General features: G+C 38.6%; 5 protein-coding genes across 10 annotated transcripts in view; 2 read left to right on the top strand and 3 right to left on the bottom strand.

Annotated features, from left to right (window-relative positions):
• Positions 1-1,707, top strand: part of LOC103448119 (protein IQ-DOMAIN 5) — a 7,854-nt gene extending 6,147 nt beyond the window's left edge. For all 3 annotated transcript variants that reach the window (XM_008387358.4, XM_017335933.3, XM_070808280.1), the window contains exons 6-7: positions 313-796; positions 1,091-1,707. In XM_008387358.4, coding sequence (XP_008385580.2) covers positions 313-796; positions 1,091-1,245 — 639 coding nt within the window. In that variant the 3' untranslated portion in view covers positions 1,246-1,707. The remainder of the gene's footprint in view (positions 1-312; positions 797-1,090) is intronic.
• Positions 1,708-20,997: 19,290 nt separating this feature from the next.
• On the bottom strand, positions 20,998-34,109 carry LOC103448118 (uncharacterized). 3 transcript variants are annotated; one of them, XM_029088703.2, is made up of 6 exons: positions 33,532-33,839; positions 23,707-23,760; positions 23,546-23,618; positions 23,292-23,332; positions 21,374-21,433; positions 20,998-21,281 (listed from the first exon to the last, which is right to left on the bottom strand). In XM_029088703.2, exons 1-6 carry the CDS (start codon positions 33,595-33,597, stop codon positions 21,228-21,230), a joined length of 348 nt encoding a protein of 115 aa, XP_028944536.1. In that variant the 5' UTR covers positions 33,598-33,839; the 3' UTR covers positions 20,998-21,227. The 3 variants fall into 3 exon arrangements, with proteins under 3 accessions (XP_028944536.1, XP_028944538.1, XP_028944537.1); XM_029088705.2 differs by lacking the exon at positions 23,707-23,760 and having other exon boundaries at positions 33,532-34,109; XM_029088704.2 differs by lacking the exon at positions 23,707-23,760 and having other exon boundaries at positions 23,546-23,669; positions 33,532-33,750.
• Positions 34,110-35,948: 1,839 nt separating this feature from the next.
• Positions 35,949-39,078, top strand: LOC103448116 (uncharacterized). The gene is made up of 3 exons (XM_008387355.4): positions 35,949-36,498; positions 38,053-38,160; positions 38,530-39,078. Exons 1-3 carry the CDS (start codon positions 36,169-36,171, stop codon positions 38,836-38,838), a joined length of 747 nt encoding a protein of 248 aa, XP_008385577.1. The 5' UTR covers positions 35,949-36,168; the 3' UTR covers positions 38,839-39,078.
• A 430-nt stretch (positions 39,079-39,508) lies between these two features.
• Positions 39,509-45,006, bottom strand: LOC103430029 (outer envelope protein 39, chloroplastic). Of its 2 annotated transcripts, none has more exons than XR_011573268.1 (11): positions 44,668-44,939; positions 44,456-44,522; positions 44,339-44,377; positions 44,017-44,161; positions 43,703-43,861; positions 43,539-43,609; positions 43,382-43,460; positions 43,189-43,304; positions 42,302-42,449; positions 40,155-41,952; positions 39,509-39,994 (listed from the first exon to the last, which is right to left on the bottom strand). XR_011573268.1 is itself a non-coding variant. In XM_029088702.2 (11 exons), the coding sequence occupies exons 1-11, from the start codon at positions 44,699-44,701 to the stop codon at positions 39,837-39,839; spliced, it is 1,086 nt and encodes a 361-aa protein (XP_028944535.1). In that variant the 5' UTR covers positions 44,702-45,006; the 3' UTR covers positions 39,509-39,836. The 2 variants fall into 2 exon arrangements, 1 of the variants encoding a protein (XP_028944535.1); XM_029088702.2 differs by having other exon boundaries at positions 41,883-41,952; positions 44,668-45,006.
• Positions 45,007-53,774: 8,768 nt separating this feature from the next.
• Positions 53,775-54,518, bottom strand: LOC103448138 (uncharacterized). Its single transcript, XM_008387384.2, has one exon. It carries the CDS (start codon positions 54,516-54,518, stop codon positions 53,775-53,777), a length of 744 nt encoding a protein of 247 aa, XP_008385606.2.
• Between the last annotated feature and the right edge of the window lie 16,860 nt (positions 54,519-71,378).

Raw genomic sequence — 71,378 nt, 5'->3', positions numbered from 1 at the left:
GAAATCAATTGGAGGAGTACTGAATGACTATTTTGGAGTGCCACAATAACAGCACCCTATTAAAATTGTAACGGAAAACATAAAAGTCATAACATTTGTTGGGACTCTTGGATGTTAATGTGATTGATATCTTTTTGTTTCAAGTTGCAGAATTGTAGTGTGTGTAGTTTTGCGCACACATTATCCAGCTTAGCTGCATCAATCTTTTATATTGACCTACAATGGGTCGTTAGTTTTTTCCCTGGTTTGAAATTGTTAGAAGCATTGAATTCACCTCCACAAGCTTACACATAAGATTTTGCTTTTGTGCAGTGGCAAGCTGGATCAAGACAGCTGCCAGCTCCCTCGGGGTTCGAACCAGATAAAAGCAGCTGGGGTTGGAACTGGTTAGAAAGATGGATGGCTGTCCGTCCCTGGGAGAACCGCCTTCTAGATATTAATCTCAGGGATGGAGTTATGGTACATGAGAATGAATCAGCTGAAGATAAGAACTGCAGTATAACCCAGTTAAAATCTGCTGGCAAGAATTCAAATATTCAATCAAATCTTTCAATTCAAAAAGCAGGTCCCCTTCACTCTGATGGCTGTGATTCTTCACCTAGTAAGTCAGCTGGAATGCTTGAGGCATCCAATACTACCCAACTTGGAAAGCAAAAGTCGAAGCCATATTTGGATGATGCAGCTGAACAAGGAAACTCCAAACCTGCTATTACTTCAAGATCCCATAGTAATCCAAAAGAGAGATCAACTGAGTCAGATAAACAGGCAAAGAAGCGGCTGTCTTTGCCTAATAGTGGTGACTCTCTCTCTCTCTCTCTCTCTCTCTCTCTCTCTCTCTCTCTCTCTCTCTCTATATATATATATATATATATATATATATACATACACATAAGCTCCCCTAAAAATGAACAAGCCTTTAGATAGGCGTATCTGTTTCTAGAATAAGCAGGTGCCGTATCCTTGATTTCATTTCCCCAAGTGACTCGTCTTAAACAGTGCATTAGAACTGCATTATGATGTTTATTTTCTGCCTTTTACTCCTATAGTTGTGCTGCTAAATATTTATTTCATTATCAATTTCCTTGGTCAGGGGGAAGTAATGGATCCCAAACTTCCAGACATCCTATAAGATCTAATATCAAAGGGACGCCCAGTTCTCAGAAGCCCATCAAGGCTAGATCCAAACCCAGTGGAAGAGGGGATTCAAACCCTACAAAATCAGTCTCGCAAGCCGTTGATGCATAACTAAAAATGTTCCGTGGAAAATAACATTCTTGACATTTCCCGTTGCGGTGCTTGCTGTTATAAATCTGTACATATTGAGCCGCATTGGGAGGCTGCTACGGCTTTGTTTGTTACTCTCATACCATTTTGAAGCGGTTTCAGCGCAGCAGTGTCAAGAACGGAACAATTGGTGGTGGAAGGAATAAGACTAGTAGGATCAATGTGTGATTGTTGTAATCAAGTTTGATTAGTGTTGTTAAGTATGTTAGCGTGTGTTTACTATTTCAATGTACAATTTTTGTAGTTGCCTTCGATGTTACTGTCATTGGCTCGGGTCGTCAGAAGATCTGCAAATGTTTGGTAGCTGATGGTACAACCTGGGAATTGGTTCACCTAAACTCGGGCGGATGTCATGTATACCGGTTTGTTAAGTATTTTTACGTGAATGTTGATTGTTGAATGCCTTATTGTTTTGGTTCTTGACATCGTCTTTTTACAGGACTTAGAGAAGAGCCTAAGGGTTCGTTTGGAAGTACTTTTAAAATTGCTGAAAGCGCTTTTAATGAAAATGTTTTGGATCAATTCTTAGTAAAAACACAAGAAAAAGCATTTAAAGTGTTTCTTCAAAGAAGCACATAACTGGTGTCTTATGTAGCCATAAGATTTGCCGTGTGGTCCAAGCAATGCCATGACTCTCAGTTACGCTAAAACCCTTAGGAAACTAATGCAAAAAACTTATTCGCATGCTTTTGCCACGTCTTTTATTTCTAGGGCTGATTAGGGATAGGTAAATACCCATTGGTTATGGTTCACCGCGGTTATTCGCCCATTTAAATTAAACGGTTATGGTTATGGGTAACCGTTTAGATAAATAAACGGTTATGTGTATAACCGTTTACCCGCAAAATTTAAATGGACGGTTATGAGTATTAACCGTTGTTATAAACGGGTAACCGTTTACCCATTTATTTTATATATATGTAAAACTAACACAAACCATGTTCTCGATCCAATAATACTTAGCACCCAATAAATTAGCAAGGAATTCATCGGTCATTCTCTCAATAACACTGCTATAGGAATGATGATTCTCATCATCAAGGAATTGGTTAAATTAATTTAAATTTCTTGCGGGTAACCGTGAAATTGACAGAAATGCTTTGACAGAAATGTCTTCTAAACAATTTTTGTAACCCAATAATACTTAGCAAATATTATTTTTACCTTCATTGGTAACAGTTAAAAATATCGTCCGTAAACTATTATTTCAATTATTGGAATGGTATAAGGACTTAAAAAATTAAAATATGAAAATGTATGATGAATGTATCTATAACGGTGTTTAATTGTCAAAAAAGAAAAAGAAAATTATGACAATTTTTTTTTAATTTTCAAGTTGTTAAAAAACATGTAGACAAGTGAAAAGGGGGTAATGGTAAAAAAAAAAGAAAAAAGATAAACAGGTTAAAAGGGATAAATGTGTAAACGGGTATTAAACGGTTACAGTTAAATGAGTATGCGGTTATGGGTATGAGTATAACAGTTTAGGCAATTACCCAACGGGTAAACGGTTATGCATATATGAGCATAAACGATTATGGATAAATAACCGCGGTTACCCGTGCGCCACAACCGTTGCCCATATACGCTCCCAAATGTTGCATATTACAATTCTAAATAGGGCCGAAGAAATTCTTGTTAGCATACATAATACAGTGGAATTAAGATAACACCTTTGTATAAGACTCAATTCATTAAATAAGCAAAAATTGAACATATCAACTAGTCGGCCAGCGAGTAGGGGACTAGGCTTTTTTATATTTTAATCAAATTTATAATGTAAATAAGTGTGTGCTTATATTTAAAAATATACATAATTGTATTGAAAAATTGATGACCCTAAAAATTATAAAGCCTATGTGGTGCGTAGACCGAGTAATTATGAGCTAACTATGTCCTCGTGAATGCATGCGTGCCATTTAGCAACCGAGCTCGGTCGGGAGAGTAGAATAGATATGGTAATGGTGATGTCAGATGCGTTGTTAACTTCTGTACTCGAGCAATTATGGCCGATGAAGGAACACGTCTCAGTGTTGGATTCTAGAACTAAAAGACAAGGTTGCCTAGATCACTGCGAAATTCAGGATCTCCTGTCCCTGCGAAATTCGGGGACGAAATTCTATAAGGAGGGGAGATTGTCACAGCCCGTCCCGGGATTTTTATATCTGGGACGTGAATTGACGTAATTACCCTTGGCGGGCATTAAGGTACGTGTGTGTGTGACATTATTTGAATTAATTTTGTAAGTTTTGGGATTAAACTTTTGGAATTTGAATTTTTGTGGTTAGGGATTTGGATGGATGGTGAGGATTGTGTTGGGCCATACAATCACACACACACGCACTCCCTGTCTTCTCTCCCTCTCGTAGCACTCTCTGTCTCTCTCCCTCGACCTCACACACACACACACCCAATGTGTACGACACACACCCAAACCCTCTAAAAACTCGACGGATCGAGGCAACCAAGGTATGCATCTTCATCCTTTCGACGTTTTGAGTTCATTGGTACTAGTTTTAGGAAGTGAAACCCTCGAAATCACGGGAAACCCGAACCTCCATTTTTGAGTTACTGTTCATGCACACGTAAAATGTCGTGTTTCAGGGAATTCTAAGCTTGTAGTGAGCTTAGTGAAGTCCTAAGGAGGCTCGGAGTACTTCGTTTGAAGGATTTGGACGTCGGGATCACGTGGTTCCATTTTGGCCGAATTTCTTGGGAATTTTCCGGTGAGATTTCTTGATTTTTAGAGCCTTAAACTAGTCTATCGTGATTCTACATGTTTGGGGCTTCAATTTGATATAAAATACGAAGAAAATGGGTGAAAAACGAAGGAGAACAAGAGGTTTTAAAATTGGCCGGAAAACGGTCGCCGGAAAAACCAGTCCGGCGACCCAAGGAAGAAGAAGGGCGCGTGGGGGGCGCGTAGGCCCGTGCCACATGCGGCGCGTGGGGGCGCGTGGCACATCAAAAAAATAATCTAAAAATATGTCGACGTTCGTGACGTTGAGTAGATCACTGTGGTATATTCATATACCCAAATTGAGCACCGTATGAGAACGTTATTACGATTATTGGTTAGGTGCTTTAAATAACGTTTTATAGTTTTCGCATTTAGGTGAAAATGTGAATTGACGATCCGACCGTTGGATCGTCATCAAACTTTGATACGTTGTAATACGTAATATTTGAGGATTATTGGAACTTACGGATTGGGAATCCGAGTTACGGATCTTCCAGAATTGGAGTTGTAAGTTCATAAAATAAAATGTTAACCGTCACTTAGTTTTGGAAATTGACGGAGATCCGACCGTTGGATGGTAATGAAATTTCAGGATGTTGTCCTAGAGATATATTATGGACCTCTGGAAGTTATGGATTTAAAATCTGAGTTGCAGATCCTTCGGATCGAACTGCGTAGTGATCTGTTTTATATAAGTTATATTCTATCGATATGATTTCTGAGGTTGGATTTGATTATTGTTCTAGGCGGTGATCGTCATGACGCCTTGATGTGTTGTGCTAGGGAGTTGTAGGGCGGACTCCAGGTGAGTGGGCAGTTTTGTTTTCGTATTACCTATATACTATTGAGTTTTCCCAGAAATTGAATTTAAATGAAAGCATGATTTAAAATGCAATGGATAGATTTATATGAAAAGTATGATTTGAAATGCCATGCATAGAAGTATATGAAAAGCATGAATTGATGTATGATGCACATATATATGTGAATTGGTGCTGTGGACGCACAGGTAAGTATCATGTGAGTTTTATATTATTCATTTGCATTGTTGATGTGTATATTGTGGATAGCTCATAACCTGCAATCATGGTGTTAGTGCTTATATTATTCACCACACCGCACGCTCGTCTTGGATCCAAGTAGGTGGATGTCGTACAGACCAAGTGAGGGTTCCGACATGCTAGTCGTATAGATTACTAGATGTGATTCCGACTAGTGGGTGACCTTAGATTATGTGCACAGATGATTGATGAGAGAAGCACTAGAGCGTATTATTACACCATCCATGTCGTACAGACTACTTCAGGTAGTTCCGACTTATCTGCAGTGTAGTGCCGTATAGGTCATCGAGGTGACTTCGGTTGGATTGGATGTTGAGCTTTGGAATTAACCGTACAGGACCAACTGCAGGGTCTCCGGTTAATTCAACTTTTCACCTATTACATTGATGCATCATTTATTTTGTTTTCGAAATTAAAACATGGCATACTTTCGGGTTTTAACGAAAAATTGATGATCCGAGATTTATGAAAAGTATTATGTTATTATACTATTTTCTGGGAAAAGTATACAAGTTTTACAGTGAGGGGTTAGAATTATTTTTGGCGAAATGTTTTTGAAAAGCTTGGTTTTACTGACCCACTCAATTTTGTTTTTCGCCCCTCCAGGTTCTTGATAGCAGAGTTTTGGTGGCCACGAGGAATCCAACGGTATTCTGACAGAATTCACAAAAGTAGGACTCACCCTCGAGGGTTTCCATTTTAATAATTGTATTTTAAAAGCTTCCGAACTGCGTAAATGGTTACGTCACTCTCATGTGACGGCCAGCATGCCCTCCTTCGGGACGGGGTGTGTCAGTTGGTATCAGAGCCTAGGTTTCAATCTTGGACATCTTTAGAATTTCCTAGTGTCTTCTGTCAGAACTTTACCGCGTCGTAGTGAGCCACGTAGTTGGGATGAGTTTAGTTTCCCGGATATAGTAGCTTAGGGGGGGAAACTATTGCTAATATAATCCAGTCTATTATCTAAGAAACCCTTTGAGACTGGTTATAAGTTGAATTTGAATCACTTTATGGAAATTATGAACCTGAGGGAGCAGAGTGTTGGCTTACTCACTTGGAAAAGACGTTTTGGGTTATGCAAGTGAAAAGAATCTTCCTTCTGACAGGTGGGTCGAGACGACTACCTGGTTATGGGTTATGAATTTGTATCGTGGTGGAAACAGGAGTATTATTCGTTGTCACCGGAGGAAACAGCTGATTGAGAATTATTTAAGGAATTGTTAAAGAAAAGATTTATTCCTTCGGTATATTATGATGGTAGTAAGCAAGAGTTTGCAAAGGTGAAACAAGGAAGATGACGGCAAATGAGTATTATAGAAAGTTTTTAAACTTGCCTCGTTTCCATTTGGATATTGTTGCTAAGTTGGTTGAAGTGTTATGTTGTTTTAGGCTGGATAATAAGAAGAAGTGACGTTCTTTGGCGACCACTATCTATTGTACTGTCTATCAAGAGTTTACGAGATGTTGTTGAGGGTTGAGGACTCTGAGAATATGATCAGCGTGAGTAAAGAAGAATAAGAAAAGAATGGTGATTAGAGGAAAGACGATGAGTTTAAAGAATCGTCATATCAAGGACATCGAAAGACTCAGAGCTTCAAAAGAAGTGAAGTTAGAACTAATTCTTCCAGCTTAGGTTTAATGCCACTGGTCAGAGGCGAAGTGATAGATTTATTGGTGAGCCCATATCTCAGAGATAAGGTGATTTGAATAAGAGAAATGTACCTTTGTACCGTATGTACAATATTAGACACTTTGGAGAGTGTGGGAATCAGTGAATGTGTTCATGTGGTTGGATGAGACATAGAGGTATGAATGGTCCCTAGAATCAGTTATTACCCAGCAGTCTTCCCTGACACCACAATATTGATCCAGCATGTTTATGGACTTAATAGTTTGGTCAGATGGGCCGTGAGTACAGGGATATTTGATGAGTTATAAGTCCAGCCGTACAGGCCACAAGAGGTGGATCCGGCGAACATATTATTTGGAAAATTGAGGAGTAAGCCGTACAGGTCATTCTAGCTGACTCCGGCTGATATATTTCTTATCATGGACGATGTTGCCAAAGAGAGTAATGTTGGAGCACGATCGAGGCGTATTTATGTATTTCTAATGAAGAACAAGATGATAATATTACACCTTCAGGGTGTCCAGTGATGGTGGAAGAAGTGGTTATGCCAGTGAATCTTATCGTATTAGACATTGTGGATTTCGATGTGATTTTAAGCACAGATTGGTTAGGTTATAATCTTGCCAATATGGATTATCAGAGGTTACTTTTATGGGTATGCAAAGTGGATTGAGTTAGGCCGTTATTTATGCTGTGAGAGCAAAGAGATTGTTATCAAAAAGCTGCCAAGGATACTTAACTCATAGGGTGCTAAATGATGTTGCTTCTAATGGTATGAGAGATGTAAGGCGGTTAGACATTTTCTTGATGTTTTCCCTGAGGAATTACCTGGATTGCCGTTAGGCGGAGATATGGAGTTCACTATTGATTTGTCTCCAGGCACAAATTTTATGTTAAAGATTGGTTCATGATGAGTTAAGGGAATTGAAAATTCGGTTACAGGAATTGGTTGACAAAGGTATCATTTAAAGTACATCACGTTGGGGGGAGCACCAATTTATTGGTAAGGAAGAAAATGGACATTAAGGCTATGTTTTAATTATAAGTAATTGAATCGGGTAATGATCAAGAACCGTTATCCATTGTTGCGTATTGATGATTTATTGATCAACTTAGAGGTCTGCGTATTTCCTAAGATTGACTTAAGGTCTGGTTGTTACCGATTGAAGAGTTAATGATAACGTTCCTACGATTGTGTTCAGGACTCGTTACGGTCATTATGAGTTTTCGTGATGCTATTCGAATTGACGGATTCTCCTGCTGTTTTATAAGTTGATGGATGAAGTTTTCCAAGAATATCTTGACAGGTTCGTTATTGTTTTCATTGACGATACTCTGGGATACTCTGAGCCGAGAGCAGAACATGTTAGATATTTTAAGTTGATGTCACAAAGATTGAAGGAACGTTGATTGTATGCTAAGTTTAGCAAATGTCAATGTTGTATGAATCAACAACAATTATAAAATGCGTTATATATGCTTAAGGTATTCAAGCGAAATTTTAAAAGGTAGCAGCGATTGAGAATTTGGAACAACCGCGAACCGTGGCTGAAGTTTGGAATTTTCTTGGCTTAGCAGGGTGTTATAGATGGTTTGTTGAAGGTTTTAATGATGCTTCTTTGAGTGGTGTTGGATGTTTAAAGTGGAAGTGTTAAGGTAATTGTCTATGCTCCGCGACAAATGGAAACCTCATGAGATAAATTACTCTACTCGTGATTTGGAATTAACAACTATCATCTTTGCTGGGAAGATTGGGAGACATTATCTTTATGAAGAAAAGTGTAAGATTTCTACGAATCATGAAAGTCTCCAATACCTGTTTACTCAGATGAATCTAATCTTAGGCAACGAAGATGGATTGGGTTGCTTAGTGATTATGATTGCACGACCAGGGTGATCTTGAAATCTTTGCGACCAAAGCACTTGGTAGGAAAGCTCCAGTAAGAATTGATGCTTTGTATACTTGTTATGTTTTCCTTCTTGCGGATTTGAGACCTACTGGGATGAAGCTTAAGGTAAAAGTTAAGAAGAAGTTTTATTGGCTAATTTTCAAGTTAGGCTGATTTTAGTTGATTGTCTACTTGACGCCTAGAAAAGTGAGGAATGAAATTTTGGATGAAGCGCATTGTTCAGCTTATGCGATGCACCCGGGAGGAACTAAAATGTATCATACCATTCGACCATTTTATTATTGGCCTGGTATGAAAAGAGAAATTGCTGAGTATGTGAGTAGATGTATTATTTGCTAGCAAGTGAAGACAGAAAGAAAGAAACCTTTTGGTCAGATGCGGCCACTTCCCGTTCCTCAGTGGAAATGGGAAAATATCACTATGGATTCTGTGTATAAGCTTCCACGTACACAGAATGGATTTGATAGCGTTTGGGTGGTTGTAGATCGGCTTACCAAGCCAGCACACTCCATTTCAGTGGGAGAAAAGTATCATTTGAGTAAATTGGCTAAGTTGTTCATCACAAAGATTGTGAGGTATCATGGAGTTCCAGTAAATATTATCTCTGATCGAGACCCGAGATTTACTTCTAAATTCTGGGTGGCTTTTCAGGAAGCTCTGGGTACACAATTACTGTATAGCACTGCTTATCATCCTCAAACTGATGGGCAATCAGAGAGGACCATTCAGACGTTGGAAGATATGTTGAGATCTTCAGTATTACAATTTGGTGATTCCTGGCATGATCGTCTGGACTTGATGGAGTTTGCTTATAATAATAGTTTTCACTCGAGCATTGGTATGTCACCATTTGAGGCACTTTATGGTAGGGCGTGTCGAACGCCATTATGTTGGTATGAGGTTGGTGAAAGGGTATTAGAAGGCCCAGAGATTGTAGATGAGACAACTCAAAATGTTCAGGTAATTAAGTCAAACCTGAAAGCAGCCCAGGATCGACAGAAGAGTTTAGCGGATCGGCATACTACTGATCGAGTATATAATGTGGGTGATTGGGTGTTTTTGAAATTGTCACCTTGGAGAGGTGTGGTACGATTTGGGAAAAGAGGAACGCTAAGTCCGAGATACATTGGACCTTATGTGATCATTGAAAGAGTTGGTGAAGTTGCCTACCGGTTGGAGCTGCCTCCGGAGTTATTTAAGGTCCATAATGTGTTTCACGTCTCTATGCTTCGACATTATATTTCTGATCCTTCTCAAGTGATCCCTCCTCAACCGCCAGAGGTTAATCCGGACTTGACTTATGATGAGGAACCAATCACGATTTTGGATTGGAAAGATAAGGTTCTAAGGAACAAAACGGTTAGTTTGGTGAAGGTGTTGTGGAAGAACCATTATGTTGAGGAAGCTACATGGAAGACGGAAGATTGGATGAGAGAGATATACCCAAGCTTATTTTATGGGTATTAAGTGCGTTATTTGGTTCTGGGAATTTCGGGGACGAAATTCTATAAGGAGGGGAGATTGTCACAGCCCGTCCCGGGATTTTTATATCTGGGACGTGAATTGACGTAATTACCCTTGGCGGGCATTAAGGTACGTGTGTGTGTGACATTATTTGAATTAATTTTGTAAGTTTTGGGATTAAACTTTTGGAATTTGAATTTTTGTGGTTAGGGATTTGGATGGATGGTGAGGATTGTGTTGGGCCACACAATCACACACACACGCACTCCCTGTCTTCTCTCCCTCTCGTAGCACTCTCTGTCTCTCTCCCTCGACCTCACACACACACACACCCAATGTGTACGACACACACCCAAACCCTCCAAAAACTCGACGGATCGAGGCAACCAAGGTATGCATCTTCATCATTTCGACGTTTTGAGTTCATTGGTACTAGTTCTAGGAAGTGAAACCCTCGAAATCACGGAAAACCCGAACCTCCATTTTTGAGTTACTGTTCATGCACACGTAAAATGTCGTGTTTCAGGGAATTCTAAGCTTGTAGTGAGCTTAGTGAAGTCCTAAGGAGGCTCGGAGTACTTCGTTTGAAGGATTTGGACGTCGGGATCACGTGGTTCCATTTTGGCCGAATTTCTTGGGAATTTTCCGGTGAGATTTCTTGATTTTTAGAGCCTTAAACTAGTCTATCGTGATTCTACATGTTTGGGGCTTCAATTTGATATAAAATACGAAGAATATGGGTGAAAAACGAAGGAGAACAAGAGGTTTTAAAATTGGCCGGAAAACGGTCGCCGGAAAAACCAGTCCGGCGACCCAAGGAAGAAGAAGGGCGCGTGGGGGGCGCGTAGGCCCGTGCCACATGCGGCGCGTGGGGGCGCGTGGCACATCAAAAAAATAATCTAAAAATATGTCGACGTTCGTGACGTCGAGTAGATCACTGTGGTATATTCATATACCAAAATTGAGCACCATATGAGAAAGTTATTACGATTATTGGTTAGGTGCTTTAAATAACGTTTTATAGTTTTCGCATTTAGGTGAAAATGTGAATTGACGATCCGACCGTTGGATCGTCATCAAACTTTGATACGTTGTAATACGTAATATTTGAGGATTATTGGAACTTACGGATTGGGAATCCGAGTTACGGATCTTCCAGAATTGGAGTTGTAAGTTCATAAAATAAAATGTTAACCGTCACTTAGTTTTGGAAATTGACGAAGATCCGACCGTTGGATGGTAATGAAATTTCAGGATGTTGTCCTAGAGATATATTATGGACCTCTGGAAGTTATGGATTTAAAATCTGAGTTGCAGATCCTTCGGATCGAACTGCGTAGTGATCTGTTTTATATAAGTTATATTCTATCGATATGATTTCTGAGGTTGGATTTGATTATTGTTCTAGGCGGTGATCGTCATGACGCCTTGATGTGTTGTGCTAGGGAGTTGTAGGGCGGACTCCAGGTGAGTGGGCAATTTTGTTTTCGTATTACCTATATACTATTGAGTTTTCCCAGAAATTGAATTTAAATGAAAGAATGATTTAAAATGCAATGGATAGATTTATATGAAAAGTATGATTTGAAATGCCATGCATAGAAGTATATGAAAAGCATGAATTGATGTATGATGCATATATATATGTGAATTGGTGCTGTGGACGCACAGGTAAGTATCAGGTGAGTTTTATATTATTCATGTGCATTGTTGATGTGTATATTGTGGATAGCTCATAACCTGCAATCATGGTGTTAGTGCTTATATTATTCACCACACCGCACGCTCGTCTTGGATCCAAGTAGGTGGATGTCGTACAGACCAAGTGAGGGTTCCGACATGCTAGTCGTATAGATTACTAGATGTGATTCCGACTAGTGGGTGACCTTAGATTATGTGCACAGATGATTGATGAGAGAAGCACTAGAGCGTATTATTACACCATCCATGTCGTACAGACTACTTCAGGTAGTTCCGACTTATCTGCAGTGTAGTGCCGTACAGGTCATCGAGGTGACTCCGGTTGGATTGGATGTTGAGCTATGGAATTAACCGTACAGGACCAACTGCAGGGTCTCCGGTTAATTCAACTTTTCACCTATTACATTGATGCATCATTTATTTTGTTTTCGAAATTAAAACATGGCATACTTTCGGGTTTTAACGAAAAATTGATGATCCGAGATTTATGAAAAGTATTATGTTATTATACTATTTTCTGGGAAAAGTATACAGGTTTTACAGTGAGGGGTTAGAATTATTTTTGGCGAAATGTTTTTGAAAAGCTTGGTTTTACTGACCCACTCAATTTTGTTTTTCGCCCCTCCAGGTTCTTGATAGCAGAGTTTTGGTGGCCACGAGGAATCCAACGGTATTCTGACAGAATTCACAAAAGTAGGACTCACCCTCGAGGGTTTCCATTTTAATAATTGTATTTTAAAAGCTTCCGAACTGCGTAAATGGTTACGTCACTCTCATGTGACGGCCAGCATGCCCTCCTTCGGGACGGGGTGTGTCAAAGATAGTTAGTGTTTTTTTTCTAAAAAAGTGTGAAAAGGGTTTCACATAGAGTGAGAGTTTTCGCGTAGAGCGTTTGAGTTGTTTGTTGAGTTGAAAGAGCTTTCAATGTTGCAAAGTCTCTTCTATTTATAGGCAAGGATTCCATGATAAACAAGCCTGCCGTGGTAGAGTTCCAATGGGACTGTGTTTGCTCGGCATTTGCTTGGATCTTCCTTTATCCCTTCTCAGCTAAAACATTATCTTCATTCAGTCTCTGCCTCTTTGATTCTTACAAGGACTCTGAACATAGTCTCATTGGACCATCTCCAAGCCATGAGATAAAGCTTAAAATATAAACTTTAAACCCCCCCCCCAAAAAAAAAACCATCTCCAACCATGGGCTAAACTAAATCCTGGGGAAAAAAATATATCTCTCGGCTAGATTCCCCCCAAGATTTAAGCCTGGCTTAAATTATTCTGGACCCATCAAACTGTCATATTTCTAACATTTTTTTTGTTTTTACTTATAATATAACGGCCATGATCAAATGACATAAAATTTAATAGTAAAAAAAATATTTGACTGCCCAAAATTAAATCTAATGTCTAAAATAATTTAAGAAAATTATTTAAATCAAATTTAACTTAAAATTTTATAAATACCTATGTATTTGTATGATTTTAATTACTTATCGGATTTAAATATTTTTAGACTAAAATGTTCATAAAAATAAATTAAGATAATCTACATAAATTTTATTTTTAAATGAGTTACTGAAAACAAAAAGTTAGGCTAAAATCATTATTTAATCATCACGGGCTAAAATTTAAAGCCACAAGGGTAGACTTGGCAATTTTTTACACGACACGTAAACAATACGAAAATAATGGGTTTCAGATTAACACGATAACTAATCAGGTTATTATCGGCTCACATGATAATAACCTTTTAATAACGGATCCTTAACAGGTTTACACGAGAGTGACATGCGGGTAACCTGTTTCGACACGATAAGAAAAAAGTTATTTTGATGATTTTAATTTTTTAAACTACTATAAAAAAACTTACTATAAAATACAGTAGATATAATGAATATGTATATATTGTTTATTAATTATTATTCTATATAAATTTTAAAATTTAAGTTTTATTTATTTATATAGTATATTATAGGCAAAGATTGAGATTAAAAATCATAAAACACATTAAAAATAAAAATATCAAGTAATTTAAAAATACCAAACACATTAAAAGAATTATAATAATTAATTTATATGTGCAAAAAATATGAAAAAATATGCAAACGCTCGTAGTTGCATCCTCTATGCTTTGAGGATGGGTATATGATCATTTGAATTTTTAGAACCATACAAACTCTCATGAATATTATTTTTAAGGGAGTTCAAAATAAACAAAATTCATAATTATTAATGTATAAGTCTGAAAGATGTAAAAGCATAATAAACGTTTATAATTGCATCCTCAACGCTCAGACGATGGTTACATGGTCGTTTAGTTTTTAAAACCCTCCAAATCTCATGAAAAGTGTTTTTTATTTGAGTGCAAAATTAATAAAATTAATAATAATTATTGTAGAAGTGTGAAAAACATAATCACTCGTAATGAAAAGCTTTACAACTTTCACGAAGGGGTCAACTCCGAAATTTAGTATGTATATACTAATTTAGTATTATGTTTTACATTTTTTTGGGTCAAATTATGTTTTTCATTTTCATTTTTATTGATTTAAAGTATATTTTTCTTATTGAGTAACAAGTCGAGTCATATTACCTGATAATATTAACGGATTGATTTCGAGTTGGGTCATATTACCCATTTACTTAAACGGGTATTACACGACATGACCCGTTAAGTTATCGGATATGACACGAACACGAGAAACACAACACGAATGTTAGGTCTACACAAAGGTTGGAGAAGAAAAACAGTTTCTAGCATATGGCTTAAAATTTTCTGGCTTAAATTTTTAAACTTTATCCCCAAGGGTTGGAGATGGTCTTATGAGATTCATTTTTCTCACATAGGCATTCTGATCCCAGTGATAATTCATATTTATCTAAGACTTATTCTAAACCTTAACAATTTCAATCCATGTAGGACTCGACTGAGTTGCCTTTATACTTAATCTTTTCACATTCCTACTACCACGAGGACTCGGTCGAACTGATCCTATTTGTAGGCCAAAATCCACTAGGCTGAAGGATATTTACAAGGCTGAGAATCGTGGTCCTAAGGTCAACTCGTCTCGGCCCAAACCATTATTTCAGGCCCAAACCTTGCCTTTCGCTTCTAAAACCCTTGGCCATGGACACTTGGCCTGAAGATTTTTAAGAAGCGAATACTCTTAACTTGCTCACTACCTTGCATTAAATGCCTCGATCCCTGCTTACATGCCAACTTTGCATCGACCGACACGAGTCAGATTCCTATGAGGGTTCTTCGGATTCAGTTACTCATGCGCCACAAGTTTCTAGACAAAGCAGCCACCAAAAGGTGTTTTCCTTTAATAAACCAACCTCAGAAATCAAACCGTCATTTAAAAGAACAGTGGGCAACGCAAGGACTGCCCCAAGCTGTTTGATTTACAATAGTAATACCCTAAAGTTACTCCTAGATCCTCTCAAATAACCCCCTAAGGCTCCTGACTGGCTCATCTATAAAAACCCCATGGCTTTCCTTCTATATCATATCTTGTCTTTTCTCAACAAAGCTCTCTACCTTTATACTATGAGAAAACATCTTCAACCATCAGTTGGAACCCTTCAAAGCTTTTATGGCATGTTTACGTAAGGGTAATCAGAATAAAGAAAGGGAAATTGAATTCCGATTACGAAATATTCCGATGATTACTAAATATTAAGGAATCAAAAAAGTGGTGGAGCCCACACGAAACAACGAATCCAATTCTTGAAATTGGAGGAACCGGATTCCCTAGTTTTGTGAGGTATTTGAATTCCCCGAGGGCAAAGGAATCGGGAATGCATCTTTTATTCCAATTATGCCCTCACTTGTTTCTTATTATCCCAACATTGCCCTTCATTTGACACTCATTATGTCATTTTTAATAAATAAAAAAAACCTATTTATATAGATAATTTTATTATATAAATTTAATTAAGAATTTAATTTAATTAATTAGTATGGAAATAATTTATTTATGTAAGGGCAATTTAGTCATCAACTTAGTTTTCATTCTGATTGAAGTGAATTAGTAAACAACTTATATGGACTCAACATCATTCTTGCCATATTTTAATAAATAAATAAAACCTATTTATACATGATTATATAGATGAATTTTATTATATAAATTTAATTAAGAATTTAATTTAATTAATTAGTATGAAAATAATTTATTTATGTAAGGGCAATATAGTAATCAACATAGTTTTCATTCCGATTGAAATGTGTTGATGCACTAAATCAGTGAGGACTTTGGTACAACAGAAAGTGTTAAGTTTGTGACCTTTGCTAGATTGCTCCGGTCACTAGTGTGGATAAGTATGCAAATGGATAGAGACAGGGAAGCAAACACAAGATGTACGTGGTTCACCTAGATTGGCTACGTCTACGGAGTAGAGGAGTTCTCATTAATTGTGAAGGGTTTACACAAGTACACAAGTTCAAACTCTCCTTTAGTGGGTACTAGTGAATGATTTAGTATAAATGACATTAGGCAATATTGTGAGAGAATGATCTCTATTTATAGAAGAGAGTTTCTAGTTTTATTTTGACATTGACACGTGTCGTGTTGTGATTGGCTTCTGATGTTGACACGTGTCGCGCTATGATTGGATTCTGATGTCGACACGTGTCGCGCTGTGACTGGCCTCCTGGTTTGAGGGAAACTCTTCTGGGTCCTTGACGGTATAACGTTGACCGGTGCTCAGTAGTTTCGAGATTGGTCTAGTATGATACAAACAAAATGAATTAATAAACAACTTATATGGACTCAACGTCATTTCTACTCCGATTCCTGACAGTTTTAGTAAACAACTTCAACAGGAATCTGATTCTGATTCTACCTCATTTCAATTCCTCCTCAATCCAATTCCTCTCAATTTGATTACGGAATAGTAAACGCACTATTAGTGTTCAAGTTGGAAGCTTCTGATGAAGTAATACACTGTAACATCAAGCTTCTAGAATCTGGACTAGTTCTTTTTGCCTCCTTCATCTATGTCTCTAATGACGCGGTTGTCAATAGGAATCTTTGGTCTAATTTAGTTTCCTTCGCTAGTGGTTATTCTAGCTCCCCTTGGATTGTTTTATGGGACTTTAATATCACTAGAAGGTGTAATGAGACTGCTGGTGGTTCTCAACGCTTCGCTAGTGCAATGAAAGATTTTGCTTCTTGCCTCTTCAACACCGAACTTGACGATCTCAATGCCATTATAATTTTCTACTCTTACAGCAACAAGCAGGATGATTCAAAGTGTAAAAGGTCGTACCCAGTGCACAAGGCTCCCGCTTTACGCAGGGTCTGGGAGAGGTGAATGTCAGCTAGCCTTACCCCCATTTATGGAGAGGCTGCTCCCAAGTCTCGAACCCGAGACCTACCACTCATGGACGAAGGCACTTGCCATCGCACCAAGGATGATTCAAAGTGTATTTTTAGAAAATTGGATCGTGTTCTAGTGCATGAAAGGTGGACTGAAACGCTACTAAACTGCTCTGCTGAATTTTTCTCGCTATCATCTCTGATCATTCTCCCATGGTAGTAAGTTGGGGCTCCCTTTTCGAAACCGAAAATCTCGTTTTAAATTCTTTAATTTCATGGTTGACAGGGATGATTTTATTCCCACAATTTTTAGTGTCTGGTCTACTATAGTGCAGGGCTCTAAACAATTTCAGGTTTGCAAAAAACTCGAACTTATTAAACAATAGATCAAGCGCCTCAACATGGACCTTGTTGGTAATGTCTCTAATGTTGTTGTTAAACAACAGTCCAAGGCTGATTTAGATATGTGCCAAGGGCTTCTTGACACTAACCCTTTTGACAACTCCTTGTCCCTAAGGTCTTTGTTCTTGCTACAATGAGTGATTTTAGAGCAATCTCCTGTTGTAACGCGCTTTATAAAATTATAGCTAAGTTGTTGGCTAATCGGCTCAAGGAAGTTTGATCTCATATGGTAAGTCCTACTCAATCGACTTTTATTCTGGGAAGGAAAATTGGGGATAATATCCTTCTCGCTGAAGGTTGACATTATGAAAGCTTATGATACCGTGGAGTGGGATTTTATACTTGCTACTCTTGATGCATTTGTTATCCCACCTAGAATGATTAATTGGATAAAGAGTTGCATCTCGTCTCCTATGTTCTCGATTGCTATAAATGGTGAGCTTGCAGGTTACTTTGGGAGTAGGCGTGGCCTTAGGCAAGGGGATCCCTTGTCTTCCTACTTATTTTTCATTGCTATGGAGACGTTGCTTCGTATTATTAGGTTAACTCACCTTTTCTTTGCTGGAATGGATGACATCTCTAAACATCAAATTTTGCAATTGTTTAATTTTCCCTTAGGATCTTTGCGGGTCCGTTACTTAGGAGTTTAATCACTTCCAAGCTCAGGCTTTGTGATTGCTCTCCTTTAAGTGACAAGTTCCTATGTACTTCTCCTTTTTTGTTTGTTTTTAGCTTGGCCTTTGTTACCACTGTTGTGTACTAGTTTGTTAATTCTTTTGGTTCTCTTTTAATACAATCATTCATTTACCCACACTCCTCGTCTCAGACGTCACGCCTAAAAAGGCCAGGGGAATCAACAAGCACATATATAAGATGTCTTTTGTGAGGGGTAATGATGGAAGAGTGTCGATCAAACTAACCAGAAGTAAGGTTTTTTCTGCCTTTCTTATGCTTGTTCTTTGTGTACATATATGACAATACTGATGACATAAATGATTGTCATGTATTTAAATAGTACATTCTTCGTACGTTAGATAGTTGTTATGGGGTGTCACCAGTTCTATGAGAGACTTCTCGGCACCCACCAAAAACAACGGGTCGAATGCCATGTTTATTTGGCTTCCTGTTTAACTAAAGCGTTTTATTTGGTACATTTAGATTGAATGGATTGATGTTAGCTGGAATCAATCGGCACTTGCAACCACATGAAATGAAAGCAACCATAAAAATATCAACGGCGGTTGGGCAACCAACCAGCCAACCACTTGCCTCTCTCAGCTTCCGATGTGGAGCCCCCACCACATTCATACAAAATAATAATAAACATTTGTTTTGGCAAGTGCCCCTCTACTATAGTGGTGGAGAGAACTGAAAACTTATACATGTAACTAGTGAACTCGTTCCATAAAAGTTCTTCTTCAATTTCATAAAAATGTAAGAAAGTTATGTATAAGGTTTGAGTCATATAGAGACTTATATTCGGGTTTCAATGTTCAAGGTGCACATGCCAACCAAATTATAAAAACTCGTTTTTCAGTTTTGATTTTAATATTTCTCCTTCGATGTCATACTCAAATGTTAAAAATCAAAACTTATGAGTTTTTACATTTGGGAATACGTCATGGAAGCTATCTCCAATTCAAAGGCATAAGTTAGAAGTTGTAGAGTCATATTTGACTACAAATGTAGCGGTGTAATTTATAATATCTTTAATACTTATGGAGTCAAATTTGCAGTGCATTGCAGATAGCCTCCTCACCATTATATTGGGCTCAAATACAAGACAAGATTATAAGCGCATTACTAAGAAACTCTACATATAAATAGGCCAGGAATGCAGTCCCTAAAGTACAGGGACTCATCGGAGTACTAAAAAAATCCCCAAGAATTGGGAAGCTGTAGGAACTGTCAATGGGGTGGGGCCCATGTTCTTTTTGAGTTGGGTGATATCCTCATATCCCCACCATGTGAAGAAGTTGTGAAGATGTTGTGCAGCTACCCAGAACACACCTAACACGCACGAATAATTCCTACTCACCTGCCTTTTCATTTGTTTATTGATGAGAAATCAAAGGTCCTGATACCATTTTTATTTTGTTTTTGTTTTTTTACTATTTGGATCAACGATTGCGAAACTAACAATGATTTTTTAATCTTTTAGTTCCTACATTTAAGAATTTTACTATAAGAACCTCTCTTTGGAGACGAAATTCCTTTAGGGACCTGAATATTCCTTGAAGCCCCTAAAAGAGTCCTGAAGAACGTAGGTGGAAACCCTAAAATAGGATCTCTCATTCAAGATGCTCCAAGTTTTGTATCAGTAATTTAGAGAAAGTCTAAAGAGCTGTATTTGCTCACACGCATGTCGATGATTGATCATAACATTTTCCACGGGTTAATCCCAATCAGTCTTTACTTTGTAAGTCTCACACACATAAATGACTCAGATCTTCCACACGTTTACCTTTTTCTCTGTTCACACACTCATATTCGCGTCAATATTATTTGATTTATTTAATATGAGGACAGAGAATAACGGAAAAGTGTGAATGAAGTTAAAAAAGTTGATATTATCATTTTGGTCTCACAAATAAAAAATAATAAAGAAAGACTGTCGCACTGTGACAGAATCAAGGACCATGTCAATAAGGCCATGCATTTAATTTTTAGGAAAACTAATGAAAATGGTTTGAAAATTTTGAGTTTTAATGATAATGCCAAAATAAAGGATAAAATAAATAGTATCGGATTTGACTTTTTAGTGTAAAAATGTAGTTTTTTATTAAAGTGAACAGTACCGCAGACTTTTCGTTAAAACTTCCTTTATTTTTTGGAGTATGCTATCCGTTCATTTTTTTTACTTCCCCCAAACTCCTTATTAATTCATGTTCTTTAATTTTTTTTAAATTTTTCAATCAGACAGTCAAAACTTAAAAAAAATATGTAACAAAGTGTCTTGCCGGTAAAGATGAGCTATGTTGTCCTGTCTTGAATATTGACGGCTTCTTTATTTATTTTAATTTTTTTAAATTTGATATTTTAAACACGTGTTCAAAGTAAGTCAACTTTGGTGATTTGGATATTTGACCAAGTTCTTGCCAGCCATTGTCGTTTATCACAGGCTCACAGCTAGCCATCCTAACCAGTTAAAAATAATAATAAATAAATAAAATTTGAAAACTTTAAGTTTTAACGATAAGGATATAATAAAATGTAAAGTAAATAATAACATGATTGACTTTTTAGTGTAAAAATATAATTTTTTATTAAAATAAACAGTACCGAAAACTTTTCGTTAAAATTCTCAAAAAAAAAAAAAAAAAACTAATAAAAATGACTTGAAAACTTTGCATTATAAACAATAGAGGAAATCAAAGGAAAAATCCTATAGCGTCGCCATAGCTTGGTGTCCAACGAACAAAACAAAAGACCGGAAAACATCAATACTTCGGTGGAACTGAAACTCAAGGGTAAGTTTCTCAAGTGCCAGAAAGCTGCGCCCCATCCATTTTGTGACTTGAGAAGGTCCAATGCAACTCGGGTATGAATTGTTTAACAATGTTCATACAATCACATGCGTAAAAAGTTGAGTTGAGAGTCAAAGGAGGGCGGTCGGGGGAAACTAATTGACGCTAGACAGTTTCCTTACAAGAAGAGGAAGCAGAAAGCAATATCACCAAAAACAACAAAAAGCACACAGAATCCAGCTACAGATCACGCCGAGTTCAGGAATTTTTGGGCAGCATCCAAACTCAGTTCTTCATAGACCTGGAACAAATAGAATCGAGGTTTTTTCAATGTAAACAAAAACCAAAGTAGTATTTACGACTATTATTTGTTGAAAAACATATAGTACATACGAGTTTCTTGTGGATTCGTTGAAATGCCTTGCAAAATCTCTCTGCTTCTGCTGCACCCACCTAAACAATTGAGTACAAGTAGTTAGTTTTCCTTCCAACCAAAACTATTCTTAGTTTTTGTTTCATTTATTTCATCCTTTGTAGTTGAAAAAATGTCTCCTCAATTTTCAGTTAACTCCATTTGTAAATATGACAGTGTCATAGAACAAAAATTTACAATCAACATATGAACAGCTGACAACTGATACATATGGCCAACTAAGAAATAAAACGGTACTGCATACACTAGCTTATGAGCACGGCCAAGGCTTCTGTTTTTAGCATTGAAGAATTACGACAACTTCTTGGAATCGTGAAATCAAGTTTCCCAATTCCTTTCAAAGAATCACTAGTTCAAAACGAGAGCTATCCCTGCCTCTGGTTTTATCTAATTGTATACATAAATAGTACTTTTACTAAGCTCCTAAGGTCTTCTACAGTTTCAGCTCTGCTGGCTCAAGATATTTCTTTTTCATGAATTATAGTAAGGACTACTTTCTGGACATGGACAGATAATCTAGATTGAATGCTGGAGAAGTCCTCAATAACATAGGACGTTACCAAATATTGGTCCTGCTTAGGGAATTTTTTTTTCCGGTAACATCCTACTTAGGGATTTTGCTTATTCATAAAACATAAATAAACCGAGTTCCAAAACAGAGTTAGATTTTGAACCTAAAAGAAGGAACCACTAAAAGCCGATACAAATCCAAATCCCAACTTCTAGAAAATATTAATCCTAAAATTACTACGGCCATACTCACGTACAAACATGAAACTATGGCCGTGCCTTTTTTAATAGATAGGTTCAGGTTTTCCTTTCTTACCGATGTTTAAATCTTATGTACTTCTAGTGCAAGGGATCTGAGTATGTGGCAATAAAACATGGGTGATTAGGCCCTTGAGCAATTCTCTGTGCAAACACTCTACTGATGTTGTATAACAATATCACCATAATTTAAGTGTTACACACACTTGCTTAACTTAAGAGCAGTTAAGTCATAAATTCATTTCCGGGTGGCCAATGTATCAATGTCAACCAATCAGGAAAGGGTGGCCAATTAACCTTGAGGCTTTTCTGCCCAGCTGAGTGTCTCAGATGAAAATCAAAAGACGCTGAGGGCCAAGCACTGCGTTGTTACCTTGTACTAATGACTAAGGTTGTGAAGCAGTTGGAGAAAGTAAGCAGAGTTGGAGAAGACTTTAGAATACAGTTCACATTTTCCGCCATGGGTAGATTTATTTAATTTAACTGGAAGAGGACTTCTTCCGAAGCTAGTAGTTGTAGTCACCCTAGACTTGTTTTGATAGCAATGGTACGATATTCAACCCTTAACTTGTTTCATTATGAACTATTGAACATTAAAAAATAATTGGGTTGTATCAGATCTCTATTGTTTCTTATATGTTTATTTCAATTGCATAAGTATACATCAACTCAATTCTCAAAAACCTTACACAGAAGAGAAGAGAGTTCACCTAAGTACATTAAATCATTCAACAAAAATCACAACGTACACCCGCTTTTCCACTCCTAGACACTGAGAACAATTAGTTTTATTTTGGACTGGACTTCAATTACCATTGGGTAGGGTTTGAATAAAATAAAGAGTTCATAAATGGGACAATTAAAATTTTCGGAGTTTTTTTTATCCAACATCATTAGATGCAAACAAAAAGGGCTAAAATATAAGTACATCATTGCAACCACATCCCTAAGTTCATGTCTTCTGTTTCTATATGTCCAGAAACCTGTTGTGTCAAAATATGACACCATATAAAATTTCATATAATGGTCTTAGATAATCATATTATGTGTAAAATACGATCGCCACGTATCCATGAAAATGAAGAAAATCAAAGATGAATATGGACATACCTTTCTCTCAGCGACCAACTTTAGCTTCTCCCAGAATTCACCTGTAATTACTCATCCATGTAAGTGCAAAATATTTGACTTCTATATTAAACATACAAAACTGGTGGAATTTCCCAGAATTCACCTGTAATTACTCATCCATATAAGTGCAAAATATTTGACTTCTATATTAAACATACAAAACTGATGAATTTCTTTTTGGTTACTGATACATCCATGGAAGACGAATAAAGAGAGTGTATGTTAAAACATACCATGTTCCTCAAGTCCTTGCTTCTCCACTTCAATTTTATCTCCCTCATCCCATGCATCTTGCCATTCTTTATGCTGTTGAGAACATTCAAAAACGTCAACATCTTGTGTGTGAATGTGTGCGTACTGTAAAACAGAAACATGTACAAACATTTCAATATACCTCTTCATGCTGTGCTGACTTAGAAGTTGATTCTCTACATTGTTCTGATTCAGCCTAAAATTATACAAAGTTGTCTAAGAATGGCTTGATGAATATATAATCAACAAAAAAACTCATAATGAATAGTAAAGGAATAGCCAGTTCCAACAGAATAAATGGGTTGGTCGCTCAACCAAATTGTTTGGAAACATTTAAGATACTGGAATTTAATTTTCAGCAATAGTATAAGAATTTATAGGTTCTATGTAACCCATCTCAAAACTTTGAAACTGCAGATACTCAAGAAATATTTCTAACTTCACGAAATATTCCTAGATGAATCAAATTCCACAAAGTTTTATTACCTTGAACAATATCAAATGTGAAAATTTTCATAAAACCTTGATGCAGTTTCGTTAATCTGATGTTCACATCAGATGAAATACAACAACAACAACAACAACAAAGCCTTTTCCCACTAAGTGGGGTCGGCTATATGAATCCTAGAACGCCATTGCGCTCGGTTTTGTATCATGTCCTCCGTTAGATCCAAGTACTCTAAGTCTTTTCTTAGAGTCTCTTCCAAAGTTTTCCTAGGTCTTCCTCTACCCCTTCGGCCCTGAACCTCTGTCCCGTAGTCACATCTTCGAACCGGAGCGTCAGTCGGCCTTCTTTGCACATGTCCAAATCACCGGAGCCGATTTTCTCTCATCTTTCCTACAATTTCGGCTACTCCTACTTTACCTCGGATATCCTCATTCCCAATCTTATCCTTTCTCGTGTGCCCACACATCCCACAAAGCATCCTCATCTCCGCTACACCCATTTTGTGTACGTGTTGATGCTTCACCGCCCAACATTCTGTGCCATACAACATCGCTGGCCTTATTGCCGTCCTATAAAATTTTCCCTTGAGCTTCAGTGGCCTACGACGGTCACACAACACGCCGGATGCACTCTTACCCTTCATCCATCCAGCTCGTATTCTATGGTTGAGATCTCCATCTAATTCTCCGTTCTCTTGCAAGATAGATCCTAGGTAGCGAAAACGGTCGCTTTTTGTGATCTTCGCTAGATTGCTCCGGTCATTAGTGTGGATAAGTATATAAATGGATAGAGATAGGAAAGCAAACACAAGATGTACGTGGTTCACCCAGATTGGCTACGTCCACGGAATAGAAGAGTTCTCATTAATTGTGAAGGGTTTACACAAGTACATGGGTTCAAGCTCTCCTTTAATGAGTACAAGTGAATGATTTAGTACAAATGACATTAGGAAATATTGTGGGAGAATGATCTCGTAATCACGAAACTTCTAAGTATCGGAGTGTGGTGTCGTCTTGACTTGCCTTATCTGTCTCATAGGTAGATGTGGCATCTTCTCTGGAAGTACTCTTCCTCCATCCAGGGGTGATATCTTTAACTGGTGGAGATGCACAAGGTAATGTATCAATTTCACTTGAAGCTTACTTGTAGTTTCAAGCTTGGTCAAGCGCGATACAAACCATGTAGTAGGAGTCCCCCAAGTCGCCGAGCTAGGGGGTCTGCTGAAAGAGGTGACAGACAAGGTAAGCAATCAGAGCTCCGACTGATTGTTCACCTTCTCCCCATCTTGCAGCAGCATGAAGGATAAAGAGAAGAAAAATGAGAAGAGATGATATGAGATACTTTTGCTTTTGAAGAAGTAACTTTCCACAGGCTTATTCTTGAACTGAGCTGGAGGGTTTTCTGGTTTCCTCCAGAGTATAAGGCCGACTGAAGAATTTGAGGGTCAAAACAAGTCCATCAAATCTAGAGTACGTTCCACCCTGCTGATATGGGATACTTTTGCTTTTGACAGAGTAATGGATGTATCGGCACGTGTGCTGTTACGCTTGTCTCCACATGCTTCCTTGTATCCTTCGCACTTGCCCTATCTGTTCCTCAAGCAGATGCGGAAATCTTCCCTGGAAACATAAGATGTTGAAGATGAGTACTCGAGAGCAATGCCAGGTAAGTAATCAGGTAAGGGGTTCCAGGCAGTCAGTTCCTGGCTGGAAGCTTGATTCCAAGTGCTGACTGATTGCTCTCTTTCTCCTTGTCTTGCAGGTAAAAACAAGGCCAAAGGAAAAGACAGGGAAAAAGCATGATATGGGATACTCTTGCTTTTAACCCTGATGATATGAGATATTCTTGCTCTAGTATAGCTTGTTTGCAGAGGTATTATCGGGGGGAAAGAAAGCTGAATATTTCGAAAGGCTTCGTTGGGAGTGCCCTCTTAGATATGATGAAGGGTTGAGCATTTTTGCAGGTCTGCCTGTCCGTTGGGGATGGAGGTCGACATATATAGGAGTCTCCCTAACAACAAGTAGTAATGCTATTCATTTACCCTGCTTGGTCATAGCACGGTAGTGGGAGCTGCCAGTTTCACATGTTTTAACTCTGTCAGAGCACTTTGAAAAAGTGGTCTGTGGTATCTGGCTCTCAAGATTCGGAGAACGATGCCTCTTCGATTTTTGAGAAAGCAATCATGCTGGGGGTCTGGCTCTCGAGATTCGGAGAGTAGTGTCTCTTCGATTTTTGAGGAAGTAATCATGTTGGGAGTCTGGCTCTCGAGATTCGGAGGGCGGTGCCTCTTCGATTTTGGAGCAAGCAATCCTGTTGGGAGTGTTGTCTCGAATGTGAGTAAAGGTTGGGCATGTTTGCTAGTCTACCTTGCCCCGAAGCACAAAGGTTGACACACAGGGACTTTCCAATTATCTAGCAATGGTACTGTTCCTTTACCCTATCTTCGCTTTTGAGAAAGTAGTCATGTTGGGAGTCTGGCTCTCGAGATTCGGAGGACGGTGCCTCTTCGATTTTGGAGCAAGTAATCTTGTTGGGAGTGTTTTCTCGAATGTGAGTAAAGGTTGGGCATGTTTGCTAGTCTACCTTGCCACGAAGCACAGAGGTTGACACACAGGAACTTTCCAATTATCCAGCAATGGTACTGTTCCGTTACCCTTGTGGGTAATAATATGGTAGCTAGACCTTCAAAATTTATATGTCTAAACTTTGTTAGTGCTGTTTCTTTGCTATTCTTTTACCTTTCTTGGTCAGAGCGATGTAGTGGGAGCTGCAAGCTTCACGTGCTCAACTTTGGCAGAGAACTTTGGCAAAGTTATCTGTGGTACCCATGAGCTATTGTTGCGTGTGGGAAGTGGGTGATTGAACAGTAAGATTCATGTGCTTTCTACTTCACCAGAAGTCTTCGACAGAATGCCCATAATTTCTGCAAAGCTGAGTGTGCGTGTGACAGGTGCTGACAAGGCTAGAATAGTAGGTGCCTCTTCGATTTCTGAGATCGGCCCTCGTGGTCTCTGAGCAGCCCAGCTTTTGAGAAAGCGAGCGCCTCTTCGATTGATTCGGAGAACGATGCCTCATCGATTTTTGAGAAAGCAATCATGCTGGGGGTCTGGCTCTCGAAGATTCGGGGAGCAGTGTCTCTTCGATTTTTGAGAAAGTAATCATGTTGGGAGTCTAGCTCTCGAGATTCGGAGGGCGGTGCCTCTTCAATTTTGGAGCAAGCAATCTTGTTGGGAGTGTTTTCTCGAATGTGAGTAAAGGTTGGGCATGTTTGCTAGTCTACCTTGCCACGAAGCACAGAGGTTGACACACAGGGACTTTCCAATTATCCAGCAATGGTACTGTTCCTTTACCCTCTCTTCGATTTTTAAGAAAGTAGTCATGTTGGGAGTCTGGCTCTCGAGATTCGGAGGACGGTGCCTCTTCGATTTTGGAGCAAGCAATCTTATTGGGAGTGTTTTCTCGAATGTGAGTAAAGGTTGGACATGTTTGCTAGTCTACCTTGCCACGAAGCACAGAGGTTGACACACAGGGACTTTCCAATTATCCAGCAGTGGTACTGTTCCTTTACCCTTGTGGGTAATAATATGGTAGCTAGACCTTCAAAATTTATGGGTCTAAACTTTGTTAGTGCTGTTTCTTTGCTATTCTTTTACCCTTCTTGGTCAGAGCGATGTAGTGGGAGTTTCAAGCTTCACGTGCTCAACTTTGGCAGAGAACTTTGGCAAAGTTATCTGTGGTACCCATGAGCTATTGTTGCGTGTGGGAAGTGGGTGATTGAAAAGTAAGATTCATGTGTTTTCTACTTCCCCAGAAGTCTTCGACAGAATGCCCATAATTTCCGCAAAGCTGAGTGTGCGTGTGACAAGTGCTGACAAGGCTGGAAAAGTAGGTGCCTCTTCGATTTCTGAGATCGGCCCTCGTGGTCTCTGGGGAGCCCAGCTTTTGAGAAAGCGAGCGCCTCGTCGATTTCTGAGATCCGCCTTCGTGGTCTTTGAGCAGCCCAACTTTTGAGAAAGCAAACGCCTCTTCGATTTCTGAGATCAACCCTCGTGATCTCTAAGCAGCCCAGCTTTTGAGAAAGCAAACGCCTCTTCGATTTCTGAGCAGGCGCCTCTTCGATTTCTGAAGCTCCGTCGAGTGCAGATTTTTATAGGGGCTGGCATTAAGTTCCAAAGCACACTTGAATCTCCACTAGTAGAAGCTTCATTCTTGCACTTCTAAGATCTTGATTTGTCCGACCTCTTCTCTCTTCAACACCTTTGAAAATGTCTGGCCCCTCCGACCGTCGTTTTGACTTGAACCTTGTTGAAGAGGCAGCCCCGCCTTCTCCAGACAACATATGGCGCCCATCATTCGTCTCCCCTACTGGTCCTCTTACCGTTGGGGATTCCGTGATGAAGAATGATATGACCGCTGCGGTGGTGGCCAGGAACCTTCTCACTCCCAAAGATAACAGACTACTTTCCAAACGGTCTGATGAGTTAGCTGTTAAGGATTCGCTGGCTCTCACTGTTCAGTGTGCAGGTTCTGTGTCTAATATGGCCCAACGCCTATTTGCTCGAACCCGCCAAGTTGAATCATTGGCGGCTGAAGTGATGAGTCTCAAACAGGAGATTAGAGGGCTCAAACATGAGAATAAACAGTTGCACCGGCTCGCACATGACTATCCTACAAACATGAAGAGGAAGCTTGACCAGATGAAGGAAACTGATGGTCAGGTTTTACTTGATCATCAGAGATTTGTGGGTTTGTTCCAAAGGCATTTATTGCCTTCGTCTTCTGGGGCTGTACCACGTAATGAAGCTCCGAATGATCAACCTCTGATGCCTCCTCCTTCTAGGGTTCTGTCCAGTACTGAGGCTCCAAATGATCCCCCTCCGATGCCTTCTCTTTCTGGGGCTCTACCGACTGCTGAGACTTCTCCTAAGCAACCTTTGTGAAGGCTCCCTCTTGTGTGTTTATTTTGACTCATGTATATGTACATATTTGTAGCTTATCGGGGATATCAATAAATAAGCTTTCCTTCATTTCAACGTATTGTGTTAAATACACCAAAGCCTTCTTCGCTAAGTTCTTTGAATTTTCTTTTGTTGAAGCTTGTATGTTGAAGCTTTCTGAGTAGAGCATGTAGGTTGGGGTAGTGTTCCCTTAATTTCCCGAGTGAGGAAAACTTCTCGGTTGGAGACTTGGAAAATCCAAGTCACTGAGTGGGATCGGCTATATGAATCTTAGAACGCCATTGTGCTCGATCCTGAGTCATGTCCTTCGTTAGATCCAAGTACTCTAAGTCTTTTCTTAGAGTCTCTTCCAAAGTTTTCCTAGGTCTTCCTCTACCCCTTCGGCCCTGAACCTCTGTCCCATAGTCGCATCTTCTAATCGGAGCGTCAGTAGGCCTTCTTTGCACATGTCCAAACCACCGTAACCGATTTTCTCTCATCTTTCCTTCAATTTCGGCTACTCCTACTTTACCCCGGATATCCTCATTCCTAATCTTATCCTTTCTCGTGTGCCCACACATCCAACGAAGCATCCTCATCTCCGCTACACCCATTTTGTGTACGTGTTGATGTTTCACCGCCCAACATTCTGTGCCATACAGCATCGCCGGCCTTATTGCCGTCCTATAAAATTTTCCCTTGAGCTTCAGTGGCATACGGTGGTCACACAATACGCCGGATGCACTCTTCCACTTCATCCATCCAGCTTGTATTCTGTGGTTGAGATCTCCATCTAATTCTCCGTTCTTTTGCAAGATAGATCCTAGGTAACGAAAACGGTCGCTCTTTGGTATTTCTTGATCTCCGATCCTCACCCCTAACTCGTTTTGGCCTCCATTTGCACTGAACTTGCACTCCATATATTCTGTCTTTGATCGGCTTAGGCGAAGACCTTTAGATTCCAACACTTCTCTCCAAAGGTTAAGCTTTGCATTTACCCCTTCCTGAGTTTCATCTATCAACACTATATCGTCTGCGAAAAGCATACACCAAGGAATATCATCTTGAATATGTCCTGTTAACTCATCCATTACCAACGCAAAAAGGTAAGGACTTAAGGATGAGCCTTGATGTAATCCTACAGTTATGGGAAAGCTTTCGGTTTGTCCTTCATGAGTTCTTACGGCAGTCTTTGCTCCTTCATACATATCCTTTATAGCTTGGATATATGCTACTCGTACTCCTTTCTTCTCTAAAATCCTCCAAAGAATGTCTCTTGGGACCCTATCATACGCTTTTTCCAAATCTATAAAGACCATGTGTAAATCCTTTTTCCCATCTCTATATCTTTCCATCAATCTTCGTAAGAGATAGATTGCCTCCATAGTTGAGCGCCCTGGCATGAACCCGAATTGGTTGTCCGAAACCCGTGTCTCTTGCCTCAATCTATGCTCAATGACTCTCTCCCAGAGCTTCATTGTATGACTCATTAGCTTAATACCCCTATAGTTCATGCAATTTTGTACGTCGCCCTTATTCTTGTAGATAGGCACCAAAGTGCTCGTTCGCCACTCATTTGGCATCTTCTTCGTTTTCAAAATCCTATTGAAAAGGTCAGTGAGCCATGTTATACCTGTCTCTCCCAAAAGTTTCCACACTTCGATTGGTATATTGTCTGGGCCTATTGCTTTTTTATGCTTCATCTTCTTCAAAGCTACAACCACTTCTTCCTTCCGGATTCGACGATAAAAAGAGTAGTTTCTACACTCTTCTGAGTTACTCAACTCCCCTAAAGAAGCACTCATTTCATGTCCTTCATTGAAAAGATTATGAAAATAACCTCTCCATCTGTCTTTAACCGCGTTCTCTGTAGCAAGAACCTTTCCATCCTCATCCTTGATGCACCTCACTTGGTTTAGGTCCCTTGTCTTCTTTTCCCTTGCTCTAGATAGTTTATAGATATCCAACTCTCCTTCTTTGGTATCTAGTCGTTTATACATATCGTCGTAAGCCGCTAACTTAGCTTCTCTGACAGCTTTCTTCGCCTCTTGCTTCGCTTTTCTATACCTTTCACCATTTTCATCAGTCCTCTCCTTGTATAAGGCTTTACAACATTCCTTCTTAGCCTTCACCTTTGTTTGTACCTCCTCATTCCACCACCAAGATTCCTTTTGGTGTGGGGCAAAGCCCTTGGACTCTCCTAATACCTCTTTTGCTACTTTTCGGATACAACTAGCCATGGAATCCCACATTTGGCTAGCTTCCCCCTCTCTATCCCACACACATTGGGTGATTACCTTCTCTTTGAAAATGACTTGTTTTTCTTCTTTTAGATTCCACCATCTAGTCCTTGGGCACTTCCAAGTCTTGTTCTTTTGTCTTACTCTTTTGATATGTACATCCATCACCAACAAGCGATGTTGATTAGCCACGCTCTCTCCTGGTATAACTTTGCAATCCTTACAAGTTATACGATCCCCTTTCCTCATTAGAAGAAAATCTATTTGTGTTTTTGACGACCCACTCTTGTAGGTGATCATATGTTCTTCTCTCTTCTTAAAGAAGGTGTTGGCTAAGAAGAGATCATATGCCATTGCAAAATCCAAGATAGCTTCCCCATTCTCGTTTCTCTCCCCAAAACCATGGCCACCATGAAAACCTCCATAGTTGCCTGTCTCCCTGCCCACGTGTCCATTTAAATCTCCTCCTATAAATAACTTCTCCGTCTGAGCAATTCCTTGCACCAAGTCTCCAAGATCTTCCCAAAATTTCTCCTTCGAACTCGTATCCAACCCTACTTGAGGTGCGTACGCACTAATCACATTGATAAGTTCTTGTCCTATTACAATCTTGATTGCCATGATTCTATCTCCTACCCTCTTGACATCTACAACATCTTGTACCAAGGTCTTGTCCACGATGATGCCGACACCGTTTCTCGTTCTATTTGTGCCCGAATACCAAAGTTTAAACCCTGAGTTTTCTAGATCCTTTGCCTTACTACCAACCCACTTAGTTTCTTGTAGGCACATAATATTTATCCTTCTCCTCACCATAACTTCCACTACTTCCATAGATTTTCCCGTTAAGGTTCCTATATTCCACGTTCCTAAACGCATTTTGCTCTCTTGAACTCTACCCTTCTGTCCTAGCTTCTTCACCCTCCCCCATCTAATAGGATCAAAGTACTTCTTTTGTGTGTCCCGGGTAAAGTTGATAGGAGCATATGCTCCCAAACAACTTTGAGTGGAGTCGTTCGAAAAGAAGTTTCTATGGCCCCCTTGCTCATTTAACACTGCATCCGGGTGCCGATGGAGATACAGCGACCCTTGCTCACTTATCACTGTGCTCGGGCCACACAGCGTGCCACTTACGGGTGACGCCCTAGCTTTAGCGCGATTTTGTTCTGGATTCATTTTCATAAGGATTCGACGTGATCATGGAGTGCCGGCTGTCGACTACCTGACGCCCTCCCCCTCCTCCTTTATCCGGGCTTGGGACCGGCCATGTAAGACATAGGCGGAGTTTCACATCAGATGAAATCAGACAAAAAATTTGAAAGACTAACAGAAACAAGCCAACAACCTTAGTGATCCAAGAAAAAGCGCAACCATAGTCTTGTACAGCAGAAAAAAGGTCTCTAACTATTAAATGCCACCAAGTCTTGTTGAGAAACAATGGCAGAAGAAGCAAGGATGAGACCCCAACCCTAATAACTTTTTTTTAATCCCTAACCCAATCTAAACCAAATAAATCCTACTTAAGCTACTCATCTTCTGACCCTGAAAAACTAGCCATCACTGACATCATCTACAAGGCCGAAATTTTCATCTTTGATTTAATTACAAAAAAACAGAAACGAGTAAATAAAGGATGAAAATTTCGGCCTTTCATACATATCCTTGATGACACCGGCCAATGCAAATGGCTCTGAACTTTAAACAAATTGATCGAAACTTACTTTCTTCTCTGACTCAATATGACATCTACATCAGTCAAAACTACTTAATGCAACCCACCATCCATCTAAATCGATTTATCCATCACATCTCCCTCTCAAAAGAATCATAAACTCTTAACACCTTCCACAATGCCACTTCTAATTGAGCATGCATCCATAATTTCTATAGTTCCACATGGTATTGATATTGGCAGATGCAGGTTGCAGCTGCAGAAATCGCTATTAAATCCAATCTTTTCCTTTTCACAATCAAAATCCAATTGCAGGCTGCAGCTGCAGAAATCGCTATTAAATCCAATCTTTTCCTTTTCACAATTAAAATATAATCTTTACACCTTCTAACTATAAGAAATACTAAAGGGTTATCTCAAAAGTAGATAGTGCATCTGCCCAAAACTCAAAATCCAGAAAAGGATTATATACTGTTCGTTTAAAAATATAAAATAATTTTAACGATTGCCAGATTCCATAAATTAACTATCAACGACGCGTTCTAATTGATACAACGAACTAGATAACCAAATTCCACAAAGCATCACAACCAGAAAGCAAAGGCAAAGCGAAACAATTCGTTTTGGTGAAGAGAGAGAGAGAGTGAGAGAGAGAGAGAGAGAGAGTTACACGGTAATCGCGAGATCGGACGATTGGGAAGAAATCGAGAAGGCGTCCAAATTCAGCGTCGTCCATGGCGGTGGTGGTAAAAACGTACTTATTGCTGAAGTGCTGATTCTTGTGCTCTCCTAATTCTCCAAATTTTATCCCACCCTTCTTTTCTTCTTCCTCTTTCTTGGAAAAGAAAATTACTCCAAAAATTAAAACAATTTTTTTTAATAGCCAGATTTGTTTGCTCGAGCTGTCAATTTCTACTAAGTTTTAATTTGGCCAATTTTTTTTTTGTGGTTCATGGGGTGACACATAATTTTCAATGTGATCATTGTGGTAAAAAAAAAAGCTATTAATTAAACTCTTGTGGTGAGGCGTGTTAGCAATTCAGATCCAAATTCAAAGTTCCGTTAGCCTCGCGTTAAATAAAATCACGTGACTATCACATGTGGATCGGTTAAAATTAAGTTTATTTATTTTGGGAAATAAAAAGACAAAAACATGATTGAATTAAAATAAAATTACAATTAAAATATACTTGTAAAGATTAAAAAAGGAAAAAAAAACCCAGCAGTTCTCGTATCTCATCTCAAGCTCCCAGCCACCACCATAGCTACTAGTGGACCTCTTCCGCTGTCACTAACCATCACCCCAATTTGATAGCACATGTATCTGTACCTATATAATGCAGAAAAATCATATATGCACAATAATAACTTAAAAGAGTTAAAAGATAATGGGTGAAATGTAGTATATATGCATTCAGACGGGTGAAAGGCATTGTAGAATTAAAGACAATGGGTGAAAGGCATTGCAGAAAATTCAATCTTCACGTTTGCCCTCCCCATATGAACTTCAATTCAAAGAAGATTAAGAAAAAAAATTGGAACGATGTGTACTCGCCGACTAAGGCCTGCATAAAACCACATTACCAATTAAAGACAAAACTAAAAGGCATATGCATTCAAACAGGTACCAATTGATACAAGAATGAAATTCAAGTAAGACGAAGACTCTAACTCATGATTAAAGATGTGTTGGCATTGAAAAAAGAAACAATGGTATATTAGAAGTATTAGGATTTCCAACAGAAATTAAATCATACCTAAGAAATTATGCGCGACTTTCAGTTAAACCCTAAATTATACTATATGTCCATTGAATAAGATGTAAATTGGATTGAAATTACGAATTTGATCCTTCATGTGATAGTCACATGAGTTTATTTAATGGAAGACTAACGGAAATTTGGATTTAGACCTCAATTGCTAACAAGGCCAATCACGAGGGTTTAATTAAAAGTTTTTTCACCAAGAGGGTCAAATCGAAAGTGGCATGTCAGATCACGAAAAAAATTAGGCCTTTTAATTTTACCAAACCCCTGAATTTTTCTTACCAGCCAATTTCACCCGATTTACTAGGGAGTTGTCAATTTTCTCTTAACTTTAATTTTACTTAATTATCCATGAATTTTTCTAACGAGCCAATTTCTCACTTGAAATTTAATTTTAGCCGATTACTTCTTGAACTTTTATAAATAGTCAATTTTCTCTTATGTTAGATTTTAAAAAATTTCATCTAATTTTCCATCCATTTTAATTACACAGACAACACATGACAACTATATAAGGGCAAAAAATTGAAAAATTGGATGGAAAATCTTAAAATCTAACACTATGGGGGAGATTGGCTAGATATAAATTTTTAGAGGAGATAATCGGCTAAATTTTAAATTCAAGAGAAAAATTACCTAATTAAAAAGTTTAAAAATGTAATCGACTAAATGTAACATCCCACATCGTCTAGGAGAGTGAATCATGTAAGCCTTATATGTATATTCACATCTCTACCTAGCACAAGGTTTGTTAGGAGCTCACTGGCTTCGGGTTCCATTGGAACTTCGAAGTTAAGCGAGTTCATGTGAGATCAATCCCATGATGGGTGATCCACTGGGAAGTTCTTGTGTGAGTCCTAGAAACAAAACCATGAGGGCGTGGTCAGGTCCTAAAGCGGACAATATCGTGCTATGGCGGAATCGAGCCCGGATGTGACAATTTAGCATCAAAGCCAATCCCTGACCATAAGTGTGCCGACCAGGACTTCGGGGTTCCTAAGGGGGTGGATTGTAACATCTCACATTGCCCAGGGGAGTGGATCTTGTAAGTCTTATATGTATATTCTCATCTCTACCTAGTACGAGGCCTTTTGGGAGCTTTTGGGAGCTCACTTCGAAGTTAAGTGAGTTTGCGCGAGAGCAATCCCATGATGGGTGACCCATTGGAAAGAGTTTACGCGAGAGCAATCCCATGATGGGTGACCTACTGGGTGAAGTTGAGCTCGGAATGTGGTGGGTCCGGGCCGAATTGTGACACTAAAATTAAAATTCAGACAAAAAATTGACAACTTTATATAAGTTCATAGATAAATCGACAAACATCTCTAATAATAATAAAAGAAATACAAAATTAAACCTCGCCGTAAAGATTTGTACCTTGGGGGCAATAGCGGCCGTCTAAAATACAAAAACTAGCTCACATTTTCCGCTGTCCACATCCAGCCAACACCCCCCACATTTCCTTAGCTGGCTTCTGTTCTTCATCCACCACCACACCCCGCCCAAATACCATCCATCCCACTACATAACCTCCACCCAAAATGCAATCACCGGCGGCAACAATGGCGGCGGCGATGCTCCTCCTCCTCCTCCTGCTGATGGCGTCGATTGTGGTGACTGTGGGAGCAGCCAACACAAACAGCGTGTACAGTCCATGCTCAGACACCAAGATTCAGAGGTCCGACGGCTTCACATTCGGGATCGCATTCTCGTCCAAGAACTCCTTCTTCCTAAACGGGAACCAGTCGCATCAGCTCTCCCCCTGCGACCGCCGCCTCTCGCTGTCCTCCGCCAACTCCCAGCTCGCGCTCTTTAGACCCAAAGTCGATGAGATCTCCCTCCTCACTATCAACACCTCTTCTTTCCAACCGGTAAATGAAACTCTTATATTTTACTGTTCTTCTGCTACAGTTTTTGAGCTGGATTGAAATGCGACTGTTTGATTACCCAATTGATGGGACTGGTTCCGATGCTCTTGATTCTTTGTACCGTGTATGTTCATGTGATTATCCATTAGCCCACTTGGATTTAAACCCTTATGTGACGATTTTAGCCGGCAATGTAGCGATAAGTGAGCAATAGAATCTGTCATCTTTAGAAAGGAAAATTGAAGTGTATAAATCGTACTGTGAGAGTTACATAAGCTGGGGAGGTCAAGTTAGCAAGAGTTCTTAAGTAAATAGTGAAAAGAAACTGCGGTGCATTCGTTTAAGTCTACAAGGATCTTCTAGTCTTTAGTTTTCTTCTGCATCATGTTCAGTGAAGAATTTTTATTTTACAATATAATGTTTGGAGTAGAGGTCGCACTTGGTGCGATGACAAGTGCCTTCGTCCATGAGCGGTAGGTCTCGGGTTCGAGACTTGGGAGCAGCCTCTCCATAAATGGGGTAAGGCTAGCCGACATTCACCTCTCCCAGACCCTGCGTAGAGCGGGAGCCTTGTGCACTAGGTACGACAATATAATGTTTGGAGTGCATTTTATTTTACAATACAATGGTTACGGAAAATAAAGGAAATTACAGAGGAAGAGGATACTTTTGGAACTTCTGAGGAGCTGTCTTATTGACTGTTTCATTCATACGTATAAGTGATTTGAAGGCATGAGTGTGAAATGAAATTCTAGAACTCAGTGCATGAGTGTGAAATGAAATTCTAGAACTCAGTATAACTTCAAGAGGAATCATTTCTGATCGATGACTACGGAAGAAAATGCTAACCTATGACTAAGAAATTCCATTGAGAGATTTAGATTTGCTTCATGAATTTTGATAGGGTACTTGACCTTCAGATAGAATTCGGCGCGGGCTTTCCTTTTATGCTGTCAACTAATACTACTCATCCCATTATATCTGAAGGTCAAATTTGGTCCTTCTTGCAAGGCTCTTCCACTCTTCATATTGGTTGTGAAGATCGGGGCAGGTGTAATCTCAAGCTCAGTAACATTTATTATAGGCCTGTTAGCTGGAGCATTTATTTTGCCACCATTTATTGGTATATTTGGAAGTGGAGATGTAAAAAAACATATACGATCAATTCCAGCTTCCCTGTAACCCAAAATTTAGGTTTCTGACTTTCATAGATACTGGGGTGGAGGAAGCCAACTCCTCTGCTGTTCGCAATCCCCCACGTAGTAACATCTTACTTGGTTTGAGTTGGAATCCCTCTCCTCATAGTACAATCAAGTTAGAAAAGATATAAGAGTGTGGAAAACAAATCATTCATTGTCATGGGAAACCTGGAAATAATTTTGCCCCTATAAAATATAAGAAGCTAAACATAATTACATCTGTGGTGTTGTTTGGCAACTTTGGCTTTGTGTATGTTGACTTGTTGCTTTTCTTAACTTTGTATTCATTTTCCTCTCCTATGTTTATATCGTGACGTGGATCAGATCATTAAATGATATACCCTTTTGAGCTTTCTAGGATTCATATGGTGGATACATGGTGGCGTTCGCTGGACGAAAATATGCTGCAAGATCTCTCCCTGCCTTTGTTGCAAACAGCACATACATAGTGACAAGTTTTACCTTGGTAAGTATGTATAATTTTGAAGAGCTTCACTCTCTTGCGCATGAAAGGACAAAAATTAAGGGTAGTAATATCCACACCCATTTTTACTTCTCACACACCCTCTTAATTTTCGGCCGTCGGATCGAATGAATTGAAGAAGACCAATGGAAAAAAATTGACAAAGGTGTGTAGGGGTTAAAAGTGGGTTGAATAGCACTTTCCAAAAAGAATGGTTGAGATTTAACTAAATCTCATTTGGTTAAATCTCAACCCTTCACTCGTGAAAAAACATGTGCGGGGGAGAATTTCCGTAACCTTGAATGAGTCGATGTTTGTTAAATGGTTTTCCATTTGTAAAGTCTCTAATCCAACAAATGGGTTTTGGTGAAGGTACTCGAGTTTCAAAGGGGTAGGCTGCAAAACTTGTATTGGAAGAGAGATGGGTGTGCCAAATGCACAGGAAACTCCAATTTTGTTTGTCTTAACAAACAAGACTGCGCCATTAAAATGTCAAGCTGTAAAAACCGAGGGGGTTCTGTAGATTGCAGTCTCGGGATACAACTGGCTTTCTCCGGTACAGATAAACATCTGTCGGTTCTCAATTCATGGTATGAGGTGGAGAACCTTCGGCAGTATTCTCTCTATGGGTTGTATTCCAATCTCAGAGATTCTCTCACTAGCCAGTATAACAAGTTCTAAACCTCTACTCCAAAGTATTGATTTATTGTGTTCGTGCGTATTGATGTTAGATTTCGTCATTCTTAATCGTTGCTTCCTCTGTCTGTCCTCTTTGTTGTCCTCTCTGTTTTTTTTGCGATTTGGTATATCGAAATTTCTACAGATGTTGGACATGTAATTATTACCGGTATAAGATTGGTGCGAGTGATATGTTTTTGTAGACCTGTTATTGTTGGAATCAGATATTCATGCTGTGCAGCAGATAGAGATGTCTTGTAAATTGAGAATGTATGCGGCCCTATCTTCTACAGTTGGTTTGAGGACTGATATAAGTTGCTATAGACTTAAATTTGAACTCTTCACCGTCGTTTTGATAACAGAAATCGCTACCATGCCTCTGGTCTCGGGGTCCCTGGCGAAGAGTTTTCAGGCATTACTCTGTTATATAATTTGTAATCGAGTCCCTCTTAGTTGCATCTGTACCTGTTCCTTCAACTTTTCATGTACTCGTACTTGGTAGCGATGTCGGACTGCAATATACCCACATTATCAGAGAGGACACGAACATAAACTACGAGTTATGACAGGTTTAGTGAACATCATTTTCGTGTCCTTAAAATTCCGATAGCATTTGCGCAACACTTGTGTTGTTGCAAGTGTTTCTCTACACAAATTTGAATAACACCAGATCACAACGAAAATTAATGTGCATTAAACCATCTTCTATAACCGCGGCAATGTATATGTGTTAAAGAATAACTGGACGCTATCCGGTAGAAACTTATATACCGATTAATCTCATGAAAACCTAAAATATTTCAAGAGATATAGGAAATCCGACGACCATTTCAATTGTTCTGAATGTCTAATTTCATTCCTAAATTGGGATGCTGCAGAATCTGAAACTCGATCAGTAATGAATACCGCGTGGTATATGCTGCCTCAGTGCTCTGTAGCTGGAAAAGAGGATGAGGAGGCGGAAAAGGTGTGAAATCTTCAACTTCTTTGGCTTGTTGCATTCATGAAGCGAGGTTGCTGATGCCAAAATAGACTGTTTTCTGTTGAAAGGCATTAATAGCGTAATCAACTACAAAATGGCCAAACTGTGATTTGAAACGAAGGCCATATCCGAGCCCAACTCCGGATCCTGGTTTGCCAAGCCTCAGGGCTGGGTTTCCTGAAATTCCAAAATTAAATCGACTTGATTTCAGGCAAATAAACAAATTTAGGAGATCAGAACTACAATAACAACGGAAAAGGTAATGTGGTAATGTGGCCGTGTAGTAACAAACACAAGGTTAAGTGTGGTCAAGGATTAGCAAGAGCAAGATAATCACCCGAAGATGCAGTAAGTTGCCCGTGAATCTTATGAGAGGGTTGGAAACTAAGCCTCTGAGCCTGCACCAAACTCGGTCAACCAAGTTCCACTTGTACTATTGTATCAAATTTTCACTCTCAATTTGGTTGAGCTACTTTGCAGGTTGGGTTGGTTACCAAACGCGGGGACTTAAAAAGTGATTAGTTACTCCAATCAGCGGTAGAACTTACCACTGGAAAGAGACTGGACTTGGGTATGCTGGGTGGAGTGCTACCTTTTTTTTGAGAAGAGTGGAGTGCTACCTTTAACAATAGGTTGTTTGTATCAATGACTCGGCTATGGAGAAGAAAAACTTTCTAAGACACAGCTCTCCAGTATCGAACTCTCATTTGTTCTGCTAAGTTGCTAACCAAGTGTTGCTTTTGGGGGCTTACTACTAAAACTGGCCGCACAAAAATATTATTTTGTCAGCTGGCCCTTGAAAACATTTGTAACAATGTGAACCATGTTGAAAAGAGAGGGACCACATTGACGGGGTTAAATTGCAACTAAATTCACTGAAAAGATTTAACGCATGTCATTCTTCATCCACTCTTGTATTTGAGTGTTCACGTGGCAGTGGTTAACTTGAGCTGCTTGATATAGCTTGAGTTCTGAAACAGCATCATTGTTGCAAGGCCACTGACTCACTGCAAAATAGAACCAGAGCAGTGGCATCCCTAATGCTAAAACGAAAAATGGACAGCAGGCACAATAAGTCAATTCCTTGAAGAGAAATTGTAAGATTAGCTCATCAGCAAGAAAGGAGTGCTGGTGAGGTAGAGAGTGCTATTGGAGAAACTATGGAGCAAATCAGTGCTCGAATAGCGGGGTTCACCAAGATGGTGAATAAACAAGGTTAAGAAAGCTAATAAGGGTAGAGGAATACACTGCCAGCGAAACCAATAGGAGGGCGGTCAAGTGGAAAGGATGAAAGCTGAACAAGATGGGAAATATTCTTGGTCAAGACTCAAAACAATACTCGGGCAATGCAAAAGGTGGATATTCCAACATTTCATAGAAACTAACCGAGAAATTGGGTAAGGAAGTGAAGTTCTTTCAGTTGAGTCCAATGAAGGATGATCATAAAGTTATATATGCGTCCACATTCTTGGTAGGTAAGGCTGATATTGGTTCCAAGATTACCCAGTTGGAAAAGGAAGAGATCAGCTGTATGGTTCAGAAGTCTTCCTCACCAACATTGTCACTGACCATTCATGACCAAAATACAGACGAGTGCTTTGGAATCAATTAGTCAAAAGAAGTTACGGTAAAGGATCTTCGCATCAGTTCTTCCTGAAGACAACAGAAAGAACCGGTATAACAGCACCAGCCCCCAGTTCCTTGCCTAAAGGGTCCACATATAACAGCACCAATCTCAAGCCCAAGGTGACAAGTGACAACAACAGAGGTAAGGGCAAAATCAGTAGCTTTAGGTATACGGTAACAGCCTTACCTACCAATAAGGGAAGGGAAAAGGCCTCTATTACACTTTGATGAGGTTTTTAGATCGGTCATAGATTTCAAGATCAGCAACTTTTTTTTTAATCTTCTCATCAGTTTGTTAGCCACAGCCTACAATGTATTTCCTTTCCCTTATTGAAACATTTAAAAAGCAGACTTAATTATTTGGATTAAATTTCCAAGACCGATAAACCAATAACCAAGTCAAAGAGTTGAAATATAACCAAGTGGAATTTGAACTCACCAGGTACATGATGAGAAGACCCCAAATCAGTTCCACAGTCCAAGAAAACAGCACCTTCCACCATCTTGTTCTAAACAGTAGATACAATTTGACCAAAAAAACAAAAGTAAATTGTGAGAATTCATATTTACAACAAACAAGTTGTAACAGATTAATTACTCACCAAATACGAGTAATAAGGTGCCTGATAAATCCAATTCGATCGTTTCTTTAAAATTAAAAGTGTCTAGGTTAAGCCATATGGCATAGCTGAAAGAATGTTTCTATTCTATTGGTTTAAAACGATTACTAACAAATGATCTCGTGGAAAAGTACTCAGGAAATTCTAGAATGACTTTCGAAGATAACAAAATAATGCAACAAATGTCCTAGATTACTAGAATTTGAAGCCAAATAAAAACACTGAGGGTATTACATACAAAAGGTAATGTCAACTCGCTATTAGCAACCAGGCACGATCTCCCAGATCCCACCGCTCCTTCACCGTACCCTCGAACACTGCCAAGACCTCCAATTGCAAATGCTTGGTAAGGTGCCATGTCCCCTACAGTGGAACCACCAGTCATTCTGTCCGAGGAAAAAGTATGGGTAACATAGATAGAAAAAGGTTACAGTATCCATAAATTATACAAAGCAAATAGATAAGAAGAATTGTGCTTCTGAATCACCAAGTGCAAATTATGAAGTTCCTGCTGTGAAAGTGCTCAAGAAAGCGAATAATACACAAACTCAAACCCAAGAATTACCATGGTTCAGCTATGCGCCTACATCCACAGTGGACACAACAAATCTCCACTATATTAATAACGGGTGAAATAAAATATCTTATCAAACCTTTAAGTTCAAGGCTTGATGAAAAACTAGAGACGACAAGAACAAGAAAAAACTCTTATCTTTTTCTCTTCTACACACTCTTCCATTCAATATTCTCTCACTCTAATTCCTTGAGTGGTATTCAATTGTTTTGCTCTATGCTCACTCTCTCTCTGGGATGGTACCCGCTCATATTTGGAGTGGAATTCTGAATGGTATTCTCTCTTGCTTGCAATCCAAATTCATGTCAGAAACTTTCCTTATATATCCACGAAAGAGGGCTTTACCAATTAAGAAGGAATTGGGAACTAATTACCAAAACATATTCCTTCTTCAACTGGGAAAGCAAGTCCAACTGGAATAGGGTATCATCAAAGACTACTAGTTCTAATTCATGTCAAATGCTTCTTGCACGCTTGCTTCCACCCTTCACATTGTACAAACACTGCCCTCCTGCTCAAACTCTGTACAATAGAATGAGGAACTAGCTCACCTCGTCAAGAGAAATGCCGGCCCAAGTTTGACTCCCTTGGATGCAACAAATTTAAACTTGTTGAAGATTAGCCATTTAGATAGAACTGGTATCCCTTGTTCTATCTGCAGACTGAACTGCACTCAAGACAAACTCCCTGTTAGTTTCACATATCATCTTTCACATTATAGATCAAGATATGAAGAAGTCTTACATGAAAAAAACTATGATCATTTGCCTTTGCGTAACGAGATTCTTGCTTTAGAACTACCATACTATCATGGGGACTTCCACTGCATGAAAATCATCTTATAACGTAAAAGGATTTGTCAAACAAATTCAGAAACTAAAGTGCTCAAAACCTAGATTACCTGCAGGTGACAGGAAACCCATCAAGATCTAGGCTGATAGGGCGCCCATTATCATTCACTGGCCGGACATGCTGTATAGCACACAATGAATTACCGGGGAGCGACAGTGTAGAAGAAATTAGATACCACAAGAATTCTTATAAGTGGAAAATGTAGTAAGGTACCTCGAACTTTATGCTAGTTGTGCTACTCCATTTGGAACTTGAAGGTTCATTCAGATCCATGCCTACCGATAATCGAGATAAATTCACACCTCCACTACCTGAACGTGAGAAATTGTCCATGGGAATGCCGTGAACCCCTATCTCGGGTGAAATAGAATGCTGAGATGTAAAAAGGGAAACAAAATTTGTATCAATTATGGACGGGTTACGATAATAGAGAAACCGGATTGCTATACAGACTGTAGTGAAGTCGTTTATAGTTTTTTAAGATTCTCCAAGTTGAATAACACAAAAAGAAGATACAAATAAATAACCTGTATTACAAAGGACTGTTGAGCTAGCCATTCGGGTCTCGGTCTTCTATAAGCCAGCAAAACATTAGAATCATACAGCCCCTTATCCCATGACACATCAAGCTTCTCACTCCCCCCAAATAAATTTGGATGTTTGATGCAAAGACTGCAATGGGAAACAAAAACGTAACAGGTTTGTTCAACTAGCCGAAAAACGACGTTATCCCCATATCCTTTCTTTACCCAAATTGCATATCCCGCAAACCAAAGACCGAAAACTTCAAAACATCAAGAACCCAAATTTCATAAACTAAAATAAAATAAAAGAAAAGGAAACTCTTACCTTCCAATTATCAGAGACAGAGGACTGCCACTACCATTACTGTGAGAAAAGGAATGGAATCAATCAATCATCCAATGGCGGAAAACAAAGAGTAGAAGGAATGAAAGGAACAAGAACCTCAAAGGAGGAAGCATCAACGAAGCACAAAGCTTGTGAGTGAAATCAACATTGACATCAATCTTGGCTGTTACATTATTGAAAACAAGAATTATGCAGAAATCAAAAACCAACCCATTAATCCCAAACAAAAACAAAACAAGAAGAAAACTTTCACAAACAAATTAACTAACAATCTTGGGTAGCGAAATGAAGGATTGTTACTATCTCACCTTTGCCAGCATGAATGCTCTTCTGAGCTCCCATCCCGTTCCGATTAACTTTCCTTAATCAGCCATTAAAATTTGAATGGGAATTTAGGACTTTCGAAGGGATTGGGCACTGCACTTGCATGAATGAAGAAGCTGCCTAGAGTTCCACAGCGTAGAGAAAGAGGAGAGAGAGAGGAGAGAGAGAGAGAGAGAGAGAGAATGAGAGAGAGGGAGAGACTGATGTCCTTAATAGTGTAATTTGAGCGAGGAGAAAGGGGAAGAAGCGGTTCCTTGCCTCCAATGTTTGTTATCCCTTTTGCTTCTTCAGTGGTCTTCTCTCCACGTGGGTTCCAAGTTCGGGAGCGTTCCATTTTCTAAAAAAAACAAAATTCGCCATAAACTAAAACTTCTAATGCTATTCAGTACTACGATTTAGTGATATTTATTTTTATTGGTAAGTGAAAGGTCTTAAGTTCGATTTTTGTTAAAGACGAATTTGAACCACAGTATTGTTAACTCATTGTGAGGCCAAGTCCACCCATCTCATTAGTGTAGATAATATCGTTTGTTAAAAAAAAAAAACCTAAACTTAAACTTTTAATACATCAACAATAAAAAGAAAAGAGCATTGGACGCCATTAAAGAAATAGACCTATCCCAAATATGCGTGTTAGAAATTGAAAGCCACACTCGTAATCGCATCAGCAACAAAGTTTATTTCTTGAGAGATATGCTTCCACATCTCACAATGGAATGAGGATGCCATTCAGCGAATTGTTGAAATTTTTTATATTATTTAATATATTTAATTTCCATAATTGAATGAACATTAAAATGGTGGGTTTTCAGCATGAAAACAAAAGGCACCGAGCAGTTCATGTTTGTTGGACTCGTTTTTCCTCAATTGCCAAGTGGTACCTAATGGAAGAATGCATGACTATTTGTACATGATACTTGATTGAAGTGAAAACAAAACTCACTCGTCCAACTCGTAATGATGATGGTGGTATTGACTATGGTCGTCCTCTAAACAAAGGAGTGAAAATACGTCTAGATGAAGTTACATGGACACAAGCACATGGGCATATGCTAGTCAACACAAATGCTATCACACCATTTCAAAACTAAGTCGAAGCACAATTATATTTATTACTTTTGTTGATGCACAAAACCGGAGGTCTTGGAACAACGTAAATCCGACCGTGAATCTGCATGAAATGTAAATAACACAAGATGTATCGTGGTTCACCCCAAGGTTTGGGCTACGTCCACACTGATTATGTATTTATCTGAGAGGTGAGGGGGATAGAGAGCTCTGAGAGTGAGAGCTTGGAGAGGGAGTGGGGAGCCTTAGGCATTGGCCTCAGAAATGGCTTCCTCCAATTGTGGGGGTGATGGGTCCTTTTATAGAATAAGGATTCCTCACTTATTACATATTTGCCCGTTCCTTTATTACATAATTACATTTAAGTCCCTCGAGTATTTATACGAGGTCTAAATACGAGGCCCTAAATATGGTATAAACAATAGTCCCCCAAGTCTTCAGTCAAGAGAGTCTTTTGGCTGGAGACTTGAAATTCAGTCCATGTGTGGGCCGAAGTAACTAGATGTTGTCTTGAACTTGATGCTCGATATGAGACGGTGCTCAATCTGAAATGATGCTAAACTAGAAGTAGCACATGCTGCGAGGCTGCGAGGCTCGTGGCTTATGTTGCCTTGGTTGGCTCGGCTTGTGGCGATTGAAGGTGAGGGAGTCCCTTTTATAGAATAAGGGCTCACTCCCCAATACATGAATGATGGGCTAGAGTTGATGTTCTCTAATGATGGTGAGAGAGTCTCTTTTATAGAATAAGGACTCGCTCATCAATACATAAATGATGGGTTAGGAGTGATGCTCGCGGCGAGGCGGTTGTTCAGTTGGCGACGATGCTCTCTAACGAAGGTGAAAGAGTCCCTTTTATAGAATAAGGGCTCACTCATCAATACATGAATGATGGGCTAGAGTTGATGCTCTCTAATGATGGTGAGGGAGTCCCTTTTATAGAATAAAGGCTCGCTCCTCAATACATAATTGATGGGTTAGGAGTGATGCTCGCGGCGAGGTGGTTGCTCAGCTGGCGGTGATGCTCTCTAACGAAGGTGAGGGAGTCCCTTTTATAAAATAAAGGCTCGTTCCTCAGTACATGAATAATGGGTGCTCTCTAATGAAAGTGAAGGAGTCCCTTTTATAGAAGAAAGGTTCGCTCCTCAGTACATAGATAATGGGCTAAGTCCCCCAAGTATTTTCATGAGGTAGTTGAGGCCCAATATATGGTGTATAGTGTAGTCCCCCAAGTCTTTGGTTAATAAAGTCTGTTGGCTGGAGACTTCAAATTGAATCCATGTATGGGCCGAAGTGGCGGTTTTTTGGAGGCTGTATTTGTATACCCTGCACTGAAGCTTTGTAGGTGAAGCTTTGCAAGTGAAGCTTTGAAGCTAGAGCTTTGTAAATGAAGCTTTCGAAGTTGGAGCTTTTGTAAATGAAGCTTTTGAAGCCGATTGACATGAGTGATGCTCATGAATGTTTATGTTGATTGACATGAGTGATGCTCATGGATGTTGACATGAGTGATGCTCATGAATGTTTATGTATGACTAGATGAGTGATGCTCATGAATGTTTATGTATGACTAGATGAGTGATGCTCATGAATGTTTACGTATGATTGACATGAGTAATGCTCATGAATGTTTATGTATGATTGACATGAGTAATGCTCATGTATGATTTGAAGTACTAAGCGTACTTTTGATCACCTGGTTGGTGGCATAAAGGAGAGTACGGGTTGTACATTTTATCACCTGGTTGGTGGCATGAGTGGCTAGTTGCCAAATGATATTAGAGTACGGGTTGCACATTTCATCACCTGGTTGGTGGTAATAGCGGCAGGTTGTCGAATAATTTTTTGGAGTACTGGGCGTACTTTTGATCACCTGGTTGGTGATAATAGCGGTGGGTTGCCTGAATAATTTTGGAAGTACTGGGCGTACTTTTGATCACCTGGTTGGTGATAATAACGGTGGGTTGCCTGAATAATTTTGGAAGTACTGGGCGTACTTTTGATCACCTGGTTGGTGATAATAGCGGCGGGTTGCCTAAATAATTTTGGAGTACTAGGCGTATTTTTGATCGCCTGGTTGGAGCTATTTTAGGCTTATGGGCCCACGCCCTCCACACAACATTCCATTCCAGCCCATTTATTTTGGGCTTGCCGTTTTTTTTTTTTTTTGTTTTTGATTACCCTCTGATGGGGTTTATACATATTACCCTCTGATGGGGTTTATACAGATGTTTCAGAAAGATAAAATAAATTACATCATTCTGGTGGGATGTTTATTCCTTGCTTTTCCTTGCTTTTGCTTTCTATTTTTGCTTTCTCTTTTCTCTAAATTGACAGCTGCTTTGGACAACCTTTCTGACATCGCCCATTTGCTTTTCTCTGGATTTAAAAAAAAATAAGAACATGCATCCGTCGACAAAAGCAAAATTATAATCTTTCTCTTTTAGCTTTTGCTTTTACTTTGCAGAGTGCAGATGGCACTCAAGTTCTCTGTTTCCCCATGTGTTCATGCCTCTGCATAACCAGGAGGAACTTGATGATGACCTTTGACAATGAATGGATCATGACCTGTCACTTCCCCTCCTCTTGGTGTTGGAGAAGCCCAAGTGGCACGTTCAGCTTTCCTTCGACGTCACTGATCATTAGCACTGTGTTTGTCCAGGGACACTAGACACACCTGTTGTCCGTGGAGCAAATTCCACAAGCTGGAGAACGAAGAGGCCGGAGGCAGCTAGGTCGTCCCGGACCCCGCCGTCGCTGCTGCAGTCACAAGGAGATCGTCAGCGTTTGCAGAGAGAGAGAGGGGTGATTCGCCATAGAAAATACTTGGGGTGATGGTGTTTTCCGCAAAGCTTCTCGACTCGACCCGAACTCGAGTACCCGACTCACCATTTCCCAGGTCATGGACTCCTCATGGTTCAAGAAATCAATTCCCAAAGTCGTACTGATGAAACATGAGCAGGAGTTTGATGAGCCGAGCGACAAAATCACGTCGAAGCAGACAGAGACGCTGACCGCGTTTCATATGTTGTCGGAGGGATTTGATATGTCACCGTTTATTTGAGGAGAAGAAGCAGGAGGAGAGGGCGGTTCATGACGACGTAGTCGACGAGCAGCGTGGTTTCGGAAAAGGGAAGTTAGCGATAACGGCAGGGATATTCGCCATGACGCCGTCGTTTTTTCTTGATTTGGGCTGTATATGAATTTGATCGAGGCAGTGATGGTGCCGTTTTTTGTTCGCCATTTTTTGGATCTAACCGTTAAGATTCATAGATGGACACACACATAGACGCAAAATTCCGGCCTTTCTAATAAGGAAATAAAATATGGAAAAATATTTGAGAAAGCTTCCCTTCAATTATGCAATCCGCGAGGAGTATAAAATGGAGAGAGAGAAATAGATTTTGGTTCTATTGGTGTCGTGTCTGGGCTGCTTGGAGAATTTGGCCACAGAGAGAGGGGTTTTGGTTTCTTGGGTTTTGCAGTGATTCTGCAAGTGTTTGATTTCTTGGGTTTTGTAGTTCACGGCGGAGGTGAAAAATTGAAAGAGAATCGACATAACTTTTCGTGTCGATTCTCACAGACGGCGCCAAATGTTGATGCATAAAACCGGAGGTCTTGGAACAACATAAATCTGACTGTGAATCTGCATGAAATGTAAATAACACAAGATGTATCGTGGTTTACCCCAAGGTTTGGGCTACGTCCACACTGATTATGTATTTATCTGAGAGGTGAGGGGGAGAGAGAGCTCTGAGAGTGAGAGGTCTAAATACGAGGCCCTAAATATGGTATAAACAACTTTGAATGCTTCTTCATTCACTTTTAATAGAACAAATCTTATATACACAACCAACACCTTCAAATACTTGTGTTGGAAATGCCTCGTAAAACAAATCATTATATCAGAAGAGTTTCTTCACACTCAGACATTTCACACATGGCTTAAAATTATGTAAATACTTACAATCATTACATCTATCTATTTAATGTAGACCCATCAAATTAATTTATTTCTTCTCTGACTTCTTTATATAATGATGTTATATAGGTTAACACACAACTGCAAACTAAAAATGTTGTATTTTCTGAATCACTTTGGCAAATGGTCCTGACCAATTTGCACGAAGGTATAAAGGTTATGTCATCAACGTGTCCAAATTTCATAAGAAAGAAAATGAAAAAAGTATGACTACTCAAAATTGTTGGTGTTGTTTCGTAAGTAGACACTACGAGCTATGCTTCTGTTAAGGACAAAAGGCCTTGCTAAGGTGATGTCACCTACCTATTATGGAATGTTGAAAGATGTGGTTGAAATCCAATATACCAATGCTTTGAAATTTGTTTTGTTCAAGTGCGATTGGGTTAACGCTCTTGGTGGAGTGAAAGAAGATGAGTTTAAATTCACATTAGTGAATTTTAATCATTTGTTATACAAAGAGAATGTTATTGGGAACGAGCCTTTCATTTTAGCATGAGACGCAAAGTAAGTTTGTTATATACAGGACCCATGTGATAGGCATGTTGTTGTTAATATGACAGTGAGGGATCTATTTGATATGCATTGAACAGATTCTTCTCAGACCCCAACAATAGTGCCTCAAGTAGAGATTTATGCACCCTAGCAATTGGATGAAACTATATTATGAATGATGATGGTGTTGGTTGGGTCAGGGAAGGAGTGGATGGGGCAACCGTAGACATAAATGTTGAAGAAGTTGATGGTCCTCCTGAAAATGAGATGGAAGAATGACTAGCCATATAATGCATTAGTTGCTAGTTATATTGCAAATTGTTTGAATCATGTGATCATTTCATTACTTTTAATTGACATTATCTATTTTTTGTCATTGTATTTGATATTATGTTTATTAGTGCATGTCTTCTTTATAATATATATATATATATATATATATATATATATATATATAAGGTAATTGGCTATATATTATATTTATCTACATCAACTTTTTGTGATGAATCATCATGTATATATACTAATTTTTTTTGTGCAACCAGAAATGGCACTAAAGTGAGGAAGAGGTAAAACAGTGGAGGAACTCATTCCCCCATCTCCAATGAGAGCTAAAAAGGGTAGGTCACAAGCACGATCATCTCAGCAACATGGACAAAGTTCGAATCAGCCTTAGCTATCTAGCGATCTCAACATGCCACATTCAATCAGACTCAACTATAACCACCAGTTACAAAGCATACACAATCTCAGTTAGAGATGTAACTACGTCAACACAATCCATTTGCCTCTAGTCATGAGGATGAGCCTTCGACGACTTCACTAGACGAAACATGTTTGCAATGCTAAAGGACCATTAATTTTTCTTAGTGTTTATTGTATCATTCAAATCATATTTTGCTTATAATGAATTTATAGGTGAAATTAGTCTGAAGGTATTAGGAAAGGTCGGGGTGCTGCTATTTCTATCCTAGAGTGGGGGGACTGAAACAAAAGTTCATATTGATTTTGATTGTAAATGGAAGCCAATAAAAGAAAATGCAATCAAGTTTAGTGGACAACTTGGAATTATAGCACGAGATAGTCAAAAGGTTCCTCTAACATATGTTTCATGGGTTGAAATGCTTGATCATATAATAGATGACATTTGGAAAGAAGTCATGGTAAATAACACTTACAAAACTTATTAATTTTACTTGTGCGAGTAAGTCTTCATTTCATTAATAGTTATAGTTTAATAATTGTAGGATATCACGGATGTCCCTGATGCATATAAATTTCATTGCTTAAAGGTCATTGACAATAGATGGAGGGATTGGAAATGTCGGGTTAAACATAGATGGTATGACCCATAGTGGGTTGATGAACAACGTTTGTTCTTCACTTCCCTTCAAGTTACTACAGATCCATGGAAGACACTAGTAACATGTTTATTTTCTAAAGAAACAAAAACAACACAATTAAATTGTATATGTGTAAGTGCAAGTTTAAATTTTCACGTGAGCTTGTCTTTTTTTTTTTGGACTCTTCAAATATGTAGTAGCACAACGAGAGACACCTTTATTACATGACATTTACAAAGTAGAAAAGTCTTCATCAGTAGAGAGAAATTATAAAAGAATAAACAAACTAGTTGCAATAGTAGTGTTATTATACAGAGCATTATGAAATTAAGAAGGTAAATTGTATTATGTAAACTAGTGGTAGCAGCTATGCTATAAACTTTCATAGTTTGGGGCTTATGTAAATTGTTTCTGTTTAACAACCTCTTTTTTTTTTTTTGAATCGCAACCTTTGTACAACAACCTCTTAATAGGAACATCCTCTGTATAATCCAAAAACATCATAATCCTATTCTTTGACAATTATGAACATTTTGATTAACATTTTGTGATTATTTTTTGCTTTCATGGATAGCTGGACAGTCATGAATATTATTAAAACATCAGATTGCATTTGACATGGAAAGCTGGAAATCTTTTCTACATTTAACAAATTCATTACTAACACGATTAATATATGTTGTGCTCTTAAAATGAGATAGAAGAGAGAGAAAATTGATCGATTAAGCATGTTTATAAAAACACAAACAAGGAAAACAAAGAATGACGATGAGGACCTTTTTGATGAGGAAAGTGGCGACATTGTTGTAAGTATGAATTAGTTTAATTAGTTTTCCCTCAAAATATATGACGAAGATTGCATATTCACATCATTTTTATTAGTTAGGTTGTATTATTTTTATGTTTTGGTCATGTGAATTGATTGACGCATGTTTAGAATCAATTTAATGAATGCTTGGAAGAAAGGGAAGATCATGAGCAAGATGAGGATTATCGAGAGGAGGTGTTTACTAGAGTTATGGGACATGATGCACATGGACGTATTTGCATGTATGAAATAGGTACAACTCCATCTCAAGTGTTTGGTCAAAGTTTAAGATCTTTTGACATTAATGAGGATAGCATACGAGAGGAGGTAGAAAGACAATATAAGACCCAAATAGATAATCTTAAATCAAAGCATGAATCTGAAATTAGAGATCTTCAATCCAAGTACAATGAAGTCAGTTCGAAACTCCATCTCGTGGTGACCCATATTGGTTTACAAGTTAACACATCAGCAAGCGAAAGTGGACATGTATACTATATTCTAATGTGATCATGGTTTCTTTTCAATTTATTAGAACAATTTAGATGTGAAAACTAGATTAATTTTGATTTCTTCCATTTATTGTTTTGATGTTAAATATAGATGCTAAGCACATCAAACTAGCAACAAGGAACACTTGGAATGAGCACTGGCCTCAGTTAGACCCAGATGCATAGAAGCAATTGCTTTCATAAAAGATTTGTTAAAAGAACATTACATTGATAAATTAGATTAAACTTTTTATTGAAAGTTGTGTAATTTTCATTTTTCAAGTTTGGATGGAAGGTTATGATGGAGAGTCTCGATCATAATTAAACTTTTGAACTATGTTGGGGCATTTGAAATAAAGAATATGCTCATGCACTTTTGGGACAAGATTTTTCATATTTGACTTTTCACTCTTTGGTAGGATTATGAATGGTGTTCTTTAATGTTAGCAATTATAAAGCACAATTCAACATTTGATATTAGTACGATTGTGAATAAGATTAAAAAATGTAGCCTAATGCTTTTGTAGAAAATTTCATTTCTAACATGTTTTTATTCCGACAAGAATAAATTGTAGGGTTTAAGCATTTACAACTCGTCAAACACGTCGAAAATATTTTGTTTAATTCCACATCAAAGCAGTTATGACGTCAACTTTGTGTTGCAAAACCGTCGTAAAATAACTTTGCGACCCTAACAATGCGTCGCAATAAATTGGAAAAACCTTACAACATGGGTTTGTTGTGATGCAAGTTCAAGTGTCGCATGACTGGCGCTATACCACAACTCTTTCATGGTTTTACACGACGAGATTTTAGCGTCATATTTAACGAGTTTTTTTTTTTTTTTTTTTTTTTTTGTAGTGAATATCATATTTCTTTGCATTTTTATCATTTTCTTTAGGAAGAAAGAAGATTAAATTAAAGAGAAACCTCGGAGACACCCAAGGCCTTGAGAATCATACAAGAGAGCCTTTTTTGCTTGGGTAAGAATACACTCATCCCAAATATATAAATCAATACAATTATGCCCAAGAGAAGTAATAACGTCCTTTGTGAAGTTTGCTTCCCTGTAGACATGATTCCATTCTACTAGCTCAAACGATGAGGCAAGCCATTTAATGTCCTCAACAATGAACCTAATTCTCCATGGAACTGCACACTTTCCAGAAACTGTATCAATGACAACCTTTGAGTCCCCTTCCACCATAATTTTCTTGATTTGACGTTGTTTGGCTAGAGCCAAGGCATCCCGGAGAGCCTGAGCTTCAGACATGGTGATAGTGTTTGGTCTAAGATGTCGAACACCCGTGAGAGAATGTTGTCCTCGATGATTTCTGATTATAAAACCTGCAGCAGCAGAAGAGCCCTCCACCAACCCATCAAAATTGAGCTTGTAAAAACCTTCTGCAGGTGCCTTCCAACTAATGGTGTTGCTTGAGATCTTAGTCTTCCTTAGTTTCTGCCTCAAATTAGCCTTCAAGAACTCTTTACCAGTTGTAGCCACTGCTATCAGATAGTGAGTTGGATGAGGTTTAATCTGTTTAAAAACAAAATTATTTCTATCATTCCACATTTGCCAACAAAGAATTAGGATTTTACTAAGATCAGAAAGATCATCTTTATCTAAAGCTAACATCCTCATTAACCAATCATTCATATTGGTAGTGGAAGAGGGTGGAGACAGGTTCTTACAAAGCTTCCAAACTTCTTGAGCATGAGTACAGTAAACAAAATGGTGTAATTGATCATCCTCCGCAATATTGCATAAAGGGCAAAGAATTTGACCATTATGATTATACTTACTTAATCTTTTGAAGGTAAACAATCTATTTCTTATAAGCAACCAAGCAAAAAATTTAATATATGTGGAATAATAAGTTTCCACACTTTTTTAGTAACTCTTTGAAAGGTTTGCTGTTGGTATCATCAATTTGAATCCAAGTAGCTAATTTAACCGAAAAATTTCCATTAGGAGACGGTCCCCAGATAAACTCATTCTCCATATCACTTAAAAGGATAAAGATGACAAAAATTTTATCTGGCACATCATGAGGTAGCAATTGAAGGATTAACTCCTTGTTCCACATTTTATCTACTATCACATCACTAACTTTTAGATTTAAATTTAAAGAGTTTATTAAATTATCTTGAACAAGAGTGGACAGTGAAAAAGGAAAAACCAAATTATGGGACTAAAACAATATGTTTTGACAATTTCCCACAATCCATCCCATTCCCCTTTGAACAATAGGTTTACTAGCCAGGGTTTACCATTCATTCTAATAAATTTCTCATTGGTCCTTTTATTTTTGTCATATAAGTATCTAATAAATTAATCATCAATTCTAGCTGTCATTCCTAAATATCTAAAGAAATCGAAGTATAATCAGTTATGTATTGTGAATCACATATATGTAATTGTTCTAAATTTCTATAGCACTTATTTATTCTTATTCACTTCTGCCATCTAACTTATTATGATTTAAAAATTCTCACTTAATTAATGTAACAAAACCATCTACATTAAGATATGTTTTAGCTGCCCGCTATTGTTTTGAATTTTATACTTTCTATGATTGAAAATAATAAAAAAAAGCCAAATCATCTAAAATATGTTCAAAATATTCTAACAAATTTTGTGAATTACTAAAATCTAACATTAATGCTGCATGCACACAACCTTTTTCCCATCTCTATATTTTTTCCCTAATCTTGTGGATCTATAGTATCTAAATTTAATATATTTCCTGCTATATTTATTTGTTCAATTTCCTTAAGTATGATATCCTATTTTTTCTAGGTGGTCAAACCATATTTTCATCCATGTAATCTCCTCTTCTTTGTTCATTATATTGCCCACTTGTTTGTCATTGAAATTGTTCATTTATTATGGCAGTGTATTCTAGATTATTATTTACACCTGATCTTCCACTCTCTTTTGCTAGGTTACATTCAATTTTTAGTTCTAATGAATTATTGTACACTTTTGCTCCTAAAATATGTTCCACTCTTATATGTAAAATTACTTGTTTCATTTCTTCGTCTAAAATCATGTGTGGTCTTAAATCATGTCTTATATTTTTGTAAATATTGTTCCTCATCTAAATTATCAATATCTTCTATGAGTTTATCTACAATATGACCAAAATTTTGCTCAACTAAACTAATATCTAAATTATTAAAGGCATATGTATACTCTAACAAATACTTTCAATTTCACTTTCATCATCTTCTAATTTATCTAATGGCTTATAATTATTAAATCTAATTGTTGCTTCTCCTGTGCTGGTTTCATATATTTGTACATTATCTGGCTACTTATTTTTTGCTATTTGTAAATTAGGTTATATCCATTGGGTTATTTATAAAAAGCTATTATCATTATGTTTTGCTTCTATCATATTTACATGTTTACTTCCAAATGTTTGGACTAAAATTTGAAATTCTTAATAAAACTTATGATTGTATTTATCAGACACTTTATATATGTACATTAAACTAATACACACGTTTTTTTATATTCTCCTTTCATATTATAATTTTTTTGTTCTTATGCTTACTTGAATATATTTACTAAATACATTAATTACCAAAAAGTAATTTGGAATACAACATATAATTGTTAAGTTTGAACTTAAATCAACTTCAGTTGTTGCTATTGATGCTTGTTAGTGATTATCTCATCTATCATCATATACGTATACTAAAGTTTTTGTGCCTACTTGTACTCTAGTTAATCCTACAATTCAATCAAGATAGTGCCTATATGAATTTGACTAAAGTGTGATTTTCTTAAGTGATTAATTGCTTCATTACTAAGTAAATTAAGTGTAACTTTGTTGTCAATACAACCAGCTTCACGTTAACTAATCCTACTTACAATTCTACTTTTATTTTCAAATAAACCTAGTTGATACAAATTATATTTATTTTTCTAAGTTCTCTCAAATCATTTTCTAATAAATTATTGTGCTTCTTCTTCATTGGGATAAATATTTTCTACTCTAATTATTTCTTTTCTTTTTCTCCTGTAGAGTTTCATTTTCTATTATCAAAATGATCAATTTTAGGTCTTTTAATATGATTATTTGTGCTCAAAGTTAAATTTTCTAAATTTTGTAATAAAGGTGTCGTATTGATGAAGATGTGTTATGTAAAACTTGATTAATTTTTTTTATTTGTTCTTCAACTTGATCTAATGTCACATCCCGGCCAAGGCCCCTACCACATTCCGGGCCCGACTCCGCCGTAGCACGATATTGTTCTCTTTGGGCCCTGACCACGCCCTCACGATTTTGTTTCTGGGAACTCACATGAGAACTTCCAAGTGGATCACCCATCTTGGGAATGCTTTCGTGCAAACTCGCTTAACTTCGAAGTTTTGATGGAACCCTAAGCCAGTGAGCTCCCAAAAGGCCTCGTGCTAGGTAAAGATGGGAATATACATATAAGGCTTACATGATCCACTCCCCTGAGCGATGTGAGATGTAACAATCCACCCCACCTTAGGGGCCCGACGTCCTCGTCGGCACACATCTGGCTAAGGATTGGCTCTGATACCAAATTGTCACATCTCAGCCCGGGCCCTCACCACATCTTGGGCTCAACTTTGCCATAGTACAATATTGTCCGCTTTGGGCCCCGACCACGCCCTCACGGTTTTGTTTCTGGGAACTCACACGAGAATTTCCTAGTGGATCACCCATCTTGGGAATGCTCTCGCATGAACTTGCTTAACTTTGGAGTTCCGATAGAACCCGAAGCCAGTGAGCTCCCAAAAGGCCTCGTGCTAGGTAGAGATGAGAATATACATATAAGGCTTACAGGATCCACTCCCCTGGGCGAAGTGGGATGTAACATCTAAGTTTAAAACTAATTATATAATTAAATTGTTTTGTCTAATTAGATTATTACTATTAGTTACTTGTATTGAAAATCTGTTAAACAAACTGGTTTCTTATCTAATTTACTAATTTATTTAAAACTTTGATATATTTTCCATTTGGTTCAGGAATCGATTATTAAACTAATCATCTATCTATTTTATGATGTAATTTGTCTACTTGCTTAGTTAAATCCTTTTGTACTAATTGTTTTATTTGAACTTCTAATTTTAATTGTTCAACTATTTTTAGTGGTCCAATTTTTACTTGTTTGGGCTTACTATCTATAATATCAGTAAGCTCTTTTATTTCTTTTTTACTAGAAAATCTCTGATTATTTTTATAATTATCTTCTAATTAAGATATAATATATCTAGATTTTGCCTAATGGTTTTTAGAGAATTTTTCAAAAAATAATCTAATAATTGAGATAATCTATCATAAATTACAGTTTACCTTTCTCTAAGATTATTGCTAATTGATATTTTAATAACTCTCTTTCTTCTCTCAAAGTCTCTAAATTATAATCGGTTACTTTTTTTGCTGCTAATACGTTATGCTACATTTCTTTATCTTTACTTGTAAATGTAGGATGCTCAATATAACTATGATAAAACTTTTGCTTCATGAGAGTCTTGTTAATTTTCTGATAAATATGTGATAATCTTCTCTTTATGATAGTTGTAGTTGGATGTCTAGGACAATAAACTCTTGATGGTTGTGGTTGACAAGGTCTGCAAGAACAACAATAGTATTCATGCAAAATTAAGCAAATGTGTGATATCAGTTGTGTTGATGACTTCTGTTCTCGATGTACTTTACTACTATAATTATACTATTAAAATGCTAAGTTTGGCTTTGATACCAAATTTGAAGCAAGTACTATTATAACATCTAGAAATAAAACCTTACACATGAAACTCGACATGTTTCAGCTTGATAACTACTCACAATGCAGGTATAAGGTCATAAAGGCTAAACTCAGAGGTAGTGAGAATTTAGAGGTATCCTGATTAATGTCTAGTTATTTGCATGGCAAACTCTCAAATATAACATATGCTCAAACAAAGTATGATCGTCAATTTAGCAACATAATAATATAGATACAATAGTGTTTTCTTATTTTGGGCTAAAAGTCTAATTAAGCAAACACATTACAAAAAAAAAGGTAAAACATACTTTGTTGATATACATAGTTCTTAATATTAAGATGACTTAAATTGTCCTTAATATTGTGAATATTTTTTTTTATTATGTTTCCCTTAGTTTGTTGATTTACAAAGTATGTATAACATAGTCCTTAATATTAAGATGACTTAAATTTGGGTGTTTCCATTAGTTTTTTTATTTTATTTTTTATAGTCAATTTCTTCTTAATATTGCTCTAACAAGAATGTCTTCAATAATAGATCTGATTCTCCAGGGCGTACATCATTTATTTTGAACTGAATCACTAACTAGTTTGGAATCCCTCTATACTAATTTTCAAGAATTCTTTCTGTTTTGCAAATTTAAGAGCATGCCTAACAGCAAAAATTTAATCTACCGTGATTACATTTTCTCCTAAATTTCTAGCTTCAACAATAATAGGGCAACTGTTGTTGCAGTTCATTTAGGAGTTGTTGAGAATAGGAAAAGGAAAGAACAATATGTAAGCTTGGAATCAAGAGAAACTGAACAGCTAGCTCTATAGTAGTAATTGTATTCAAATTAGACTTGCTTTTTAGCATCCTAGTACAAGCTATTTATACAATAAAAGGGAACTTAGTACATGAAATAAATTGGAAAACCCAATAAACAACAGTTTTCAACATTATTAACCTTTTTAATCTTGGAATCTGATGGATTTTGTAACTACCTTCCTAGGAGAATCCTTGGTAATAGAATACTCATTAGATGATGACCTTTTAGACTTTAATTCTATCAGTGACTCTGCATATGGTCCTTCATCAACTGTTCCCATCTCAGATCACAAACCCAGCCGATTGCAGCATTGATTCTAACAATAGACAGATCAAAGTTGATATTCCAAAAAGCTGCCTCAGAAGGGCACTACTTGATCACCTCATGATTATGCCCAAGTCAATTTTAAAAAATCAAGGACTAACCATGACAACCATAGAAGGAAATTTAGCTGGTAGGGCTAAACATTTCTATAAATCAAATTATTCATGTCATTCTATATTTGCCAACATAACAATGATGTTTTATTATGTTTGATAACTCAATATTTTCAAAACTTTGGAATGATGTTTTATTAGGTTTCCATGCTCTTATTAATGACAAGCGAAGATGATGCCTAAAACTTCTCAATGTGTTCAAGATTACTTGTTGGTGAAGAATTGGAGTACCTAAAATTTTCCACTCCAATAGTTGGCGTTGTCTGTCGGAAACGTATAAAAAGATGCATGGAGAAGTCGTGAACGTCGTCTAAGCTACAATGGGGGCACAAATTAAAACTCTAAATAGTGAAGATTTTATGTCCTTCTTTATGATTTCACAAATTGACAAGGAACTTTTTTATATCCATATTGATATGTTGTAGCATTTGCTAAATTAGAAAGTGAATGATGCATGTTTGTGCAAATTTCGCTGGGAAGTGACTACGTCGCGAACGATGTAGGATGGATTATGATGGGGCAAGGATCTTTGACAATGCAAATGTTGAAGGAAGAAGGAAAAATCAGAAATTCATGATGGTTGCGGGACATAAGACTAGCCGAGAATTTGGGGCTCGTCGTGTACTATGGGAACAAGAAGATAAGAACTTCTTTGCTTCTTTATGTTAGCAAGAAATTAAAAAAAAACAATTTATGATAATATATAATCCTAATTAAATATCAACAATACTAATTGTTGTTATCAATTCAGAGTCCTAGTATAAAATAATGATTCAAAGTTCATCGTTGCACCAACCAACTTTGGCAGTGTACGCTCCATACTCCGCGACTGCTCCATGTAGCACAAGAGGAAAGCATTCATTGAATTTGGAATTCTACATGCTATATTCCCAGAGGGATTGCCACAATCCTCCATCCCCATGGTGTTAGAATTTATTCAAAAAGAGACTTTTCACAATTTACAAATTTTGTGAACTTAACCAAGTCTTATGCAATGGTTAACAACCCATTGATATGGGGCATGGGCTAACACCAATATTGCTAGAGAAGACATTATGTACGATGTTAATAGGGAATTTTTGAACTCATTTGCACCAATGCAATTGGCGGTGCGGGCATGCATTGAGCTAATCCTTCAAAAGATTCGATTGCACTCATACACAAGCATTTTAGAGTTCATTTTGGCACTATGAATGATGCCGAGTTGAGAAGACTTTAGCTTTAAGAGAATCGAAATTGAAGGGAGAAATTGGAAAGTAGAGGTACGACTGTGCATTGTTTGTGAAAAACACAATTCAGGTGTCTTGAAACGCTCAAAGTAAATGATGAGTTCAAGCAGGTGAAGGTGTTGCATGAAGATAGACTTCGGAGAAAGGACGATGGCGTTTCACTTCCATTTGTAGGCTGAAGCCACCAAACATGACAAGAATCTTCTTCTATTCTCTAATGTTCACACGTATTGGATTATCCATTATTATGGATTTTCAGTTATCATATATATGGATGCAAATTTCTGCATTCTTCTCCTTTGACGAAAATGCACCTGCAAAATAATAACACTTAAGATTATGGCCAAGAGCCTCATGCGCTCACGATAAATGGGGGGGGTTTTGGCTAAAGAATCTCTGATGCCAAAGTTAGAATTTTAGAGAGAAAGTGTTTAGGGATTTTTAGGGAGAGATTGGACTTAGTTTTTGGAGAAAAATGGGACTATTTATAGGGGTGTGGCTGGCCCTATTTGGATAATAGGGATCGACCACTTATGGTGGTTTTATGAGGTTAATTGCAAGGTATTATGTGAAATAATATCTTGCAATTAACTTGGTAATCAATCCCAATTTAAATAGAATAATTGGTAGTTACCTTTTGGGTGAGGATTTGATGAGGAGTGATGAAAGGGTTTTGAATAAATACCGTTTTGATCATATTTGACTCTTCCTTAATTGAGCCGTTATTGTCCGTTGCATGCGCGTAGGAATCCTGGTGTGCCTTGAGGGTAATTTTGTCTTTTTAACCCAAAAGTCCATATGTTGCCTCCATAATTTTCTTGATTATTTTTGGTTCCACAGATGCCCTTACACTTGTTGGGTTGCTCAAAGGAAATGGCAGCAGGTGTAGAGATCTCCTATTTTGATGTAGATTCCCTCTTTAATTGGAATTTAAATCCTTCTAGGGAAGGGGAAATAAATCACTTCTAAAGTCTATTTAACTCTACCTTAAGTAGATGATTAAATCAACTTCAGAAAACAATTTATTCTACCTTACAAGAGAAAGAAAGCTAGAGGATATTTGTTCTCCTTTCCCTAGCAATCTTCTACACTTGCCTATGCAAAGGACCGTCTTTCGTTGCTTTCTTCGTCTTCTTCACGCCACACTGAGGTAAGAAAAATTTAATTTTCCTTGTTTTCTTCTTGGATAATGCTGTCGTGGGGCAACCGTCGGGGTAGTGCAGCATATTGGTTGGTAGGGGCTGATGAATGTTGTGGTAAGAACCACTACTTGGGTTGCTTGGCTTGGCTAGAGCCAAGGGCAGTTGTGCGGTTGGGGCCGCAGATTAAAACATGGGGGCACTGTGCTAGGTGAGCCGCATAATTTATGTCTTTTGGGCTTTTGGACCTAACGCAGGCTAGGCCGACGATTGAAAGAAATGAGGAGGTCACGAGCCTTATGGGCTGCTGGAATGCTGGGCATGCAGGCCTCCTGCCTGCTGATCCGAGAGTAAAAAAATAAGGGAAAAGCTAGCATGGGTTGAGCTCTTCCGCTGAGTACCGTGAATGGTGTTGGCTGCCTAGTCCTATTGGCTAGGAGAAATGTGGGATGCTCTTGAGAGAGGAGATAAAGAAGATCGAGGCGGATGCATTAGCTCGTCCGGTTACTGTCGTGGAACCTACTATGAATGAAGGTGGAAAGAAGGGATCTTCTCAGCCTGCTCTAGAAATGTCGGTTGAGAAAAAACCAAAGACTTCCTTCGTTGCTTGTGAAGGTCTGTCTGTTGCCGAGAGATTTGTGATTAATTTGACATCTTCTGATGGGAAGAAAAATAAGGCTGCTAGATCTGAGCATGTTATGCTTACCATGCCGAAAATGGCTAGTACGATTGCTAATAGGATTGCTCAGCGTAGAGTTTCTGTCATACCCCAGTGTCGAAGTCTCTACCAAGACGTCCGTTGGGAGCTAAGTCTGGTACACCTTTAGAGAGGCTTGCTACTATGAAAAGCGATAAGGCCCACTCCCCTTGCTGCTGAGACTGATTCACCTGCTGAAAAATAGGAGACTGCTCAAGTGGGCAGTTGTGAGAAATCCGCCAAACCTATTTCTGGGGAGGCTGCTGAGATTTGTGCGCTCTTGAAAGCATATCTGCTTGAAGATATGGAAGCATATGCCAAGCTTGTTGATGGCATTAAAAGGGTTGTTTGCCCAAGTTCCTTTGCGAGCGAAGCATATGACTGAATATAAAATGACTGCTCTACTTGCTATGATGCAGAAACCGGCGATTCTAGCAGCTGGGTCTATGCTCCTTGAGCAAGAGGATACCAAGGCTACCAAAGAGCTGGCGAAGACTGTGGCAGCTGAAGCTAATTTCTGTGCCGAAAAGATCAAGAGGTTGGAGTTTGAACTCATTGCTTTGAAGGGGTCTAATATCTTTGCCTCCACTTCTTTGTAGCTCGATACTGCTTGCCAATAGATCTTTGACTTGAAGACTATGCTTGATGTAATCAAAGTTAAGTATAAAAGTGCAGAGAATGAGATTGGATGTTAAATACCTCATATTCAAGATCTTAAGTGTGCTATTTCTGAGCTTTGTTCCGCTGCTTACGCAAAGGATAAAGAGTTGATTGTTGCTTATAATTAAGTGATCCACTTCAAGAAGATCGTCGATAAGTTTAAACCTCAAGTGTTGGAACTCCAAAGTGTACTGAAGATCAACGAAAGTATGAAGAAATAAGTGGATGAGCTGCAGCGCGTCCGTATTGGTCTGCTGGAGGAGAACAAACAACTGAAGGGTAAGAAGGTTGGGCTTGAGGCTGCGCTTATTCAGAGTCAGGACGATTTCTACAAGCTGGGTAATGTAAATCATCTCTTTGGTAGGCCATCTGACTTTGAGTTTGTTGGGAAAGACTTCGAGACCTTATTTATTTCTCCGGAAGACTTGCTTACCTTTACTTTTGAGGCTTCCATTGGTGAAATAGTCGGAGAAGTTGGTGCCCAGGCCAAGGCAGCAGGGGGTGAAGGGCCGGATGATGTCGCTGCTAAAGGTGTGACGATCGAGTAGTTATGGGACATCCAAGCTGCTGAAGAGTAGTCTTCTAGGTAGTCTTTAAGATTTTCTTTGTTTTCTTTGTTGCTTTTTGCTTTGCTTGAACTCTTTTGGCCTTTGCTATTTGTTTATCAATTTTGGTAGAAAATTTAATAAACTTGCTTCCTTTGCTTTTCTTCATCTTTACTTCTTTTGTTTACACCCCACATTTGACCTTTAGTCCAGTGATAGGCGTGTTGCTTTTCTATAAGCAAACAGACCCACGTAGCATATGTAGCCATAGGTGTTGGTGTAGAACTTTTGAAAAGCTGTTAGCCATAGGGTCGATAGCCGGACGCCTTACAGAAGTAGACAAGTCCACGTGACCACTTGGCTGTTAACTTTGGCTTTCTTCAATCCTTTGAGATGTGTAGCCTGCATCACAACATACTAAAAATTTTGGGGTCATGAAATTCGCTAACCTTTCATATCTAAAGTATACAGATGTATGGAATTTCGTAAGCAAATGTCTGAGAGAACTCCTTGCTTTTTATGTAACCAATTTAGTAAGTATCACAACACTTTAGGAATTAGTGGAGATCTAAACGATCATTCCGCGCTTGGCAGAGGCGAAGCTTATCGATTGTATAACATGTCAGCAGTGGATAAAGCTTCGTATATGAACGCTAACTTATTTAACCTTTCATAAAAATGTGCGATTGTATAAGTTTAGTGCGACTTACTACTCGAAAGGCAAGCCGTAGGCAGTTTTCTGGAAACCGTAGGCTACCTTAGTGCATTCTGTAGAAGCTTTAGAGTTCAAAGGCAGTCGTCCATAGGGCATACTTTGTAATGTGCCTCCTCCGTCTTTGAGGCCCGGTTATCCACAGATTAGGCGAAGAGACCCAAAATCCTTCAGTTAGCTAAGCTTTGAAAAATACCAATGTGGCTACTTCTAGGAATCCCGGCGCAAGCCATCTAGAACCTAGTTACACTAGGGCAGCCCGACTCTTCCACATATGGATATTCAAAGTGTAAAGTTTATCCTCACAGAATGGAGAGCAAACTTAAGTGGGTGTCGAGGAATTGGTTTACCCTCTTGTATTGGAGAGCATGGTTGGTCCCTCGGGGTGCAATTCTTGCAATAAGTCCCTAAGAAATGCGTGGTCTTCTTTTGAAGTGCATGAATGATTAGTTGTTGTAAGCATGCAATCGAGCCAAGTTGTAGATTACTTCTGAATTCCTCACTGAAAAATGAGTGAAACAAACGAAAACTTAGCTATAAGGTAGGAACTGCATAACAATTAGATAGTCATCGGCTTGCGATGTGGTGCCTATCGAGCTGCTTGAGTGTTCGAGCTTTGATGTAGCTGGAGGTCAAGCATGGTACTTTCTCAGATTGTAGGCGTTCCACTGCTTTTCGATTTCTTTGTCGTTCATAATGGTGAGGGTGTAACTACCCTTGCCGCCTACTCTACTAATCTTGTACAAACCTTCCAAGGTGGGATCCATCTTTTTGGAGCCTTATTTGCAAATAGTGATGAAGGTTTTTCTTAGGACTAGATCTCCAGGCTGGAACTGCTGAATCTTAGCCTTTTTGTTATAGTTGGAGATAGTCGTCATCATGATCATCATGCCTCTACCCTAAGTAACGAGTGGCATTGGCCCTACCAAGTCAATTGCACACTACATGAACGACCAAGGACTCGTATGTGGGTATAGTTTGTTGGTAGGCAGTGCTGGTACCAACTTGTAATGTTAGCAGTAATCATACTTTTGTACTAACTCCGTAACATCTTGATGCATAGTATGTCAGTATTAGCTTGCGTTAAAAGCCATCTGTGCTAAGGATCGACCTCCTGAGTGATTTCCACAAAGCACCTTTATGGAATGAACTTAGAACCTTTAGGTTATCCGGAGGCATTAGGCAGCGGAGATGTGGTCTAGTGTAGGATCTTCGGACAAAAATATCGTTCCATATGTAGTAACCTGCTGCCTTTGTTTGGAGTTTTCTAGGCTCCAATCTTTCCATGGTAAGTGTGCTATTGACCATGTAGTCTATAATGAAATCTTGCCAGTTTGGAGTTGTACTAACCTATGACACTTCGGCTGCTGGCTCGGTCTTTATGCTTGGCTTGTCTAGATATTCCACCAGAATAGAGCGTTTGAGTTAGTGGTCGAGGGTAGTACTTAAGCCAGCTAGCGTGTCTGCATGGACGTTGTCTGCTCATGGAACTTGAGTGAAGGTGTAAGTCTGAAACACCTCAAGTTGCTTTCATACCTTCTCTAGGTACTGCACCATCTTTGGATGTTTCATAATGTACTTCCTAATAGTCTAGCTGGTGATTAGCTGGGAATCATAATGAATTGCAAGCTTTTTCACTGTCAAGTTTTTTACTATTTAGAGGCCTATTAGTAGGGCTTTGTACTCTGCTTCGTTATTGGATGCTTTGAAGCCTAGAGTGATTGCCTGCTTGAGCATCTAACCTTCTAGGGTGACAAGGACCACACTTGCTTTCGAGCCCTAGTAGGTAGATGCGACATCGACGTGTAAATGCTAGAAGTCTCAATCGGGTGAAACAGGTGTGGCTAGAGCGTGCTCGGTTACCTTCGAGGCGTCATTAGGTCGCTCTGTTAGGTCGCCTAGGCTAGACGTGAATGCCCAGTAGGGAGCTGTGGAGCTGAGGCCATGTTACACGCAACATGAGATGCTCAACTACTGGTGTTGGGCCACTCTAGCGCTGTATTATGGAGCAAGGGTCGGCTGGGGCCTTGTGACGTGCAACAGAAGGTAGTGCTCAACTGCCGGTATATGTTGCTCATATATAGAATCTTTTGGGGTGACGAGGATAAAACTTGCTTCTAAGTGCGTTCTTCTAATGTTCGTTTGCCCTTGGCGTGCCTTTTGGGCTAAGTTGTTGCGTTCGTCAGAAAACTTTGCATCCACCAATGTTTGTGCCTTTATTTTTACGCGTCTGTATTGGGTGGAATAGTGCGTCATGAGGATTGCTTGCGTCTGAAGGTATAACTTGAGCTTCCAGGTTGCAACAACTGTCGCCAAACTTAAATTTTGAATTTCTGGTAGTTGGTTTCCGTATCGAGAAGAACTTTTGAATTGTGGAATACAAGTAGTTGGGCCCCTAGCTCTTCTCGTATGAGGGTAGAGCTTATTGCTACTTCAAATACCGTCAAACATGTAAATAAGTCATTCACTACTTCCGGTTTGGATAGTAAGGAGGTGATGTTAGGTACTTCTTCAGGGTTTTGAATGCTTTCTCACCCTCTATTCGTCTTGTTGCTCTTTTTCGATTGAGTCAAAAAAGGGCTTATGTTGATCGGTGGATCGCAAGGGTAAACGGCTGAGTACGACTGCTCATCTGGTCAGACCTTGAATCTCCTTCAAAGTAGTGGAGGACTTCGTATTCAAGATTGCTTGGATTTGCCTTGAATGTGCATTGGCGAGCCTCGTCCCAAAATGCATGCTTCTCTGCCAGAGTGAAAGAGTCTACTAGAGTTAGATATTCTTCATGATCAATTTTTCGAACAACATGTGGTTTGTTGAAAGTCCGTTTTGGAAGGCTACACTAGCTATCGAATCGTTGCATCCGATTATCTTTGTCTTCTCTGCTTTGAACCTCTTCACATAGTCACGGAACGACACATTTGGGTTATTCTTCATGTTGAACAAATGGTCGGATTTCTTTTTGATCGAGCGGTAGGATGAATATTCTTTGGTGAAAACAAAAAAAAATCATCGAAACTCCAGATGGATTGTGGTGGTAGGGTGTGGAACCAATCATGCGCTGGTGGTAAATATCTTACACATAAGAGCATCGTTGTTACGATAAATGACCATTGTGCTTCGGTAGTGCTTTAAGTGTCTATTCGGGTCTCTATTTCCTTTAAATGATGTGAAATATGGCATGTTGAACTTACGTGGAGGATCTGCTTGCTCGATCTTGTCCGTGAAAGATGACTTGCTTATGTTGGTCATGTCCCGCAATAGCGCCTCATCAATGACATCGTTGCATTGGCAATTGTGCAGTCAAGAGCCACTCTACTTCTTCCTGAATTTTCATTTGTTTGGGTAACAGAGCTTTTGGCTACCCCCGGTCTTGACTTGCTAGTCTAGGCTACTCTTTTATGTGTTTGGCTCGTATATGCAGCGGCTGCGGTGCATGTGGTACGTTCTTGGCAAGCGAGCAAATTTCTCCCAAGCTACTGGTTGAACTTGAAGCGGATTGATTGACTGCTTCTCTCCATCTGTCGTGCTGCTTACTCCGATGTATGATGGATGATACTCTTTGTTGGCCTAGCCGCGAATGAACACTTCTCCTGGAAGGTTGCTCATGTTGACTATCAGAGTGTGGCCCCAACCATGAGTATATGCTCGTTCGTGGGCTTAATCGAGAGTGCATGCTTCTCCGCGCATTAAGATGATAGTATATGCTATCTCGGGGACCCAATCGGGAGTGTACACTACCAGAACGCTCGGTTCGTGATTGGTCGAATGGTTGCTTGCCGGGACGCTGCTGGAGAGGTTCGCCATTTGCCCTTGTCCTATTTCGGGACACCTCATCTGGGGCATGTTGCTTCTTGGTGCACTACAAGAGTTGATTCACCAAGGTCGTCTGTTGTACGAGGGCGCTTGTCAACTCTATGACTTGTCGAGACAAGTGTGGTTCACCATTTGGGTTGGAAGAGCTTAGACAACATACGTCTCCTTAAGTAGTGGAAGTGTAATGGATTCCGAGCGCGAGATTTGAGTTAGGAAATGTCAAATTTGTGGAGAAATAGGGTGAAAATACCCTCGATTCAATCGTCAGTCCAAAAATCTGAAGTAGGGATAGTTGAACCGGTCTTAGACCAGTTTGGGCTACTAGGAGAGCCACGGAAGTGGGCTGCAACGCGTGCGGCACACGTGGATGCTTCGCTTAGGCTCGGCTCGGGAGCGTGTTGGGCTCACGTTGGGTCGCAGCTCGGACCGGCTCACCTTGGACGTGTGGGTTTGAGTGACGTGACTTAGCCATGAAGTGCATTGAGCTCGCGCTGTCCTTGGGCCCACGAGGTCTGGGTTGCTCCCATTGCCACAGCTACTTGGGCCCATTGAATTTTGATAAGAGCATATTTATGCGACTTTGTTAGCTTGTTTCTTTGCATTTAGTGAGTTAGTTTCTATTTATTATAGTGGTTTAAGCTATTTTCGTGTGTTTGTAGGTCCAATTGGCAAAGATGACAATAAATGGCTAAATTGAGCAATGTGGAGCAGTTTTGGACTTGGATTGGATAGCATGTATGGGGAGCACTTTGGATGGACGTTTTTGGTATTTAAATAATGCTAGAAATATGCTACAATCTGGAGGAATTAAAAGTGAGGCTTGGGAGACAAGGAATTAGAAATTAAAAGGAAACCTTATCCTTAACAAACCTTATCTAATCATATTCTATCCTTATCCAAACTTATCTTATCTTATCTAGTCCTGTTTTATCTCAACCTTATCTTATCTTATCTTATCATATCCTAATCCTACCTTACCTTATCTCCAGTTGCAAGGGGGATTCCTTATCACATTTAACCATTTTTAATCTGATTTAAGGAGTTCTAAAACACTACAAAACAACTCAATCCTTTTCCACCACAAAGTAGGCCGCGCCCTAACCCTATAAATACAAGTTATTGCCGCAACTTTCAAAGGAGTTTTTAGATAGAAAAATTGGTGAGGGTGCCGCAGGTTTCTGGAGGAGAGAAGGAGATTTTGAGCCGTGCTTGCAAGGAGATGAGGAGCCGAATCTGCCATTGCTGGAGTGTCTCAGAGTTCTTTCTATCCTTATTTGATTTCAATGTTTAATTTAGATTGTTTTTATTTAGTTATGACAAACATGCGTAACTAAATATCTTTTTAGCTAGAGGTGAATTCGAAGCCATGATTATATATTTCGTATGAATTGATTATATCAAGTTACTGTTTCATAAACCGTGAATATGATTTTCTTATCTGTTTTATTAAGAACTTGTTCTTGTGTGTTGATTAAGGGTGCACACTTAGTTTGCATGCAGGGATTTGATGCTAGAATATAAAGGAATTTCACCTAATCGTTATGAACTTATATTTACAAGTAGTAAAAGTCACTAGTCATGATTGTGTTAAGTAAATTCTTGGCATGAGTATCATGCAGTTCATAGTTATGAATGTCTTGTCAATGCTTATGATTTTCACAGAACTTAATGATCTTTGATATGTATCTCTATCATGCTATTCATATAGGGAACTTGATAAGAATAATTTGGTATAATTTGGTTGCGTCGCTGAGTCCAATTCAATGAAATTAGAAAATTTGAGAGTTAATTATTGCAGTTCATGATTAATTTGGGGCATTGTCATTCATGATTTATAGGAGTAATAACTGGAAATCGATTTGTATGCATATGGTTCATGTGTGGAGAAGAATCCTCTAGCTAGCATTTCACCCCTTAAGTTACCTTAATTTCGTACCACCCTCACTTTGTTTCTGCAACCTACCTAGTTTTAGTTTAAACTTCGTCCAAAACACCTCTTAGTGTTAGTTTTGTGTATTTGAGTCTAGTTTTCAGTTTTTGAGTCAAGTTAGTGTAGATTAGCATCCCTCCTAATCCCCGACCTAGAACGATCCCTACTTACGCATACTACAATTATGTAAAAAAGGGTTTAATTTGTGTGTTAGTTTATACCACATCAAATTTGGGCTGGCTGGCTTATGGCACGAGCTTGGGCCTACTGCTGCGAGGTAGCCTGCTCACTATGGGCAATGGGCTCGCCGAGGGTCGCTCCCGTGGTTGCTACCACCGTGGTGCCCCTTGGGGGTGGTGTCGCTCCACTCTGATGCTAAAGTTAGAATTTTAGAGAGAGTGTTTAGGGATTTTTAGGGAGAGATTGGACTTAACTTTTTGGAGAAAAATGGGACTATTTATAGGGGTGTGGCCAGCCCTATTTGGAGAATAAGGACTGGCCATTTATGGTGGTTTTATGAGGTTAATTGCAAGATATTATGTGAAATAATATCTTGCAATTAGCTTGGTAATCAATCCCAATTTAAATAGAATAATTGGGAGTTACCTTTCGGGTGAGGATTTGATGAGGAGTGATGAAAGGGTTTTGAATAAATATCATTTTGATCACCTTTGACTCTTCCTTAATTGAGCCGTTATTATCCGTTGCATGCGCGTGGGAATCCCGGTGTGCCTGGAGGGTAATTTTGTCTTCTTAACTCAAAAGTTCACGTGTCACCTCCTTAATTTT

The sequence above is a fragment of the Malus domestica genome, chromosome 11, assembly GCF_042453785.1.
Source record: "Malus domestica chromosome 11, GDT2T_hap1".
NCBI lineage: Eukaryota > Viridiplantae > Streptophyta > Magnoliopsida > Rosales > Rosaceae > Malus > Malus domestica.
The sequence above is the reverse complement of the archived record's forward strand: the minus strand, read 5'-3'. Positions and strand labels throughout refer to the sequence as shown.

Excerpts from the sequence above, each read along its gene's own strand:
- LOC103448118 (XM_029088703.2), bottom strand. The coding sequence starts at position 33,597 with ATGGACGACGCTGAATTTGGACGCCTTCTCGATTTCTTCCCAATCGTC. Across the intron at positions 23,761-33,531 it reads TCCGATCTCGCGATTACCGT|GCTGAATCAGAACAATGTAG; the intron begins GTAACTCTCTCT and ends GTATAATTTTAG. Across the intron at positions 21,282-21,373 it reads AACGAATCCACAAGAAACTC|GTCTATGAAGAACTGAGTTT; the intron begins GTATGTACTATA and ends TATTTGTTCCAG.
- LOC103448116 (XM_008387355.4), top strand. The coding sequence starts at position 36,169 with ATGCAATCACCGGCGGCAACAATGGCGGCGGCGATGCTCCTCCTCCTC. Across the intron at positions 36,499-38,052 it reads ACACCTCTTCTTTCCAACCG|GATTCATATGGTGGATACAT; the intron begins GTAAATGAAACT and ends TGAGCTTTCTAG. Across the intron at positions 38,161-38,529 it reads TAGTGACAAGTTTTACCTTG|GTACTCGAGTTTCAAAGGGG; the intron begins GTAAGTATGTAT and ends GTTTTGGTGAAG.
- LOC103430029 (XM_029088702.2), bottom strand. The coding sequence starts at position 44,701 with ATGGGAGCTCAGAAGAGCATTCATGCTGGCAAAG. Across the intron at positions 44,523-44,667 it reads GAGCATTCATGCTGGCAAAG|CCAAGATTGATGTCAATGTT; the intron begins GTGAGATAGTAA and ends ATAATGTAACAG. Across the intron at positions 44,378-44,455 it reads TTGATGCTTCCTCCTTTGAG|TAATGGTAGTGGCAGTCCTC; the intron begins GTTCTTGTTCCT and ends CTTTTCTCACAG.
- LOC103448138 (XM_008387384.2), bottom strand. The coding sequence starts at position 54,518 with ATGAATGATTGGTTAATGAGGATGTTAGCTTTAGATAAAGATGATCTT.